At 43.6% G+C, this 63861-nt stretch overlaps 1 long non-coding RNA gene across 1 annotated transcript; it reads left to right on the top strand.

The window, feature by feature from the left end:
- Positions 1 to 16756: 16756 nt before the first annotated feature.
- LOC144070358 (uncharacterized) lies at positions 16757 to 37733 on the top strand. Its single transcript, XR_013299225.1, has 3 exons — positions 16757 to 16838; positions 16931 to 17035; positions 37623 to 37733. It is a non-coding gene; the product is annotated as an uncharacterized LOC144070358 (long non-coding RNA).
- The last annotated feature ends 26128 nt before the right edge of the window (positions 37734 to 63861 follow it).

Raw genomic sequence — 63861 nt, 5'->3', positions numbered from 1 at the left:
TAGCATGGAGAAAAAATATAAAAAGTACACTTTAGAGGAGAAAGAGAAATTGGCCGATGTGGTAGAAAAAATACAAAGAGCTGCTGTAAGAGGTTGAGGAGAAGGCTAAATTAAAAAAAGAAATGGGATCCAAAGAGGAAAACATTTGTTCAGCCAACTGTACAATGGGGTTACTTGACAGTTGATTATTTCTTTACAGTAGCCTATGTCATCGATCATCATGACTTTAATTTGTAGTTAATTGTGGAATTTAAACATATTACCGGTATTTTGTTTCATGCTACTAGTAAACTGTTGATTAAAATAATAATGATTGTCCTTGTTATGATTTTATAATAAATATTCCATCATAGCTTTAATTCTATGCATCGAATCTGTTTAGACACTAATGATCTCGTGCCTACTAATATTCATTATTTTTGGAATTTTCCACTGCCTACTATTATTCCGGTGCCTACTATTATTACTAATTCATTTGGAATTTTCCACTCCCTACTATTATTCCAGTGCCTACTATTATTCGGGTCTTCATAGTACAGTGGTACCTCGAGATACGAGCTTAATCCGTTCCGGGACTGAGCTCGTATGACAAGTTACTCGTAACTCGAGGTAAAGTTTCCCATTGAAATGAATGGGAAACAATTTAATTCGTTCCAACTCTCTGAAAAAAACACCAGAAACAGGATATTGGATTGAAAAAAAATGTTTTATTTCTTATAATTCGCCATATATTGACAAAGTAATAAATAACGAGTGGTTTAATAGAAATAAAGTGTTTAATCTAACTAAAATTGGCCGGATTTCGCAGAGGGGAGAGGGGCTTCGTTTTTTTTTTTTTCCTCCACACAACGCACTCGTAAACAGAACAAACACTCCACCCTCACGTTCGCTATCGATGGGCTGTTTGCTGTCGTACTATTCCCTTCAAAATATTCCGAAAATGATGCACACAAATGTCCTCACAATCGGAGAACGCACGACCACTTGCCAACGAGCAGCAAGCAGTCTTATCAGCGATCGCCCCGCTGCTCATCTTCTTCTTCTTCTTCTTCTTCTTCTTTTTCACCTCAGGCGCCTGAGGATTACCCTCAGCAGCGCTAGGGCTGCCACTGGAACACGGATAAGTTCATCCAGGGAGTTGCCCAAGCCGCGATGGTAGCGTTCGGTCATTAAGGCCGGACAGCGGAGCCATAAGTGTTCAGACGACTCTGTTTCCTCGTCGCACAGGCGGCAGCGATCCGAGTCGGATTTCTCATGGGAGCTACAGGGGCGCTGGCTAGCGGCTCCTTTTTAGCTTGTAGCATCTGTGTTCGCGTCCCATCGAACGGCGCCTATGATAGAGTTGCTACCGGGGATACTTTTGCGAGCACGAGTATACTTCATTACCCAGAAAGCCCTCTTTTCACCGCGCATGCGCGTTGTGCGTTTCCTGGTCTGAATAGCTCATCCGGTGCTCGTAAATATTGTTATACACGAAAGATATGCCAAAAAAAATGCCATGGCAACCTGGCTTGGTCGCATCACGAAACTTTGACCGCATCACGGGCGAATTATTCGATCGAAATTTCCCCCGTAAGACGAGCATTCCGTATGACGAACGGTCTTATGACGAGGTACCACTGTAATTGGATAAAGCCTACTTGTTGAGCTCCTTATTGTTGTTTTAGCAAAGAAAGTCAAGTTTTGACCTGTCAATTTAGGACAGTCAGCCGTTTGACAAACTCAGTCGTCACTTACGTAAACAAAACAAAACAAAAAGAATTAAAAAGTGATTAATGTCCATCTCTTTTAGATTTTGGATTATTAGTAATGGCGGTGGCTATTAACCGGTAACCGTTCAAATAGTCCCCGGGGCGATTTAGCCGTTAAGAATTCTGTGTCGGGGCTATTTAACCGTTAAGAATTCTGTGTCTAAGTAATGGCGGTGGCTATTAGCCGGCCGGTAACCGTTCAAATAGTCCCTGGGGAAAGTCTTACTTTCATGTGTGTAGAAGCAGTTAGTCTACAAACATGAAACACATGAAAGTAACACTTCGAAGTAAGTACAATCTTATTGAAATTGGATGTGTTATTGCCAATTGATAGATTTGAACATTAGGTGAATAGGGATTTAATCAAACATCAAACAAAACATTTCACACAACAAAGTGAAACGCAGACATGTTTTCCATTCACTTTCCATTCATTTATGGATTCAAATTCAAAACCACTAGTCAAAGAAAGGTATTAGTAGAGTACACAAAATACTGACACATTTAACATTTGTGGCTGGTCAATTCGATGCCAATTTCAAAATACTACATGTATAACTACACTATATGACATCTTGATATCATGTATAATAGGAATAATATTGTAATAGATTCTTTTCTATATCGCAGAGCACTATTGAATTTTTAAGCCAACAATCTATTTAGATAGAGAGTAGAGAGAAGTTATTCCTGTATCCACCCTGAAAACAGTCTTTGATACTTACAGAAAAGGACTTTTCCGCTTCACCATTGCATTTCAGCCGAGCACAAGTACTCCTCTAAAACACGTAAGTACAACATTTTTTTTTAAAAAAAATATATCAAAAATCCTGTGCTTTACTCTCTTCATGTTAAATAAGTGTCATGAGAAAAGTCTTCAAAGTTGAGAATGAATGAGTGACAGACATTACAGATACATGCAACCTCAAACCATCCATGTCTTGTTGCCAAATTTGTGTTACATATGGAAATACCATGTACTGTATCATTATTATTTATTTGTAATCATGACTCAAACATTTTGCAAATAAAAATAGAATTCTTCTTGGACATAAAATGTGTGTTGGCTTTATGGGAGTTGTAAGCAATGTGTCTATTGATTGACCTTTTCTTTTTGCTTTAAGGATCTCGTTGTGAGATTAGCCGATGACACGGATCATTCTTTCCTGTTTTCCCTCATTCTTTGCCAAGAGGACTTCTGTTGGGTTCAAACACCAGACATTTGTTTCACCAACCTGAAAAGAAGGAAATCACAGAGAATTTGAGTTAACTTTATTCAAAAAATGAGAGGTTCAGAGACTGTCACTGTCACAGCCCTCCAAAACACTCTGAAGAAAATCTCCCCTTGCCTATTCTCTTATTGTGTTTTGGGAGTGTCCAAGTTACAGGAAGTTTCAAGCTGATCACAGGAGAGATAGTTCTCTCCCAGTAACAAAAGGTTCTTTGATCATGACCATATGCCCCTTCGAGATAACATCTTTACAGTCTCCTGCAACTCTCACACAATGGCTCGAACAGACAGGCGTCGGCCCCCCTGGGTAGTTCCTCTTTGTTGAATAAGGTGAAACTTTCCAGGGCCCAAGACACTCTCATTCTATTAACTAACATTTCGACAGTCATACCAGAATCAGGATAACTTATATAAAATAATTCCAACATAACCCTCCTGTTTATCCAGATTCTGTTATAAAATATCATCACCCATAACCTCTTCTTTTCAGATTTTCACATTACAGGATCACAAAAATAACAGAAAAACATTACACTCAAAAGTCAACAAGGCATAGTGTTTAGCATCTGGGAACATGTCAGGCAGTCCTATGAACTGCATTTCCTCCTCATCCCCAGATGCGTCGGCGTCGTCGTCATCCCGTGGTTCGCCTCCAGATGTCAATAAGGCATACATTTCTGATTTGACTGGTTGTATAGCATTTGTTATTAACCTTTCACATAACGCACGAATACAGGGAATGCAACAACAGCCACAAGTTGTGAGAATGGCAGCATAAACAGCGATTGACATTAAAACTGATACAACCAACTGTTTGTATCTGCCAAACATGCTACCAAATTCGCCCCACATTGAGGTGTCGACTCCAGAATGTTCTTTCATCTTGCTGTTGAGGGATCGAAGGCCCTCCAGGGCCTTGGTTAAACTCCCGTCAGCTGCTGTGTTGTTAGGGATGAACGTGCAGCATTGGTCGCCAAAGATGGAGCACACGCCACCTTTCTCTGCCAGGAGCATGTCAACAGCAATTCTGTTCTGGAACGCCATCAGGAGGTCACCGACAACTGTTCATGGATGGCTGCAAACCCTTCCTCCGTCCTGTTCTGGAGTCGTGCAATTTGGTCAGCGAGTTTATACTCATCTGGTATGCTGCAGGGAACCCCGATGTTGTTGATGTAGGTTGGGTCCCCGTCTCCCCATCCAGGAGCGGACCGCTTGGCTCTGCCATTCCAGTGGTGAGGCAAGACGTTTCCTGCACTTGTTTTCCAACTCGAGTCTCTGTGGGCGGGGCGTTCAGATACGCCCAGGCTGTCACTGACAGTCCAGTCACTGTGATGTGGATGACAACAGCTTTCACTGTGGCTTCTGTATAGAGGTGCAAAGTCTATGGGAGGTCAGGCTTTTTTTTATATGGAGACAATAAAACCAATATAAAAAGTTCCTCATGGCTTACAGCATTGCTCCCCGAGCAATAATCTTTCCAATCAATATTGGAGTGCTTGCCATTTTGTCTGATTACGTCAAAAATTTATCTTACCTGCCTCCTCATACGTTTCAACTGAGAGAACCTTCTTACAGAGCACAAAATGGATCCGCTATTTTCATGTCTGCTGGATTGGTCAGGAACATTTGCACTCTCATCCCGGGTTGCTCATCATGTTTCCTGTTGAGAAATGCAATCTCCCTCTGCCAACCCAAAATTAATGCGTTTCTTTTAAAGTTTTTTCTTTTATGCAGACATATGATTAGCCTCATCCTCCAATTCCAATCGTGTAGTTAATAATGGCGTTTGGTATATTCCACTAAATTAGATTTCCATTTTTTTTTTTTTTTCTTCGGAACGAAATATGGAAACTTTTGTCAATTCAGTCAATTATTCTGTTAACACAATTTGGATGCCATTATCACAATAAATCAATAGTACTTTGGAATTTGGTATCAAGCACTGTCTTTTCAGTGCTCCTAAATTTTGCATAGCAGATTTGTTTCTCCACTTCAAATTTCACGTTTGGAGTACTGCTGCTTTTACCATTAAAATTTCATTGAACTAAACAATTTTCCATAATTTTCATCAAAATTTGATTTCAAATTTCTAAATCATTTTCCACCTTGATATCTGATTGATTATATCTTGATGGTCGGCCAATTAGAAACACAAAAGACAAACAAACAATCATTCATGTTCACACTAATTTTCAAAAATCAGTGGTCTGCAATTTTTCATCACTGGTTAAGAGCCATCCCCAGTCTGGGGCTTCTTGGCAGCTAACCACCTTTTTGCTGTGCTATCAGCCTAATCATTCTCAAAAGAAATAGGTTAATGTTGTTTGGTTGACATCAACTGTTTGATGCTAATGCAATTAATATTCTAATCGTCATTAATATGAACCACGCTAAAGCATATTCCACCTGTGCCGGGCAAAACAAGGAATGTTTTCCTGTGCACCGAAAAACATTTCATGCCTCTTCCGTCCTAGGGAAATCATGCCTATCCTAAATCAATTATTTTATCTAAATTTACCTAATAATTTGGATAAATGCCATTTCTGCATTGTTTTCATGTTTGATATCATTAATAATTTGGATGATTCTTAATACTTAAGTCTAAATCGCAAATCACTCTCATATTTCTAAAACAAATAGTTAAAGCTCTGGCTGAATTCCTATCCGCTCTAAGAAGGCAGTTTTATTTAAAATAAGAGCCATTTTCTGTGCTCACTATTACCTCAATTACAATTTAGGCAAAATAACCTTTCACTAGGCATTTCCTAATATAAATTTTAGTGTTTAATAAAAGACCCATAATTTTTCACTAATATATCATAACACTATCAACTATCTCTGTCTCTCTTGTGGTAGTCTTTCCTGCCCTTTGTCTTTGGTGTGAAGGGAGCAGTAAACTGGATGGGCTTCTCCCCCCCCCCCCCCCCTCTCTCCTTTTGTTTGCAAAGAGTGTGCTTAGCTTAAGGGGGGTCCGCATCTGTGAAGGGGGGGCTTCACCACCTTTTTTATCTATCTATTCCCCTTACTTTTGTTAACCATTTGTTTTGCTACCTCCTGTTTTAGTCGTGCGCTATCATGTCGTCGCTGTGCGCGGGGAGGGTTGCCCCCGCATTCCCTGGCTATGTGGCCCTCTTTGCCGCACGACCAGCAGGCCCCCTTTCCCCCCCCTCGTCGTCGTGCTCCCCGCTTGCGTGTGGAGCCTCGCACGAGGAGAGCTGAAGAGGGACCACTGTTTTTTAACAGGCCTAATATAGTTATCTCTTCTCTTTTTTGTTTAGCTACTTTCTCAACCTCTTCTATTTGCCCTGCTATTCGCAACCACGCTTTGGTTTGATCATAACCTTGTTTTTGCATTTTACTTTGTTTTTTGTTACACGATTTTTCGATTTTTTTGTTGTAGTTCACGGATATCTTTTATTATTAGTCTACCGGTGAACCCATATTTTTTTACCCAATAACGCAAGGATTCCACCGCGTCGGGATCCTCTCTATGAACTATCTTCCAGTCTTTAGACGCAAGTTCCGAGAGGAATTCCTCTTTTTTACTTGTTTTACTTTGTACTTTACCCATTTTTGAATAAAATTTAGTCCCAGTGGGTCTTTGCACCTATAGTGCACTAACACTGGGTTTAGACAACAGGATGTCGATAAATTCCTTTAGTGGTAGACTCACTTCAACCTTTTCAGGCGGAGTTTCATGTCTACATACATCCACTAAAGGTCGACATTTGTCTCCTGTTGTTTGATATGAGATACAAATCACCAAATGGTAAAATGTATTTCCAAACACACTTTTTGCACGTTCACTCCTTTTAATTCGCAACCAAGGCTCCGCAAACCTTTACAGAGTTTAATTAGTCTTTTGCAACTAAGGGTGTCTGTTACGCCACGAATTTCTGGTTATTGTTTGTTCAATACAACTTGGACTCCGATATCCTTTACAGAGTTTAATTAGTCTTTTGCAACTAAGGGTGTCTGTTACGCCTGCGGATTTAATTTTACTTACAGAGTTTAATTAGTCTTTTCCAACTAAAGGGGTCTGTTACGCCTTCATTCATTCCTTTTTTCTCATTCATTCCTTTTTTAAATAAAATTTACTCACGATTCTCTGCGTCCTCGGTATCCCTTCAACCTTTGGACCCCAGCCCGTAAGGAAGAAACAGTCCTGGAAAAGGATCTTTATGCTGTGGCCACAGACTTTTCTGGATCTTGCTCACCCGCTGGGATCGTCCGGTATCTTGGAATCCGGCTCGAAGGACCAATTAAATGTTGGGTTCAAACACCAGACATTTGTTTCACCAACCTGAAAAGAAGGAAATCACAGAGAATTTGAGTTAACTTTATTCAAAAAATGAGAGGTTCAGAGACTGTCACTGTCACAGCCCTCCAAAACACTCTGAAGAAAATCTCCCCTTGCCTATTCTCTTATTGTGTTTTGGGAGTGTCCAAGTTACAGGAAGTTTCAAGCTGATCACAGGAGAGATAGTTCTCTCCCAGTAACAAAAGGTTCTTTGATCATGACCATATGCCCCTTCGAGATAACATCTTTACAGTCTCCTGCAACTCTCACACAATGGCTCGAACAGACAGGCGTCGGCCCCCCTGGGTAGTTCCTCTTTGTTGAATAAGGTGAAACTTTCCAGGGCCCAAGACACTCTCATTCTATTAACTAACATTTCGACAGTCATACCAGAATCAGGATAACTTATATAAAATAATTCCAACATAACCCTCCTGTTTATCCAGATTCTGTTATAAAATATCATCACCCATAACCTCTTCTTTTCAGATTTTCACATTACAGGATCACAAAAATAACAGAAAAACATTACACTCAAAAGTCAACAAGGCATAGTGTTTAGCATCTGGGAACATGTCAGGCAGTCCTATGAACTGCATTTCCTCCTCATCCCCAGATGCGTCGGCGTCGTCGTCATCCCGTGGTTCGCCTCCAGATGTCAATAAGGCATACATTTCTGATTTGACTGGTTGTATAGCATTTGTTATTAACCTTTCACATAACGCACGAATACAGGGAATGCAACAACAGCCACAAGTTGTGAGAATGGCAGCATAAACAGCGATTGACATTAAAACTGATACAACCAACTGTTTGTATCTGCCAAACATGCTACCAAATTCGCCCCACATTGAGGTGTCGACTCCAGAATGTTCTTTCATCTTGCTGTTGAGGGATCGAAGGCCCTCCAGGGCCTTGGTTAAACTCCCGTCAGCTGCTGTGTTGTTAGGGATGAACGTGCAGCATTGGTCGCCAAAGATGGAGCACACGCCACCTTTCTCTGCCAGGAGCATGTCAACAGCAATTCTGTTCTGGAACGCCATCAGGAGGTCACCGACAACTGTTCATGGATGGCTGCAAACCCTTCCTCCGTCCTGTTCTGGAGTCGTGCAATTTGGTCAGCGAGTTTATACTCATCTGGTATGCTGCAGGGAACCCCGATGTTGTTGATGTAGGTTGGGTCCCCGTCTCCCCATCCAGGAGCGGACCGCTTGGCTCTGCCATTCCAGTGGTGAGGCAAGACGTTTCCTGCACTTGTTTTCCAACTCGAGTCTCTGTGGGCGGGGCGTTCAGATACGCCCAGGCTGTCACTGACAGTCCAGTCACTGTGATGTGGATGACAACAGCTTTCACTGTGGCTTCTGTATAGAGGTGCAAAGTCTATGGGAGGTCAGGCTTTTTTTTATATGGAGACAATAAAACCAATATAAAAAGTTCCTCATGGCTTACAGCATTGCTCCCCGAGCAATAATCTTTCCAATCAATATTGGAGTGCTTGCCATTTTGTCTGATTACGTCAAAAATTTATCTTACCTGCCTCCTCATACGTTTCAACTGAGAGAACCTTCTTACAGAGCACAAAATGGATCCGCTATTTTCATGTCTGCTGGATTGGTCAGGAACATTTGCACTCTCATCCCGGGTTGCTCATCATGTTTCCTGTTGAGAAATGCAATCTCCCTCTGCCAACCCAAAATTAATGCGTTTCTTTTAAAGTTTTTTCTTTTATGCAGACATATGATTAGCCTCATCCTCCAATTCCAATCGTGTAGTTAATAATGGCGTTTGGTATATTCCACTAAATTAGATTTCCATTTTTTTTTTTTTTTCTTCGGAACGAAATATGGAAACTTTTGTCAATTCAGTCAATTATTCTGTTAACACAATTTGGATGCCATTATCACAATAAATCAATAGTACTTTGGAATTTGGTATCAAGCACTGTCTTTTCAGTGCTCCTAAATTTTGCATAGCAGATTTGTTTCTCCACTTCAAATTTCACGTTTGGAGTACTGCTGCTTTTACCATTAAAATTTCATTGAACTAAACAATTTTCCATAATTTTCATCAAAATTTGATTTCAAATTTCTAAATCATTTTCCACCTTGATATCTGATTGATTATATCTTGATGGTCGGCCAATTAGAAACACAAAAGACAAACAAACAATCATTCATGTTCACACTAATTTTCAAAAATCAGTGGTCTGCAATTTTTCATCACTGGTTAAGAGCCATCCCCAGTCTGGGGCTTCTTGGCAGCTAACCACCTTTTTGCTGTGCTATCAGCCTAATCATTCTCAAAAGAAATAGGTTAATGTTGTTTGGTTGACATCAACTGTTTGATGCTAATGCAATTAATATTCTAATCGTCATTAATATGAACCACGCTAAAGCATATTCCACCTGTGCCGGGCAAAACAAGGAATGTTTTCCTGTGCACCGAAAAACATTTCATGCCTCTTCCGTCCTAGGGAAATCATGCCTATCCTAAATCAATTATTTTATCTAAATTTACCTAATAATTTGGATAAATGCCATTTCTGCATTGTTTTCATGTTTGATATCATTAATAATTTGGATGATTCTTAATACTTAAGTCTAAATCGCAAATCACTCTCATATTTCTAAAACAAATAGTTAAAGCTCTGGCTGAATTCCTATCCGCTCTAAGAAGGCAGTTTTATTTAAAATAAGAGCCATTTTCTGTGCTCACTATTACCTCAATTACAATTTAGGCAAAATAACCTTTCACTAGGCATTTCCTAATATAAATTTTAGTGTTTAATAAAAGACCCATAATTTTTCACTAATATATCATAACACTATCAACTATCTCTGTCTCTCTTGTGGTAGTCTTTCCTGCCCTTTGTCTTTGGTGTGAAGGGAGCAGTAAACTGGATGGGCTTCTCCCCCCCCCCCCCCCCTCTCTCCTTTTGTTTGCAAAGAGTGTGCTTAGCTTAAGGGGGGTCCGCATCTGTGAAGGGGGGGCTTCACCACCTTTTTTATCTATCTATTCCCCTTACTTTTGTTAACCATTTGTTTTGCTACCTCCTGTTTTAGTCGTGCGCTATCATGTCGTCGCTGTGCGCGGGGAGGGTTGCCCCCGCATTCCCTGGCTATGTGGCCCTCTTTGCCGCACGACCAGCAGGCCCCCTTTCCCCCCCCTCGTCGTCGTGCTCCCCGCTTGCGTGTGGAGCCTCGCACGAGGAGAGCTGAAGAGGGACCACTGTTTTTTAACAGGCCTAATATAGTTATCTCTTCTCTTTTTTGTTTAGCTACTTTCTCAACCTCTTCTATTTGCCCTGCTATTCGCAACCACGCTTTGGTTTGATCATAACCTTGTTTTTGCATTTTACTTTGTTTTTTGTTACACGATTTTTCGATTTTTTTGTTGTAGTTCACGGATATCTTTTATTATTAGTCTACCGGTGAACCCATATTTTTTTACCCAATAACGCAAGGATTCCACCGCGTCGGGATCCTCTCTATGAACTATCTTCCAGTCTTTAGACGCAAGTTCCGAGAGGAATTCCTCTTTTTTACTTGTTTTACTTTGTACTTTACCCATTTTTGAATAAAATTTAGTCCCAGTGGGTCTTTGCACCTATAGTGCACTAACACTGGGTTTAGACAACAGGATGTCGATAAATTCCTTTAGTGGTAGACTCACTTCAACCTTTTCAGGCGGAGTTTCATGTCTACATACATCCACTAAAGGTCGACATTTGTCTCCTGTTGTTTGATATGAGATACAAATCACCAAATGGTAAAATGTATTTCCAAACACACTTTTTGCACGTTCACTCCTTTTAATTCGCAACCAAGGCTCCGCAAACCTTTACAGAGTTTAATTAGTCTTTTGCAACTAAGGGTGTCTGTTACGCCACGAATTTCTGGTTATTGTTTGTTCAATACAACTTGGACTCCGATATCCTTTACAGAGTTTAATTAGTCTTTTGCAACTAAGGGTGTCTGTTACGCCTGCGGATTTAATTTTACTTACAGAGTTTAATTAGTCTTTTCCAACTAAAGGGGTCTGTTACGCCTTCATTCATTCCTTTTTTCTCATTCATTCCTTTTTTAAATAAAATTTACTCACGATTCTCTGCGTCCTCGGTATCCCTTCAACCTTTGGACCCCAGCCCGTAAGGAAGAAACAGTCCTGGAAAAGGATCTTTATGCTGTGGCCACAGACTTTTCTGGATCTTGCTCACCCGCTGGGATCGTCCGGTATCTTGGAATCCGGCTCGAAGGACCAATTAAATGTTGGGTTCAAACACCAGACATTTGTTTCACCAACCTGAAAAGAAGGAAATCACAGAGAATTTGAGTTAACTTTATTCAAAAAATGAGAGGTTCAGAGACTGTCACTGTCACAGCCCTCCAAAACACTCTGAAGAAAATCTCCCCTTGCCTATTCTCTTATTGTGTTTTGGGAGTGTCCAAGTTACAGGAAGTTTCAAGCTGATCACAGGAGAGATAGTTCTCTCCCAGTAACAAAAGGTTCTTTGATCATGACCATATGCCCCTTCGAGATAACATCTTTACAGTCTCCTGCAACTCTCACACAATGGCTCGAACAGACAGGCGTCGGCCCCCCTGGGTAGTTCCTCTTTGTTGAATAAGGTGAAACTTTCCAGGGCCCAAGACACTCTCATTCTATTAACTAACATTTCGACAGTCATACCAGAATCAGGATAACTTGTATAAAATAATTCCAACAACTTCCAAAGGTCTGTCTGGGAAGAATTGACCAGCATTGCATTGCATTCCATTCCATTCCATTCCGTGTGTCGTTTTAAAACACATTTATTTGATTTTTGTGTGCAGTTTGAGAGAGAGACATGGCCTTCTTATGGGATTCGGGTCACTTCAAGAATGGCTGATGAAGTGTTTTGGGAAATGTGGGAGCGAGCAGAGTTCCAGCGAGTCCAGGTACCCTAGCTTCTCCTCCTTTTGTGTCATCTCCTCCTAAGGAATGTGCACCCCAACAAGTCTTTTTCTCTTTTGTTTTCTTCCGCAGGCATGACTTGGTGCTGTCGTTGGACCGCTCAGCCGAATTGAGCCTAGTGGAGAGCGACGAGTTGGGCAGCTTCACCAAATTGTCTTTGACGCTCACACGGGCCCCGCCCGGTCGAGCAAGTCAAAGAATACGTGGTGGACCTTGTGACTTTGCTCCAGGTGATGCGTGCAGGCACACAATGATAGCCTGGAGCTGCAATTGGACAAGACAAAAGAGGATTTAGAACAGGTGGGTGTTTATGTCCACTGTCAAGATACCAAATTGGAATGAACCTTTAACATTGCCCAGAGGATGAGGATGAGGATGAGGATGAGATTTTGTTAGGTTCATCCAATTGTACGTTTATCCTTAGGTATTTCCAATTCAGCTTTCAATAAAAAAAGGCATCTGTAGTCACATCACCATTTAATTCTTGCAAGAAGAGAATACATCCTCCCGCTCGTCCGGTCAAGATTATTCTGGCGAGCGGCATTATGTCCTGCCCATTTAAGGCCTCAAATCAAAACAATTACAAGGTTGTCGACTCGATCCAATTGCGTAAGCAAGAAACAAAACAATTCCAGAATCAAGCAAACCTAGCGTCAACCTAGCATCACAAATTAAAACAATATGCTTGATAGCCATCCGCTGAACCAACAACAATTAATAATAATAATAATCGGACATAGGCCATGTCGTCATTACCACAACACAAAAAGCCTACTTGTCATCACACGTCCTTCACAGATCTTCATTGCGAACTTGCATGTGGGGAAAGGGTTGAGGCGTAGCTTCCAGTAATCAGTCCTTGGAGCAACGACTCAATGTATTGTTTATGTCCTAGCAAACTTGTATCTCTCGCCTGGAGCCAGCTGTCCTGGAGAGCGACCTTGGAGTAAGCGTTTGTCTTCGTTGAAAGCACATTAATTCTAACTCTAACATAAAAGCGATCAACACATATATATATATATATTGTTTAATGTAGTTACACATTTAGGATGAGCATTACTACTCCTAATAAGCAAATATATTGATTAATATAGTAAGCATGTATATTATAAGTCTTTATATTCATTGCAAACACATTTATAATAATGATTACTCCAACAGATTTTGTTTCTAGTCCATGTCCTAATGTGCCATTAGAGGCTTTCTGAGAAGACCGAAGAGTTGGCGCGTCTGCGCTGGAAATCGAGAAGTCAAACCAGTTGGCTATCGCTAGTCTTAGACGTGCAGTTTTAGCACCTATCCCTAATTCCTTAACTCCGTCTGGTCCCGTCGAACAAACTCAGACAGTAGACCTTTTGTTCATTGTCATCGAGTTAACAACCATAGTTTTACTCCTACAGTGGTAATACTATATCCAAATGAAACAGCTACAACAAAATGAATGAGTCAAATGTCCTATTGGTCATTAGCGAGCCGTCCGTCATTGCGACGAGCTGCGGACTAAATTTGAGCACTCGGCTGTGGTAAGGCCCTGCTCGATGCCATCTTGTGGATTGCTGACAAACCTTCTGTTGGGACCACGTCATAGGTGCAGACCCGCTTGGAGCAGTGAATTCGGACCAGTCGGTGGTGGAGCGTACGGTCACGCGACATCACCAGCTAACGTCGACCGTGGGCGTCCGCTTAGAGCAGGTGCAGGATTGCCTGCGGTTACCGTCGAACGAAACGTCGAGGGTTAGTAGTGTTTTTAGTTGTCATTTGTCTGAATGTGGGAACCCTGCTTGATGCCATCTTGTGGATTGTTGACAAACCATCTGTTGGGACCACGTCATAGGTGCAGACCCGCTTGAAGGAGCCAATCCGGCACCAGTCGGTGGTGCAGCGTACGGTCATGCAACTACATGACCAGCTAACGTCGACCGTGGGCGTCCGCTTGGAGCAGGTGCAGGATTGCCTGCGGTTACCGTCGAACGAAACGTCGAGGGTTAGTAGTGTTTTTAGTTGTCATTTGTCTGAATGTGGGAACCCTGCTTGATGCCATCTTGTGGATTGTTGACAAACCATCTGTTGGGACCACGTCATAGGTGCAGACCCGCTTGAAGGAGCCAATCCGGCACCAGTCGGTGGTGCAGCGTACGGTCATGCAACTACATGACCAGCTAACGTCGACCGTGGGCGTCCGCTTGGAGCAGGTGCAGGATTGCCTGCGGTTACCGTCGAACGAAACGTCGAGGGTTAGTAGTGTTTTTAGTTGTCATTTGTCTGAATGTGGGAACCCTGCTTGATGCCATCTTGTGGATTGTTGACAAACCATCTGTTGGGACCACGTCATAGGTGCAGACCCGCTTGAAGGAGCCAATCCGGCACCAGTCGGTGGTGCAGCGTACGGTCATGCAACTACATGACCAGCTAACGTCGACCGTGGGCGTCCGCTTGGAGCAGGTGCAGGATTGCCTGCGGTTACCGTCGAACGAAACGTCGAGGGTTAGTAGTGTTTTTAGTTGTCATTTGTCTGAATGTGGGAACCCTGCTTGATGCCATCTTGTGGATTGTTGACAAACCATCTGTTGGGACCACGTCATAGGTGCAGACCCGCTTGAAGGAGCCAATCCGGCACCAGTCGGTGGTGCAGCGTACGGTCATGCAACTACATGACCAGCTAACGTCGACCGTGGGCGTCCGCTTGGAGCAGGTGCAGGATTGCCTGCGGTTACCGTCGAACGAAACGTCGAGGGTTAGTAGTGTTTTTAGTTGTCATTTGTCTGAATGTGGGAACCCTGCTTGATGCCATCTTGTGGATTGTTGACAAACCATCTGTTGGGACCACGTCATAGGTGCAGACCCGCTTGGCAAAAAAAAATACAACACCAGTCGGTGCTGGAGCGTACGGTCATGCAACTACATGACCAGCTAACGTCGACCGTGGGCGTCCGCTTGGAGCAGGTCCAGGATTGCCTGCGGTTACCGTCGAACGAAACGTCGAGGGTTAGTAGTGGTTTTAGTTGTCATTTGTCTGAATGTGGGAACCCTGCTTGATTGATGACCTACTATGGACTGGAAAAATGACGCCATCTGACGTTCTCAGGCTCACAAGATGGTGGCGAAGTTGCAGCGCCAGTTTGCTACTCTGAAAAACAGGCAGAAGACGGAACTCCGGTCATTGTTTGAGGAACAATAACCTAAAATCCAAACTGGCGCACACGGGCGGAGGAGGTATGTCGTCGAGCATTAGAATTCGAATCCACTGGCTTAGACCTTCATTTCAAAGTCAAGTTGCGAAACCACTTCCGGATCCAATTCATCAAACATGGCTGAAAGTGCAAGATAGCCAGCCTCTCTGAACACAGCTCTGCATCAAACCAATCGAGCCAGGAGTGGAGTGGAGTGGAGTGTTGTGTTATGTCCGGTTGTTCTGGTGTTGCAATAAACTACACATGTGTGACCTCGGGTCATTTCCTGAAGCGCTGATGAAGTGTTTTGGGAAATGTGGGAGCGAACAGAGTTCCAGCAAGTCCAGGTACCCTAGGTTCTCCTCCTTTTGTTTCATCTCCTAAGGAATGTGCACCCCAACTAGCCTTTTTCTCTTTCGTTTTCTTCCGCAGGTATGACTTGGTGCTGTCATCTGACTCTCCCTCGCTGGACGGCTCAGCCCAATTGAGCATGGTGGCGACCGACGAGGTTGCCATCGTCACCATAATGTCATTGCCGCTCACACGGGCCCCGGTCGAGCAAGTCCACGAAGATTACCTGGGGGACCTTGTGACTTTGCTCCAGGTGATGCGTGATTCAACTGTCTCATCCTCTTTTGGCTCATGCGGGCGGGGGGGCAACAGCACCTGCATTGGACCACATGTTCATTAACATTGTTCTTTTTGCTTTAAGGATCTCATTGTTAAATTAGACGATGACATGGATCATTCTTTCCGGTTTTCCTGCTGTGTTTGCCAAGAGGACTTCCCGAGGTCTGTCTGGTCTGTCTGACCAGCATTGCATTCCATTCCATTCCATTCAGTGTGTCATTTTAAAACACCTTGATTTGATTTTTGTGTGCAGTTTCAAAGCGAGGTATGGCCTTCAAGCTCAATTCGGCTCATTTCCTGAAGCACTGATGAATGCTTTTGGGAAATGTAGGAGCGAGCAGAGTTCCAGCGAGTCCAGGTACCCTAGCTTCTCCTCCTTTTGTTTCATCTCCTAAGGAATGTGCACCCCAACAAGTCTTTTTCTCTTTCGTTTTGTTCCGCAGGTATGACTTGGTGCTGTCATCGGACTCTCCCTCGCTGGACGGCTCAGCCCAATTGAGCATGGTGGCGACCGACGAGGTTGCCGTCGTCACCATAATGTCCTTGCCGCTCACACGGGCCCCGGTCGAGCAAGTCCACGAAGATTACCTGGGGGACTTTGTGACTTTGCTCCAGGTGATGCGTGATTCAACTGTCTCATCCTCTTTTGGCTCATGCGGGCGGGGGGCAACAGCATCTGCATTGTACCACATGTTTATCAACATTGTTCTTTTTGGTTAAAAGGATCACGTTGTGACATTAGTGGATGTGACGGATCATTCGTTCATGTTTTCCTGCCGTCTTTGCCAAGAGGACTTCCCGAGGTCTGTCTGGGAAGAATTGACCAGCATTGCATTCCATTCCATTCCATTCAGTGTGTCATTTTAAAACACCTTGATTTGATTTTTGTGTGCAGTTTCAAAGCGAGGTATCTCCTTCATGCTCAATTCGGCTCATTTCCTGAAGCACTGATGAATGCTTTTGGGAAATGTAGGAGCGAGCAGAGTTCCAGCGAGTCCAGGTACCCTAGCTTCTCCTCCTTTTGTTTCATCTCCTAAGGAATGTGCACCCCAACAAGTCTTTTTCTCTTTCATTTTGTTCCGCAGGTATGACTTGGTGCTGTCATCCGACTCTCCCTCACTGGACGGCTCAGCCCAATTGAGCCTAATGATGACCAACGAGGTTGCCATCGTCACCATATTGTCATTGCCGCTCACACGGGCCCCGGTCGAGCAAGTCCACGAAGATTACGTGGGGGACTTTGTGACTTTGCTCCAGGTGATGCGTGATTCAACTGTCTCATCCTCTTTTGGCTCATGCGGGCAACAGCACCTGCATTGTACCACATGTTCATTAACATTGTTCTTTTTGGTTAAAGGATCTCATTGTGACATTGGTGGATGTGACGGATCATTCGTTCATGTTTTCCTGCTGTCTTTGCCAAGAGGACTCCCGAGGTCTGTCTGGGAAGAATTGACCAGCATTGCATTCCATTCCATTCCATTCAGTGTGTCATTTTAAAACACCTTGATTTGATTTTTGTGTGCAGTTTCAAAGCGAGGTATGGCCTTCAAGCTCAATTCGAGTCATTTCCTGAAGCCCTGATCAAGTATTTTGAGAAATGTGGGAGCGCGCAGAGTTCCAGCGAGTCCAGGTACCCTAGGTTCTCCTCCTTTTGTTTCATCTCCTAAGGAATGTGCACCCCAACAAGTCTTTTTCTCTTTTGTTTTCTTCCGCAGGTATGACTTGGTGCTCTCGTCCGACTCTCCCTCGCTGGACGGCTCAGCCCAATTGAGCATAGTGGAGACCGACGAGTTGTTCTGCATCACCAAATTATCTTTGACGCTCACACGGGCCACGGTCGAGCAGGTCAATAAATACGTGGGGGACCTCGTGACTTTGCTCCAGGTGATGCGTGATTCAACTGTCTCATCCTCTTTTGGCTCATGCAGGCGGGCGGGCAACAGCACCTGCATTGTACCACATTGTTATGATCGGGGGTCACGTTCCTCCGAAGTCCAAGCATGGCGACCACCTGCGAGTCACCTTGCCGCTGCCCTCGTTGTCTTTCTAGTTGGCTGTCGATCCGGATGGCCAATTCCACGAGCGCGTCGAGGGACCCTGGTTCCTCTCGGATCGCCAGCTCCTCCCGCATCTCCACATTCAGCCGTCGTGGAGGGAGGGCGGAGTCATTAAAGGCACTCTCGGCGGCTAAGATGCGGAATTCGACCCAGTCTTTTGCCACGCTCCGGACGCCTTGTCTGAGAGCTCTTAAGCGCCCACCGGCTGGTCGAAGATCTTTCGCATCTCTGCGGTCAATAAGTCGTAGGAGGTACAAATGCGGGAGCCCCTCTCCCATTCGGCGCTCGCCCAGGCTAGGGCCTCATCACGAAGGCAGCCGATCAGGTAAGCGATCTTGGCTCGGTCCGAGGTGTGGGTGAGGCTCGGTTGTTCAAACACCAACTGCCATTGAACCAGGAAGCGCCGGCATGCGCCGAGATCTCCACCGTAGGGGGGCCTTAGGTCCCTGTTGCGGCGATATCGGTGTTACCAGGGGAGCGGCTGGGGTTAGCTGTGCACTTGGTGAATGAGGCAAAGAATTGAGTAGTGCTCGTATGTCATCCAGGGGTCTCAGCCATGCTCGATACCTTAGAACAGAGGTACGCAATAGCTTGGGTATGCTGTTCCAAAGGGACTGCTCTGAAAGCGGTCACTCCAAACTTCCAAAAACTCCACAACGCCCATTTTGACAAGCTGGAGTCCATCGACGACTACCTGCAGAGGAAGAAGGGCAAGAAGACGGCACCTGCACCCGCCCAAGAGACCAAAGTGGCGAAGACCGCTCGCGTGTCCTTGTTCAGCCCGGCGCCCCACAGGAAGAAGAACGACGCCCAGTCCAAAAACAAGATGGCCGACAAAGGCAAAGATGTTGCCAAATTGGGTCGGAGGGGGCCTGGCCTGCGCCCGCGGGATCGTGCTGTTATGATCGGGGGTGGAAGAGCCCAAAGCAGGCGAGGGTGGGAGTCTGCTTCTCCAATCTTGATTAGAATGATCCAAGTGAAAGGCCAGGCACCATAGGGGATGGCGTCGGGATGGCGTCGGGATGGCGTCGGCGTGTCGTTAGGCGTATCCGTGGTCGTGGAGGCCGAGCGTAGTCGGAATCCTGGGAGCAAAACAAGAGGTCTTAAATCAACGAAGGAAGGCGAGAAAATACAAGCAGGTACGTACCTCACTGTGAGCAGATCAGACGATCCCGCAGTGTGGTCCTGTTCTTGGTGGCCTTAAATACTCCTCACTGGCTAATGACTCACACCTGGCAGCCCTCGAGTCATTAGAGGCAGGGGTGTCAAACATACGGCCCGCGGGCCGGAACCGGCCCCCAAGGAGGTTCGATCAGGCCCGCAGGATCATTTGAAAGTGGAAAAAAATGCATCAAAGACATGGGATTCATATTCTTAATTCCCTGCAATTCACGGATTATCCGCTAAGGGGCGCACTCTTTCCATCAGAGTAGAAGACAAGCTGCATCACTGAGACAGAAACTTTCTTCATTACACATTTCAAATCACTCTCCTTAGTTTGTAAGGTGCACGCAAAGATTACATTTTGATTTTATATGCGTATGTGTAAGTGGTTTAAAAATTCCTTTCATTAAAAGTCTCTTTTAATCTTAAAGTGCATGACTATATTTTTCAGTACCAATTCAAGTTTTGTGCCTTTGTACAATCAGTGGGATCCGTTGCAATGCCTATTTGTGAATGATAAAAGTCAATTGCACATTTATCTAAGGAAATATGAGGTGTTTCATGAAAGGATAGTTCATTCCATTTCAATATTTTCCTAATGTTCTTGTGCTTCTTTACACCAAAACAAAGGAAAGACATGATATTTGGGTTATTTATAGCAGAGCATGGTATCATTTTAATGGTCCGGCCCACTTGACATCTCCCTAGGCCGCCGTATGTGGCCCACCATGCCAAATGACTTTGACAGCCCTGCATTAGAGGCAGGACCTGTGGTTGGGTGGCGGGCGCAACCAGCCACCAATCTCGTCTGGGGCCTGACACACATGTTTATGAACACATTGCTCGGGACATCCAAGCTGGCTTGGAGTGAAACTGCAGCACATTTTCAAAATAAGGGCTGGCGGAAAAGTTAGACACGGAGCAAAAATGTTCCACTGTGAGAGTGAAAGATCCACACCACAACAGACCGACACACACAAAAAACACACAAATAAAACCACATTATTCACCTTGACTACTGTCTATGTACATTGCTTACTGACACTGTCTATATTTCTATAGTGAAAAGGGCAGTAGTGACTGACGCGCGGGTGCATGTCAGGCTCAAAGCCTGACACCATTAGCAATCGACGATCATGTTTTTGTCTGCTACCAGTGACCGACCGAGACTATCCGGATCAGAGCCAAACTTTCTTCAGGTTTAGCGTTATCAAGGTAGTGTTTTAGTCGTGCCTTGTCTTTCTTGTCATTTGGATTCTTATGATTATTATTATCATTAATGTTGTAATAACAATAAAATCGGATTATCATCAATGCTTTTCTCAATTGTTGTCTTTTTTATGGTACAAATAAATACATAGTATTATTGTGTATTACTTTTTCAATGTCATTTGACTAAATTGCAAGATCAATCATCCATTCTGGTTAGTCGTAGTGATACATTGTGAAGTTGTTTGCAAACTCCCAACAAAACCGCTAGGAGGAGACGAAGAAGAGAAACACGAAGAAGAAGAAGAAGAAGAAGAAGAAGAAGAAGAAGAAGAAGAAGAAGAAGAAGAAGAAGAAGAAGAAGAAGTGGAAGCGTATAAATTTCCCCGGCAATCTTCGCGATAAGTCACGCTATCTATCGCCATGGCTTTGAGACTGACTGAAGTTTTTGAAGTCACCGTTAAGTGTGAAGGCTCCAACGACAGGTAATCTGAGAAAAAGCCTACTTTTTGAGGTCCTTATTGTTGTTTTAGCAAAGATAGTCAAGTTTTGACCTGTCAATTTAGTCCCCGGGGCTATTTTAAAGTTAAGAATTCTGTGTCTAAGTAATGGCGGTGACTATTCCCCGCATACCTGTCAACTTATACGTTTTCCCCTTATTTTATACGTTTTTTGATCATTTCAAATTGTGTACGCCGTATAACAACTTTTGTACGGGATTTTTTTTAAGTACGTTTTTTGTAAAACGGATCTCGTTTGACGCATTTCGGCTCTAATCCGGATCGTCTCGGTCACTGGTAGCAGACGAAAACGCCATCGTCAACTGCTAATATTGTCATGCTTTAAGCATGATATGCGCACACGCATTCCCCTTTCACACGAAACAGGAAATGATTAAATCATTTCCTGTTTCGTTATTTAAGCAGCTATGGGTCCGAATACATTCACGGTCGCGTCACGACAACGCGGCGCGACCATAACACTTGCACACGTGCACCCTATGTGAGTAAATATGTGCCGCGTTGCATTTGTACGGTTTTCTATTGCTTAATACGGGGGATTCCAATCATTAATACGGGGAGGAATTGGCCCAGGTTGACAGGTATGTACCCGGTAACCTTTCAATTTCTTGGACTATTTAACCGTTAAGAATTCTGTGTCTAGTTTAATTCTAGTCAAAGGTATTAGTAGACAACAAAATACTGACACATTTAACATTTGTGGCTGGTCAATTCGATGCCAATTTCAAAATACTACATGTCTGCAGAAGTTGCTTGTATCAACCCTGAAAACAGTCCTTTATACTTGCAGAAAAAAAAACCTCCGCATCACCATGGGACTTCAGCCGAGCACAAGTGATCCTCAAAAACACGTGAGTACAGCATTTTTTTTTCAAATCTATCAAAAATCCTGTGCTTTACTGTCTTCATGTTAAATAAAAGTGCCATGAGAAAAGTCTTCATTGTTGAGAATGAGTGACATTGCAACCTCAATTTAAACCATCCATGTCTTGTGGCCAAATTTGTGTTACACATGGAAATAGCATGTACAGACGCTCCCCTACTTACAAACGAAGGAGTTAGGTTCCGAGCGGTTGTTCATAAGTTGAATTAGTTGGTAAGTTGATTCAGTGCTATATTTTGTATTATCATTTATCTTTAAGGCCGATATAAGTATATTGAAGGTAAATATAAGTGCATTTGTATGTTTAAGGCTTGTATAAGTAACACGCATTGGTTTGTACTGAAAAAAAACATTTAATAAAATGGAGAGAATATGTACACTACTGTATAGAGAGAGAGAGAGAGAGAGAGAGAGAGATTTATGTATTAGAAACTGGCCGAAAGAAGCGATCTAACGACAATTGCACCGTTTTCTTCTTTTTTTCATCATAAATGATGCGGTAGCACTGTATGGCATCATTCAATTGATTTGCAAACTTTGTGCAACGTTCCATATTTGGGTCCTGCTGCTCCATCTTTCTGTTTATAAATGGTACCGACGGTCGGTGGAACGATTCAAGTTGTATTCCCGTGCAACGCTCACCACTTTCTCACGCGCATCAAGCTTCGTAATTATTGCCACTGGTTTCAAATGAAATGGCTTGCCTCTTCCTTGCATCTCCTTCACTAGAAGCCTTTCGCTTTTCACCAACCATATTGAATAATGGCTGCACGAGATATTTCATGATAAAAATGAAAAAGGTTCTTTGCGCACTGGAGATACGTCACGCACTTGCGCAACTTGCGCACTGCAACGAACTGGGCAGAGGAAGGTGGATGCTGGGTGAGCCGAGCGCTCTCAGCGCCAGGCGTCGTCGGTATTAGCGGCGGAAAGAAGCACTACTCGGAAAAAGGCGCGCAATACAAAATCGAACTTGCGAACATTTTTCAACATAAACGCAATTTGCAGACATGTTCGTATGTACCGTTGTTCGTAAGTCGAATGTTCGTAAGTAGGGGAGCGTCTGTACTGTATCATTATTATTTATTTTTAATCATTACTCAAACATTTTGCAAATAAAATTAGAATTCTTCTTGGACATAAAATGTGTGTTGGCTTTCTGGGAGTGGTAAGCAATGTGTCTATTGATTGACCTTTTCTTTTTGCTTTAAGGATCTCCTTGTTACATTAGCCGATGACACGGATCTGAAATTTGTTTTTGTTTCTGTCGGCCAGGCCATAGTGGGTGGAGTTTGCGATCTCGGCTGCCTCGGTACTGCTTTGGCCCGCCTACTAGCCAATCATAGTTTGTGAAAGCAATGACATGTCCCAGCCAGCAAAATGCTAATGCCTATGAAAAATCATTGTGGGGTTGCCAACTCGAAATCTGATTGGTTAAAAGCAACAGTCTAGTTGAATGCAGCAGAGCCCGCAAGAACTGATTGTGCAGGCTTTGAGGCAGATCTGATCTGGCAACAAATCATGGCTGAAATGTGATTGGTTAAATGCTTCAATATGAAAAGACACATCTGGAAGCAGTGCAACCAGGGGGAAAAGAAATGAAAGGAAGCTAACAGACCATTTGGAATAATAAGTACGTATTGATGGACAAAATAGAATATGATTCAGATATTTCTTAGGCCAGCAGAGAAGGCCTTGAAGGCCCTGACGGCCCGCCACTGTTTGAACATCAATGCATTGAAATGGATGGGAAGGTGGCCCCTACCAAGATGGCCGCCCTCAGGCGATCTGTACCAAGATGGCCGTCCTCGGGCCATCTTGGGTGGCGGCGAATGAACTGCCGTACCTCCCCTCCAACTTCAAAAGAAGAAGAAGAAGAAGAAGAAGAAGAAGAAGAAGAAGAAGAAGAAGAAAAAATACACGAAGAAGATGTGTTCAAATATCAACCGGCATTCCACCGGCATTCAATGCTGCCGTGGAGATTGAACTACGTACTTAGTTGCTCCCCACAATGTCTTCTAACCAGCAGCCTGTCTTATCCCATGGCCACCATTTTAGTGAACTTCTTGAAGTCATCGTTAGGTGTCAAGACCGCAACGAAAGGTACGTACTATGAAGACCCGAATAATCGTATGCCTACGATTATTTTTTCAACTCAAATTTTCGCATGCCTACGATTCTTATTCGGGTGCCTACGATTCTTAATTTTTGCCTCAATTAAGTCCGTGCAGCAGCAACATTGTTCTATGTCATTAACTTTCTACGTGTCAAGCACACGTGCTGTTTTTACTAACGTACTAGTACTAGTAAGAACGTGCAATTGCCACTGGTAGAGTTGCAATACGTATACATCATTACAATGTATTGGTAGGCCTAATATATACGAGAGTTACGTTATACGCAATTCATTGCAGCAATTATTTGCAACTGTAATACAACTTTGCAACACGATTATCCGTTGTCTTGCTAGCATTAGTATTAGCATGGAGAAAAAATATAAAAAGTACACTTTAGAGGAGAAAGAGAAATTGGCCGATGTGGTAGAAAAAATACAAAGAGCTGCTGTAAGAGGTTGAGGAGAAGGCTAAATTAAAAAAAGAAATGGGATCCAAAGAGGAAAACATTTGTTCAGCCAACTGTACAATGGGGTTACTTGACAGTTGATTATTTCTTTACAGTAGCCTATGTCATCGATCATCATGACTTTAATTTGTAGTTAATTGTGGAATTTAAACATATTACCGGTATTTTGTTTCATGCTACTAGTAAACTGTTGATTAAAATAATAATGATTGTCCTTGTTATGATTTTATAATAAATATTCCATCATAGCTTTAATTCTATGCATCGAATCTGTTTAGACACTAATGATCTCGTGCCTACTAATATTCATTATTTTTGGAATTTTCCACTGCCTACTATTATTCCGGTGCCTACTATTATTACTAATTCATTTGGAATTTTCCACTCCCTACTATTATTCCAGTGCCTACTATTATTCGGGTCTTCATAGTACAGTGGTACCTCGAGATACGAGCTTAATCCGTTCCGGGACTGAGCTCGTATGACAAGTTACTCGTAACTCGAGGTAAAGTTTCCCATTGAAATGAATGGGAAACAATTTAATTCGTTCCAACTCTCTGAAAAAAACACCAGAAACAGGATATTGGATTGAAAAAAAATGTTTTATTTCTTATAATTCGCCATATATTGACAAAGTAATAAATAACGAGTGGTTTAATAGAAATAAAGTGTTTAATCTAACTAAAATTGGCCGGATTTCGCCGAGGGGAGAGGGGCTTCGTTTTTTTTTTTTTTCCTCCACACAACGCACTCGTAAACAGAACAAACACTCCACCCTCACGTTCGCTATCGATGGGCTGTTTGCTGTCGTACTATTCCCTTCAAAATATTCCGAAAATGATGCACACAAATGTCCTCACAATCGGAGAACGCACGACCACTTGCCAACGAGCAGCAAGCAGTCTTATCAGCGATCGCCCCGCTGCTCATCTTCTTCTTCTTCTTCTTCTTCTTCTTCTTTTTCACCTCAGGCGCCTGAGGATTACCCTCAGCAGCGCTAGGGCTGCCACTGGAACACGGATAAGTTCATCCAGGGAGTTGCCCAAGCCGCGATGGTAGCGTTCGGTCATTAAGGCCGGACAGCGGAGCCATAAGTGTTCAGACGACTCTGTTTCCTCGTCGCACAGGCGGCAGCGATCCGAGTCGGATTTCTCATGGGAGCTACAGGGGCGCTGGCTAGCGGCTCCTTTTTAGCTTGTAGCATCTGTGTTCGCGTCCCATCGAACGGCGCCTATGATAGAGTTGCTACCGGGGATACTTTTGCGAGCACGAGTATACTTCATTACCCAGAAAGCCCTCTTTTCACCGCGCATGCGCGTTGTGCGTTTCCTGGTCTGAATAGCTCATCCGGTGCTCGTAAATATTGTTATACACGAAAGATATGCCAAAAAAAATGCCATGGCAACCTGGCTTGGTCGCATCACGAAACTTTGACCGCATCACGGGCGAATTATTCGATCGAAATTTCCCCCGTAAGACGAGCATTCCGTATGACGAACGGTCTTATGACGAGGTACCACTGTAATTGGATAAAGCCTACTTGTTGAGCTCCTTATTGTTGTTTTAGCAAAGAAAGTCAAGTTTTGACCTGTCAATTTAGGACAGTCAGCCGTTTGACAAACTCAGTCGTCACTTACGTAAACAAAACAAAACAAAAAGAATTAAAAAGTGATTAATGTCCATCTCTTTTAGATTTTGGATTATTAGTAATGGCGGTGGCTATTAACCGGTAACCGTTCAAATAGTCCCCGGGGCGATTTAGCCGTTAAGAATTCTGTGTCGGGGCTATTTAACCGTTAAGAATTCTGTGTCTAAGTAATGGCGGTGGCTATTAGCCGGCCGGTAACCGTTCAAATAGTCCCTGGGGAAAGTCTTACTTTCATGTGTGTAGAAGCAGTTAGTCTACAAACATGAAACACATGAAAGTAACACTTCGAAGTAAGTACAATCTTATTGAAATTGGATGTGTTATTGCCAATTGATAGATTTGAACATTAGGTGAATAGGGATTTAATCAAACATCAAACAAAACATTTCACACAACAAAGTGAAACGCAGACATGTTTTCCATTCACTTTCCATTCATTTATGGATTCAAATTCAAAACCACTAGTCAAAGAAAGGTATTAGTAGAGTACACAAAATACTGACACATTTAACATTTGTGGCTGGTCAATTCGATGCCAATTTCAAAATACTACATGTATAACTACACTATATGACATCTTGATATCATGTATAATAGGAATAATATTGTAATAGATTCTTTTCTATATCGCAGAGCACTATTGAATTTTTAAGCCAACAATCTATTTAGATAGAGAGTAGAGAGAAGTTATTCCTGTATCCACCCTGAAAACAGTCTTTGATACTTACAGAAAAGGACTTTTCCGCTTCACCATTGCATTTCAGCCGAGCACAAGTACTCCTCTAAAACACGTAAGTACAACATTTTTTTTTAAAAAAAATATATCAAAAATCCTGTGCTTTACTCTCTTCATGTTAAATAAGTGTCATGAGAAAAGTCTTCAAAGTTGAGAATGAATGAGTGACAGACATTACAGATACATGCAACCTCAAACCATCCATGTCTTGTTGCCAAATTTGTGTTACATATGGAAATACCATGTACTGTATCATTATTATTTATTTGTAATCATGACTCAAACATTTTGCAAATAAAAATAGAATTCTTCTTGGACATAAAATGTGTGTTGGCTTTATGGGAGTTGTAAGCAATGTGTCTATTGATTGACCTTTTCTTTTTGCTTTAAGGATCTCGTTGTGAGATTAGCCGATGACACGGATCATTCTTTCCTGTTTTCCCTCATTCTTTGCCAAGAGGACTTCTGTTGGGTTCAAACACCAGACATTTGTTTCACCAACCTGAAAAGAAGGAAATCACAGAGAATTTGAGTTAACTTTATTCAAAAAATGAGAGGTTCAGAGACTGTCACTGTCACAGCCCTCCAAAACACTCTGAAGAAAATCTCCCCTTGCCTATTCTCTTATTGTGTTTTGGGAGTGTCCAAGTTACAGGAAGTTTCAAGCTGATCACAGGAGAGATAGTTCTCTCCCAGTAACAAAAGGTTCTTTGATCATGACCATATGCCCCTTCGAGATAACATCTTTACAGTCTCCTGCAACTCTCACACAATGGCTCGAACAGACAGGCGTCGGCCCCCCTGGGTAGTTCCTCTTTGTTGAATAAGGTGAAACTTTCCAGGGCCCAAGACACTCTCATTCTATTAACTAACATTTCGACAGTCATACCAGAATCAGGATAACTTATATAAAATAATTCCAACATAACCCTCCTGTTTATCCAGATTCTGTTATAAAATATCATCACCCATAACCTCTTCTTTTCAGATTTTCACATTACAGGATCACAAAAATAACAGAAAAACATTACACTCAAAAGTCAACAAGGCATAGTGTTTAGCATCTGGGAACATGTCAGGCAGTCCTATGAACTGCATTTCCTCCTCATCCCCAGATGCGTCGGCGTCGTCGTCATCCCGTGGTTCGCCTCCAGATGTCAATAAGGCATACATTTCTGATTTGACTGGTTGTATAGCATTTGTTATTAACCTTTCACATAACGCACGAATACAGGGAATGCAACAACAGCCACAAGTTGTGAGAATGGCAGCATAAACAGCGATTGACATTAAAACTGATACAACCAACTGTTTGTATCTGCCAAACATGCTACCAAATTCGCCCCACATTGAGGTGTCGACTCCAGAATGTTCTTTCATCTTGCTGTTGAGGGATCGAAGGCCCTCCAGGGCCTTGGTTAAACTCCCGTCAGCTGCTGTGTTGTTAGGGATGAACGTGCAGCATTGGTCGCCAAAGATGGAGCACACGCCACCTTTCTCTGCCAGGAGCATGTCAACAGCAATTCTGTTCTGGAACGCCATCAGGAGGTCACCGACAACTGTTCATGGATGGCTGCAAACCCTTCCTCCGTCCTGTTCTGGAGTCGTGCAATTTGGTCAGCGAGTTTATACTCATCTGGTATGCTGCAGGGAACCCCGATGTTGTTGATGTAGGTTGGGTCCCCGTCTCCCCATCCAGGAGCGGACCGCTTGGCTCTGCCATTCCAGTGGTGAGGCAAGACGTTTCCTGCACTTGTTTTCCAACTCGAGTCTCTGTGGGCGGGGCGTTCAGATACGCCCAGGCTGTCACTGACAGTCCAGTCACTGTGATGTGGATGACAACAGCTTTCACTGTGGCTTCTGTATAGAGGTGCAAAGTCTATGGGAGGTCAGGGTTAAGTGAGGGGTGCTCGTGGCTGGTGAGTAGACGTCAGATGAGTTTCTTCACGGACAAGGGTTTTGACACCGTCCGACTTAGTCCACTCAGAGTCACCTGTCTCGAACTCTTGACCTGAATCGACTTTGACTTTTCAGCGATCTTTGCTGCTGTGGAGGTTGGTGAGTTGGGCCACGAATGGGTCTTCCCATCGTGGAGAGAACCAGGACTTCATTTTTATGACTCGGATCAGGATCCAGTCACCTGGCTACACCACCTCCTGCAAGATAGACAAAAAGATCACGGCACCTTACATGTTCTTTGGATAAGTTTCTCTCCTTCATCTTCCCATAAAGGAAGTTGAAATGGTCTTCCAATAACTATCTCAAAAAGTGTTAATCTCAAGCTAGTTCTACCAGTTGTTTTGCCATGTTTTGCACTATGCTGTTTGAAAAATGAGCTCCATTGTCACTCCAGATGATTCTGGAGATCCCATGTTCTTTACAGATCAATAAAATAACAAATTAAACAGTTCCTACAAAAATTTTAAAATAGGTATTTATACCTCTTCACCATACCTCCCCCCTGTTGAGACATTTATGGCTCAATTATGGAATACATTTTTGGTAGGTACGGTAGGCCTTTAGCTTTGTACAGTTCGTCTGCTGACTGTTCTTGAGATCGGCTCAGTTTTGTTGTTGTGTATGCTGTGCAGTAAGTGTTTGCGCTGCTGCTTTAGCTGCTGTGTTCTGTCGTTGTCTTCAACACGTGCTTAACATCCATCATTATGTTTGTGAAAATTTAAATACCTTATCAATCAAAATTAAACATGCTAGCTGATATTCTATTTTGAACACTGCTTCCTTGTTAAGATCAAAACCCATATTTGTTTTTTCCTCTTTCCTACAATTACACAAATTAACTAATCATACTAAGAATAGGAAAAATACAAAAAGCAAACCAGGCTGCTTTCTCCCCAGGAAAACAGCTTTCCCGTTCTCTGTAACAGTTTAGATTCACATCAATTAATATTCAGAAACAAAATGCACACATTTATAATTCTAAATAGAATTGAACCCAGTAAAATGTAACCACCCCTTGTTTGTCAGGGTCAATATTTTTAACATAATTGTATCTTTTAGAGCAATCAAAGCCCATTACTTTTAAAATGCATACTAATCAAGTCCCAAATTCATCTAACAATGTGTATTGCGTTGCATATTAACCTCAGTGTTTTCTTAATTCAAAATATCCCAAACTAGTAGTCTTATTATCAAATGTAACATTCCATTGTCTTCGGAGTTTGCCAATCATCTCCTATGAAACTTTCTCAATCAATATTTTTCAATAGTCAGGCATAAAATTAAATTCTAGTTACATTTCTATCCATTGTAGTTTCTCTTTTCTCTCTAATTGTTTACTTTAAAAATATGTAAGAAGATCTAGTCACAATTGTTTACTTTAACTATCTGTAAGAAGGTGTAGTCTCAATTGAAACGCTTTTTTTTATATGGAGACAATAAAACCAATATAAAAAGTTCCTCATGGCTTACAGCATTGCTCCCCGAGCAATAATCTTTCCAATCAATATTGGAGTGCTTGCCATTTTGTCTGATTACGTCAAAAATTTATCTTACCTGCCTCCTCATACGTTTCAACTGAGAGAACCTTCTTACAGAGCACAAAATGGATCCGCTATTTTCATGTCTGCTGGATTGGTCAGGAACATTTGCACTCTCATCCCGGGTTGCTCATCATGTTTCCTGTTGAGAAATGCAATCTCCCTCTGCCAACCCAAAATTAATGCGTTTCTTTTAAAGTTTTTTCTTTTATGCAGACATATGATTAGCCTCATCCTCCAATTCCAATCGTGTAGTTAATAATGGCGTTTGGTATATTCCACTAAATTAGATTTCCATTTTTTTTTTTTTTTCTTCGGAACGAAATATGGAAACTTTTGTCAATTCAGTCAATTATTCTGTTAACACAATTTGGATGCCATTATCACAATAAATCAATAGTACTTTGGAATTTGGTATCAAGCACTGTCTTTTCAGTGCTCCTAAATTTTGCATAGCAGATTTGTTTCTCCACTTCAAATTTCACGTTTGGAGTACTGCTGCTTTTACCATTAAAATTTCATTGAACTAAACAATTTTCCATAATTTTCATCAAAATTTGATTTCAAATTTCTAAATCATTTTCCACCTTGATATCTGATTGATTATATCTTGATGGTCGGCCAATTAGAAACACAAAAGACAAACAAACAATCATTCATGTTCACACTAATTTTCAAAAATCAGTGGTCTGCAATTTTTCATCACTGGTTAAGAGCCATCCCCAGTCTGGGGCTTCTTGGCAGCTAACCACCTTTTTGCTGTGCTATCAGCCTAATCATTCTCAAAAGAAATAGGTTAATGTTGTTTGGTTGACATCAACTGTTTGATGCTAATGCAATTAATATTCTAATCGTCATTAATATGAACCACGCTAAAGCATATTCCACCTGTGCCGGGCAAAACAAGGAATGTTTTCCTGTGCACCGAAAAACATTTCATGCCTCTTCCGTCCTAGGGAAATCATGCCTATCCTAAATCAATTATTTTATCTAAATTTACCTAATAATTTGGATAAATGCCATTTCTGCATTGTTTTCATGTTTGATATCATTAATAATTTGGATGATTCTTAATACTTAAGTCTAAATCGCAAATCACTCTCATATTTCTAAAACAAATAGTTAAAGCTCTGGCTGAATTCCTATCCGCTCTAAGAAGGCAGTTTTATTTAAAATAAGAGCCATTTTCTGTGCTCACTATTACCTCAATTACAATTTAGGCAAAATAACCTTTCACTAGGCATTTCCTAATATAAATTTTAGTGTTTAATAAAAGACCCATAATTTTTCACTAATATATCATAACACTATCAACTATCTCTGTCTCTCTTGTGGTAGTCTTTCCTGCCCTTTGTCTTTGGTGTGAAGGGAGCAGTAAACTGGATGGGCTTCTCCCCCCCCCCCCCCCTCTCTCCTTTTGTTTGCAAAGAGTGTGCTTAGCTTAAGGGGGGTCCGCATCTGTGAAGGGGGGGCTTCACCACCTTTTTTATCTATCTATTCCCCTTACTTTTGTTAACCATTTGTTTTGCTACCTCCTGTTTTAGTCGTGCGCTATCATGTCGTCGCTGTGCGCGGGGAGGGTTGCCCCCGCATTCCCTGGCTATGTGGCCCTCTTTGCCGCACGACCAGCAGGCCCCCTTTCCCCCCCCTCGTCGTCGTGCTCCCCGCTTGCGTGTGGAGCCTCGCACGAGGAGAGCTGAAGAGGGACCACTGTTTTTTAACAGGCCTAATATAGTTATCTCTTCTCTTTTTTGTTTAGCTACTTTCTCAACCTCTTCTATTTGCCCTGCTATTCGCAACCACGCTTTGGTTTGATCATAACCTTGTTTTTGCATTTTACTTCGTTTTTTGTTACACGATTTTTCGATTTTTTTGTTGTAGTTCACGGATATCTTTTATTATTAGTCTACCGGTGAACCCATATTTTTTTACCCAATAACGCAAGGATTCCACCGCGTCGGGATCCTCTCTATGAACTATCTTCCAGTCTTTAGACGCAAGTTCCGAGAGGAATTCCTCTTTTTTACTTGTTTTACTTTGTACTTTACCCATTTTTGAATAAAATTTAGTCCCAGTGGGTCTTTGCACCTATAGTGCACTAACACTGGGTTTAGACAACAGGATGTCGATAAATTCCTTTAGTGGTAGACTCACTTCAACCTTTTCAGGCGGAGTTTCATGTCTACATACATCCACTAAAGGTCGACATTTGTCTCCTGTTGTTTGATATGAGATACAAATCACCAAATGGTAAAATGTATTTCCAAACACACTTTTTGCACGTTCACTCCTTTTAATTCGCAACCAAGGCTCCGCAAACCTTTACAGAGTTTAATTAGTCTTTTGCAACTAAGGGTGTCTGTTACGCCACGAATTTCTGGTTATTGTTTGTTCAATACAACTTGGACTCCGATATCCTTTACAGAGTTTAATTAGTCTTTTGCAACTAAGGGTGTCTGTTACGCCTGCGGATTTAATTTTACTTACAGAGTTTAATTAGTCTTTTCCAACTAAAGGGGTCTGTTACGCCTTCATTCATTCCTTTTTTCTCATTCATTCCTTTTTTAAATAAAATTTACTCACGATTCTCTGCGTCCTCGGTATCCCTTCAACCTTTGGACCCCAGCCCGTAAGGAAGAAACAGTCCTGGAAAAGGATCTTTATGCTGTGGCCACAGACTTTTCTGGATCTTGCTCACCCGCTGGGATCGTCCGGTATCTTGGAATCCGGCTCGAAGGACCAATTAAATGTTGGGTTCAAACACCAGACATTTGTTTCACCAACCTGAAAAGAAGGAAATCACAGAGAATTTGAGTTAACTTTATTCAAAAAATGAGAGGTTCAGAGACTGTCACTGTCACAGCCCTCCAAAACACTCTGAAGAAAATCTCCCCTTGCCTATTCTCTTATTGTGTTTTGGGAGTGTCCAAGTTACAGGAAGTTTCAAGCTGATCACAGGAGAGATAGTTCTCTCCCAGTAACAAAAGGTTCTTTGATCATGACCATATGCCCCTTCGAGATAACATCTTTACAGTCTCCTGCAACTCTCACACAATGGCTCGAACAGACAGGCGTCGGCCCCCCTGGGTAGTTCCTCTTTGTTGAATAAGGTGAAACTTTCCAGGGCCCAAGACACTCTCATTCTATTAACTAACATTTCGACAGTCATACCAGAATCAGGATAACTTGTATAAAATAATTCCAACAACTTCCAAAGGTCTGTCTGGGAAGAATTGACCAGCATTGCATTGCATTCCATTCCATTCCATTCCGTGTGTCGTTTTAAAACACATTTATTTGATTTTTGTGTGCAGTTTGAGAGAGAGACATGGCCTTCTTATGGGATTCGGGTCACTTCAAGAATGGCTGATGAAGTGTTTTGGGAAATGTGGGAGCGAGCAGAGTTCCAGCGAGTCCAGGTACCCTAGCTTCTCCTCCTTTTGTGTCATCTCCTCCTAAGGAATGTGCACCCCAACAAGTCTTTTTCTCTTTTGTTTTCTTCCGCAGGCATGACTTGGTGCTGTCGTTGGACCGCTCAGCCGAATTGAGCCTAGTGGAGAGCGACGAGTTGGGCAGCTTCACCAAATTGTCTTTGACGCTCACACGGGCCCCGCCCGGTCGAGCAAGTCAAAGAATACGTGGTGGACCTTGTGACTTTGCTCCAGGTGATGCGTGCAGGCACACAATGATAGCCTGGAGCTGCAATTGGACAAGACAAAAGAGGATTTAGAACAGGTGGGTGTTTATGTCCACTGTCAAGATACCAAATTGGAATGAACCTTTAACATTGCCCAGAGGATGAGGATGAGGATGAGGATGAGATTTTGTTAGGTTCATCCAATTGTACGTTTATCCTTAGGTATTTCCAATTCAGCTTTCAATAAAAAAGGCATCTGTAGTCACATCACCATTTAATTCTTGCAAGAAGAGAATACATCCTCCCGCTCGTCCGGTCAAGATTATTCTGGCGAGCGGCATTATGTCCTGCCCATTTAAGGCCTCAAATCAAAACAATTACAAGGTTGTCGACTCGATCCAATTGCGTAAGCAAGAAACAAAACAATTCCAGAATCAAGCAAACCTAGCGTCAACCTAGCATCACAAATTAAAACAATATGCTTGATAGCCATCCGCTGAACCAACAACAATTAATAATAATAATAATCGGACATAGGCCATGTCGTCATTACCACAACACAAAAAGCCTACTTGTCATCACACGTCCTTCACAGATCTTCATTGCGAACTTGCATGTGGGGAAAGGGTTGAGGCGTAGCTTCCAGTAATCAGTCCTTGGAGCAACGACTCAATGTATTGTTTATGTCCTAGCAAACTTGTATCTCTCGCCTGGAGCCAGCTGTCCTGGAGAGCGACCTTGGAGTAAGCGTTTGTCTTCGTTGAAAGCACATTAATTCTAACTCTAACATAAAAGCGATCAACACATATATATATATATATTGTTTAATGTAGTTACACATTTAGGATGAGCATTACTACTCCTAATAAGCAAATATATTGATTAATATAGTAAGCATGTATATTATAAGTCTTTATATTCATTGCAAACACATTTATAATAATGATTACTCCAACAGATTTTGTTTCTAGTCCATGTCCTAATGTGCCATTAGAGGCTTTCTGAGAAGACCGAAGAGTTGGCGCGTCTCCGCTGGAAATCGAGAAGTCAAACCAGTTGGCTATCGCTAGTCTTAGACGTGCAGTTTTAGCACCTATCCCTAATTCCTTAACTCCGTCTGGTCCCGTCGAACAAACTCAGACAGTAGACCTTTTGTTCATTGTCATCGAGTTAACAACCATAGTTTTACTCCTACAGTGGTAATACTATATCCAAATGAAACAGCTACAACAAAATGAATGAGTCAAATGTCCTATTGGTCATTAGCGAGCCGTCCGTCATTGCGACGAGCTGCGGACTAAATTTGAGCACTCGGCTGTGGTAAGGCCCTGCTCGATGCCATCTTGTGGATTGCTGACAAACCTTCTGTTGGGACCACGTCATAGGTGCAGACCCGCTTGGAGCAGTGAATTCGGACCAGTCGGTGGTGGAGCGTACGGTCACGCGACATCACCAGCTAACGTCGACCGTGGGCGTCCGCTTAGAGCAGGTGCAGGATTGCCTGCGGTTACCGTCGAACGAAACGTCGAGGGTTAGTAGTGTTTTTAGTTGTCATTTGTCTGAATGTGGGAACCCTGCTTGATGCCATCTTGTGGATTGTTGACAAACCATCTGTTGGGACCACGTCATAGGTGCAGACCCGCTTGAAGGAGCCAATCCGGCACCAGTCGGTGGTGCAGCGTACGGTCATGCAACTACATGACCAGCTAACGTCGACCGTGGGCGTCCGCTTGGAGCAGGTGCAGGATTGCCTGCGGTTACCGTCGAACGAAACGTCGAGGGTTAGTAGTGTTTTTAGTTGTCATTTGTCTGAATGTGGGAACCCTGCTTGATGCCATCTTGTGGATTGTTGACAAACCATCTGTTGGGACCACGTTATAGGTGCAGACCCGCTTGAAGGAGCCAATCCGGCACCAGTCGGTGGTGCAGCGTACGGTCATGCAACTACATGACCAGCTAACGTCGACCGTGGGCGTCCGCTTGGAGCAGGTGCAGGATTGCCTGCGGTTACCGTCGAACGAAACGTCGAGGGTTAGTAGTGTTTTTAGTTGTCATTTGTCTGAATGTGGGAACCCTGCTTGATGCCATCTTGTGGATTGTTGACAAACCATCTGTTGGGACCACGTCATAGGTGCAGACCCGCTTGAAGGAGCCAATCCGGCACCAGTCGGTGGTGCAGCGTACGGTCATGCAACTACATGACCAGCTAACGTCGACCGTGGGCGTCCGCTTGGAGCTGGTGCAGGATTGCCTGCGGTTACCGTCGAACGAAACATCGAGGGTTAGTAGTGTTTTTAGTTGTCATTTGTCTGAATGTGGGAACCCTGCTTGATGCCATCTTGTGGATTGTTGACAAACCATCTGTTGGGACCACGTCATAGGTGCAGACCCGCTTGAAGGAGCCAATCCGGCACCAGTCGGTGGTGCAGCGTACGGTCATGCAACTACATGACCAGCTAACGTCGACCGTGGGCGTCCGCTTGGAGCAGGTGCAGGATTGCCTGCGGTTACCGTCGAACGAAACGTCGAGGGTTAGTAGTGTTTTTAGTTGTCATTTGTCTGAATGTGGGAACCCTGCTTGATGCCATCTTGTGGATTGTTGACAAACCATCTGTTGGGACCACGTCATAGGTGCAGACCCGCTTGAAGGAGCCAATCCGGCACCAGTCGGTGGTGCAGCGTACGGTCATGCAACTACATGACCAGCTAACGTCGACCGTGGGCGTCCGCTTGGAGCAGGTGCAGGATTGCCTGCGGTTACCGTCGAACGAAACGTCGAGGGTTAGTAGTGTTTTTAGTTGTCATTTGTCTGAATGTGGGAACCCTGCTTGATGCCATCTTGTGGATTGTTGACAAACCATCTGTTGGGACCACGTCATAGGTGCAGACCCGCTTGGCAAAAAAAAATACAACACCAGTCGGTGCTGGAGCGTACGGTCATGCAACTACATGACCAGCTAACGTCGACCGTGGGCGTCCGCTTGGAGCAGGTCCAGGATTGCCTGCGGTTACCGTCGAACGAAACGTCGAGGGTTAGTAGTGGTTTTAGTTGTCATTTGTCTGAATGTGGGAACCCTGCTTGATTGATGACCTACTATGGACTGGAAAAATGACGCCATCTGACGTTCTCAGGCTCACAAGATGGTGGCGAAGTTGCAGCGCCAGTTTGCTACTCTGAAAAACAGGCAGAAGACGGAACTCCGGTCATTGTTTGAGGAACAATAACCTAAAATCCAAACTGGCGCACACGGGCGGAGGAGGTATGTCGTCGAGCATTAGAATTCGAATCCACTGGCTTAGACCTTCATTTCAAAGTCAAGTTGCGAAACCACTTCCGGATCCAATTCATCAAACATGGCTGAAAGTGCAAGATAGCCAGCCTCTCTGAACACAGCTCTGCATCAAACCAATCGAGCCAGGAGTGGAGTGGAGTGGAGTGTTGTGTTATGTCCGGTTGTTCTGGTGTTGCAATAAACTACACATGTGTGACCTCGGGTCATTTCCTGAAGCGCTGATGAAGTGTTTTGGGAAATGTGGGAGCGAACAGAGTTCCAGCAAGTCCAGGTACCCTAGGTTCTCCTCCTTTTGTTTCATCTCCTAAGGAATGTGCACCCCAACTAGCCTTTTTCTCTTTCGTTTTCTTCCGCAGGTATGACTTGGTGCTGTCATCTGACTCTCCCTCGCTGGACGGCTCAGCCCAATTGAGCATGGTGGCGACCGACGAGGTTGCCATCGTCACCATAATGTCATTGCCGCTCACACGGGCCCCGGTCGAGCAAGTCCACGAAGATTACCTGGGGGACCTTGTGACTTTGCTCCAGGTGATGCGTGATTCAACTGTCTCATCCTCTTTTGGCTCATGCGGGCGGGGGGGCAACAGCACCTGCATTGGACCACATGTTCATTAACATTGTTCTTTTTGCTTTAAGGATCTCATTGTTAAATTAGACGATGACATGGATCATTCTTTCCGGTTTTCCTGCTGTGTTTGCCAAGAGGACTTCCCGAGGTCTGTCTGGTCTGTCTGACCAGCATTGCATTCCATTCCATTCCATTCAGTGTGTCATTTTAAAACACCTTGATTTGATTTTTGTGTGCAGTTTCAAAGCGAGGTATGGCCTTCAAGCTCAATTCGGCTCATTTCCTGAAGCACTGATGAATGCTTTTGGGAAATGTAGGAGCGAGCAGAGTTCCAGCGAGTCCAGGTACCCTAGCTTCTCCTCCTTTTGTTTCATCTCCTAAGGAATGTGCACCCCAACAAGTCTTTTTCTCTTTCGTTTTGTTCCGCAGGTATGACTTGGTGCTGTCATCGGACTCTCCCTCGCTGGACGGCTCAGCCCAATTGAGCATGGTGGCGACCGACGAGGTTGCCGTCGTCACCATAATGTCCTTGCCGCTCACACGGGCCCCGGTCGAGCAAGTCCACGAAGATTACCTGGGGGACTTTGTGACTTTGCTCCAGGTGATGCGTGATTCAACTGTCTCATCCTCTTTTGGCTCATGCGGGCGGGGGGCAACAGCATCTGCATTGTACCACATGTTTATCAACATTGTTCTTTTTGGTTAAAAGGATCACGTTGTGACATTAGTGGATGTGACGGATCATTCGTTCATGTTTTCCTGCCGTCTTTGCCAAGAGGACTTCCCGAGGTCTGTCTGGGAAGAATTGACCAGCATTGCATTCCATTCCATTCCATTCCATTCAGTGTGTCATTTTAAAACACCTTGATTTGATTTTTGTGTGCAGTTTCAAAGCGAGGTATCTCCTTCATGCTCAATTCGGCTCATTTCCTGAAGCACTGATGAATGCTTTTGGGAAATGTAGGAGCGAGCAGAGTTCCAGCGAGTCCAGGTACCCTAGCTTCTCCTCCTTTTGTTTCATCTCCTAAGGAATGTGCACCCCAACAAGTCTTTTTCTCTTTCATTTTGTTCCGCAGGTATGACTTGGTGCTGTCATCCGACTCTCCCTCACTGGACGGCTCAGCCCAATTGAGCCTAATGATGACCAACGAGGTTGCCATCGTCACCATATTGTCATTGCCGCTCACACGGGCCCCGGTCGAGCAAGTCCACGAAGATTACGTGGGGGACTTTGTGACTTTGCTCCAGGTGATGCGTGATTCAACTGTCTCATCCTCTTTTGGCTCATGCGGGCAACAGCACCTGCATTGTACCACATGTTCATTAACATTGTTCTTTTTGGTTAAAGGATCTCATTGTGACATTGGTGGATGTGACGGATCATTCGTTCATGTTTTCCTGCTGTCTTTGCCAAGAGGACTCCCGAGGTCTGTCTGGGAAGAATTGACCAGCATTGCATTCCATTCCATTCCATTCAGTGTGTCATTTTAAAACACCTTGATTTGATTTTTGTGTGCAGTTTCAAAGCGAGGTATGGCCTTCAAGCTCAATTCGAGTCATTTCCTGAAGCCCTGATCAAGTATTTTGAGAAATGTGGGAGCGCGCAGAGTTCCAGCGAGTCCAGGTACCCTAGGTTCTCCTCCTTTTGTTTCATCTCCTAAGGAATGTGCACCCCAACAAGTCTTTTTCTCTTTTGTTTTCTTCCGCAGGTATGACTTGGTGCTCTCGTCCGACTCTCCCTCGCTGGACGGCTCAGCCCAATTGAGCATAGTGGAGACCGACGAGTTGTTCTGCATCACCAAATTATCTTTGACGCTCACACGGGCCACGGTCGAGCAGGTCAATAAATACGTGGGGGACCTCGTGACTTTGCTCCAGGTGATGCGTGATTCAACTGTCTCATCCTCTTTTGGCTCATGCAGGCGGGCGGGCAACAGCACCTGCATTGTACCACATTGTTATGATCGGGGGTCACGTTCCTCCGAAGTCCAAGCATGGCGACCACCTGCGAGTCACCTTGCCGCTGCCCTCGTTGTCTTTCTAGTTGGCTGTCGATCCGGATGGCCAATTCCACGAGCGCGTCGAGGGACCCTGGTTCCTCTCGGATCGCCAGCTCCTCCCGCATCTCCACATTCAGCCGTCGTGGAGGGAGGGCGGAGTCATTAAAGGCACTCTCGGCGGCTAAGATGCGGAATTCGACCCAGTCTTTTGCCACGCTCCGGACGCCTTGTCTGAGAGCTCTTAAGCGCCCACCGGCTGGTCGAAGATCTTTCGCATCTCTGCGGTCAATAAGTCGTAGGAGGTACAAATGCGGGAGCCCCTCTCCCATTCGGCGCTCGCCCAGGCTAGGGCCTCATCACGAAGGCAGCCGATCAGGTAAGCGATCTTGGCTCGGTCCGAGGTGTGGGTGAGGCTCGGTTGTTCAAACACCAACTGCCATTGAACCAGGAAGCGCCGGCATGCGCCGAGATCTCCACCGTAGGGGGGCCTTAGGTCCCTGTTGCGGCGATATCGGTGTTACCAGGGGAGCGGCTGGGGTTAGCTGTGCACTTGGTGAATGAGGCAAAGAATTGAGTAGTGCTCGTATGTCATCCAGGGGTCTCAGCCATGCTCGATACCTTAGAACAGAGGTACGCAATAGCTTGGGTATGCTGTTCCAAAGGGACTGCTCTGAAAGCGGTCACTCCAAACTTCCAAAAACTCCACAACGCCCATTTTGACAAGCTGGAGTCCATCGACGACTACCTGCAGAGGAAGAAGGGCAAGAAGACGGCACCTGCACCCGCCCAAGAGACCAAAGTGGCGAAGACCGCTCGCGTGTCCTTGTTCAGCCCGGCGCCCCACAGGAAGAAGAACGACGCCCAGTCCAAAAACAAGATGGCCGACAAAGGCAAAGATGTTGCCAAATTGGGTCGGAGGGGGCCTGGCCTGCGCCCGCGGGATCGTGCTGTTATGATCGGGGGTGGAAGAGCCCAAAGCAGGCGAGGGTGGGAGTCTGCTTCTCCAATCTTGATTAGAATGATCCAAGTGAAAGGCCAGGCACCATAGGGGATGGCGTCGGGATGGCGTCGGGATGGCGTCGGCGTGTCGTTAGGCGTATCCGTGGTCGTGGAGGCCGAGCGTAGTCGGAATCCTGGGAGCAAAACAAGAGGTCTTAAATCAACGAAGGAAGGCGAGAAAATACAAGCAGGTACGTACCTCACTGTGAGCAGATCAGACGATCCCGCAGTGTGGTCCTGTTCTTGGTGGCCTTAAATACTCCTCACTGGCTAATGACTCACACCTGGCAGCCCTCGAGTCATTAGAGGCAGGGGTGTCAAACATACGGCCCGCGGGCCGGAACCGGCCCCCAAGGAGGTTCGATCAGGCCCGCAGGATCATTTGAAAGTGGAAAAAAATGCATCAAAGACATGGAATTCATATTCTTAATTCCCTGCAATTCACGGATTATCCGCTAAGGGGCGCACTCTTTCCATCAGAGTAGAAGACAAGCTGCATCACTGAGACAGAAACTTTCTTCATTACACATTTCAAATCACTCTCCTTAGTTTGTAAGGTGCACGCAAAGATTACATTTTGATTTTATATGCGTATGTGTAAGTGGTTTAAAAATTCCTTTCATTAAAAGTCTCTTTTAATCTTAAAGTGCATGACTATATTTTTCAGTACCAATTCAAGTTTTGTGCCTTTGTACAATCAGTGGGATCCGTTGCAATGCCTATTTGTGAATGATAAAAGTCAATTGCACATTTATCTAAGGAAATATGAGGTGTTTCATGAAAGGATAGTTCATTCCATTTCAATATTTTCCTAATGTTCTTGTGCTTCTTTACACCAAAACAAAGGAAAGACATGATATTTGGGTTATTTATAGCAGAGCATGGTATCATTTTAATGGTCCGGCCCACTTGACATCTCCCTAGGCCGCCGTATGTGGCCCACCATGCCAAATGACTTTGACAGCCCTGCATTAGAGGCAGGACCTGTGGTTGGGTGGCGGGCGCAACCAGCCACCAATCTCGTCTGGGGCCTGACACACATGTTTATGAACACATTGCTCGGGACATCCAAGCTGGCTTGGAGTGAAACTGCAGCACATTTTCAAAATAAGGGCTGGCGGAAAAGTTAGACACGGAGCAAAAATGTTCCACTGTGAGAGTGAAAGATCCACACCACAACAGACCGACACACACAAAAAACACACAAATAAAACCACATTATTCACCTTGACTACTGTCTATGTACATTGCTTACTGACACTGTCTATATTTCTATAGTGAAAAGGGCAGTAGTGACTGACGCGCGGGTGCATGTCAGGCTCAAAGCCTGACACCATTAGCAATCGACGATCATGTTTTTGTCTGCTACCAGTGACCGACCGAGACTATCCGGATCAGAGCCAAACTTTCTTCAGGTTTAGCGTTATCAAGGTAGTGTTTTAGTCGTGCCTTGTCTTTCTTGTCATTTGGATTCTTATGATTATTATTATCATTAATGTTGTAATAACAATAAAATCGGATTATCATCAATGCTTTTCTCAATTGTTGTCTTTTTTATGGTACAAATAAATACATAGTATTATTGTGTATTACTTTTTCAATGTCATTTGACTAAATTGCAAGATCAATCATCCATTCTGGTTAGTCGTAGTGATACATTGTGAAGTTGTTTGCAAACTCCCAACAAAACCGCTAGGAGGAGACGAAGAAGAGAAACACGAAGAAGAAGAAGAAGAAGAAGAAGAAGAAGAAGAAGAAGAAGAAGAAGAAGAAGAAGAAGAAGAAGTGGAAGCGTATAAATTTCCCCGGCAATCTTCGCGATAAGTCACGCTATCTATCGCCATGGCTTTGAGACTGACTGAAGTTTTTGAAGTCACCGTTAAGTGTGAAGGCTCCAACGACAGGTAATCTGAGAAAAAGCCTACTTTTTGAGGTCCTTATTGTTGTTTTAGCAAAGATAGTCAAGTTTTGACCTGTCAATTTAGTCCCCGGGGCTATTTTAAAGTTAAGAATTCTGTGTCTAAGTAATGGCGGTGACTATTCCCCGCATACCTGTCAACTTATACGTTTTCCCCTTATTTTATACGTTTTTTGATCATTTCAAATTGTGTACGCCGTATAACAACTTTTGTACGGGATTTTTTTTAAGTACGTTTTTTGTAAAACGGATCTCGTTTGACGCATTTCGGCTCTAATCCGGATCGTCTCGGTCACTGGTAGCAGACGAAAACGCCATCGTCAACTGCTAATATTGTCATGCTTTAAGCATGATATGCGCACACGCATTCCCCTTTCACACGAAACAGGAAATGATTAAATCATTTCCTGTTTCGTTATTTAAGCAGCTATGGGTCCGAATACATTCACGGTCGCGTCACGACAACGCGGCGCGACCATAACACTTGCACACGTGCACCCTATGTGAGTAAATATGTGCCGCGTTGCATTTGTACGGTTTTCTATTGCTTAATACGGGGGATTCCAATCATTAATACGGGGAGGAATTGGCCCAGGTTGACAGGTATGTACCCGGTAACCTTTCAATTTCTTGGACTATTTAACCGTTAAGAATTCTGTGTCTAGTTTAATTCTAGTCAAAGGTATTAGTAGACAACAAAATACTGACACATTTAACATTTGTGGCTGGTCAATTCGATGCCAATTTCAAAATACTACATGTCTGCAGAAGTTGCTTGTATCAACCCTGAAAACAGTCCTTTATACTTGCAGAAAAAAAAACCTCCGCATCACCATGGGACTTCAGCCGAGCACAAGTGATCCTCAAAAACACGTGAGTACAGCATTTTTTTTTCAAATCTATCAAAAATCCTGTGCTTTACTGTCTTCATGTTAAATAAAAGTGCCATGAGAAAAGTCTTCATTGTTGAGAATGAGTGACATTGCAACCTCAATTTAAACCATCCATGTCTTGTGGCCAAATTTGTGTTACACATGGAAATAGCATGTACAGACGCTCCCCTACTTACAAACGAAGGAGTTAGGTTCCGAGCGGTTGTTCATAAGTTGAATTAGTTGGTAAGTTGATTCAGTGCTATATTTTGTATTATCATTTATCTTTAAGGCCGATATAAGTATATTGAAGGTAAATATAAGTGCATTTGTATGTTTAAGGCTTGTATAAGTAACACGCATTGGTTTGTACTGAAAAAAAACATTTAATAAAATGGAGAGAATATGTACACTACTGTATAGAGAGAGAGAGAGAGAGAGAGAGAGATTTATGTATTAGAAACTGGCCGAAAGAAGCGATCTAACGACAATTGCACCGTTTTCTTCTTTTTTTCATCATAAATGATGCGGTAGCACTGTATGGCATCATTCAATTGATTTGCAAACTTTGTGCAACGTTCCATATTTGGGTCCTGCTGCTCCATCTTTCTGTTTATAAATGGTACCGACGGTCGGTGGAACGATTCAAGTTGTATTCCCGTGCAACGCTCACCACTTTCTCACGCGCATCAAGCTTCGTAATTATTGCCACTGGTTTCAAATGAAATGGCTTGCCTCTTCCTTGCATCTCCTTCACTAGAAGCCTTTCGCTTTTCACCAACCATATTGAATAATGGCTGCACGAGATATTTCATGATAAAAATGAAAAAGGTTCTTTGCGCACTGGAGATACGTCACGCACTTGCGCAACTTGCGCACTGCAACGAACTGGGCAGAGGAAGGTGGATGCTGGGTGAGCCGAGCGCTCTCAGCGCCAGGCGTCGTCGGTATTAGCGGCGGAAAGAAGCACTACTCGGAAAAAGGCGCGCAATACAAAATCGAACTTGCGAACATTTTTCAACATAAACGCAATTTGCAGACATGTTCGTATGTACCGTTGTTCGTAAGTCGAATGTTCGTAAGTAGGGGAGCGTCTGTACTGTATCATTATTATTTATTTTTAATCATTACTCAAACATTTTGCAAATAAAATTAGAATTCTTCTTGGACATAAAATGTGTGTTGGCTTTCTGGGAGTGGTAAGCAATGTGTCTATTGATTGACCTTTTCTTTTTGCTTTAAGGATCTCCTTGTTACATTAGCCGATGACACGGATCTGAAATTTGTTTTTGTTTCTGTCGGCCAGGCCATAGTGGGTGGAGTTTGCGATCTCGGCTGCCTCGGTACTGCTTTGGCCCGCCTACTAGCCAATCATAGTTTGTGAAAGCAATGACATGTCCCAGCCAGCAAAATGCTAATGCCTATGAAAAATCATTGTGGGGTTGCCAACTCGAAATCTGATTGGTTAAAAGCAACAGTCTAGTTGAATGCAGCAGAGCCCGCAAGAACTGATTGTGCAGGCTTTGAGGCAGATCTGATCTGGCAACAAATCATGGCTGAAATGTGATTGGTTAAATGCTTCAATATGAAAAGACACATCTGGAAGCAGTGCAACCAGGGGGAAAAGAAATGAAAGGAAGCTAACAGACCATTTGGAATAATAAGTACGTATTGATGGACAAAATAGAATATGATTCAGATATTTCTTAGGCCAGCAGAGAAGGCCTTGAAGGCCCTGACGGCCCGCCACTGTTTGAACATCAATGCATTGAAATGGATGGGAAGGTGGCCCCTACCAAGATGGCCGCCCTCAGGCGATCTGTACCAAGATGGCCGTCCTCGGGCCATCTTGGGTGGCGGCGAATGAACTGCCGTACCTCCCCTCCAACTTCAAAAGAAGAAGAAGAAGAAGAAGAAGAAGAAGAAGAAGAAGAAGAAGAAGAAGAAAAAATACACGAAGAAGATGTGTTCAAATATCAACCGGCATTCCACCGGCATTCAATGCTGCCGTGGAGATTGAACTACGTACTTAGTTGCTCCCCACAATGTCTTCTAACCAGCAGCCTGTCTTATCCCATGGCCACCATTTTAGTGAACTTCTTGAAGTCATCGTTAGGTGTCAAGACCGCAACGAAAGGTACGTACTATGAAGACCCGAATAATCGTATGCCTACGATTATTTTTTCAACTCAAATTTTCGCATGCCTACGATTCTTATTCGGGTGCCTACGATTCTTAATTTTTGCCTCAATTAAGTCCGTGCAGCAGCAACATTGTTCTATGTCATTAACTTTCTACGTGTCAAGCACACGTGCTGTTTTTACTAACGTACTAGTACTAGTAAGAACGTGCAATTGCCACTGGTAGAGTTGCAATACGTATACATCATTACAATGTATTGGTAGGCCTAATATATACGAGAGTTACGTTATACGCAATTCATTGCAGCAATTATTTGCAACTGTAATACAACTTTGCAACACGATTATCCGTTGTCTTGCTAGCATTAGTATTAGCATGGAGAAAAAATATAAAAAGTACACTTTAGAGGAGAAAGAGAAATTGGCCGATGTGGTAGAAAAAATACAAAGAGCTGCTGCGGTTGAGGAGAAGGCTAAATTAAAAAAAGAAATGGGATCCAAAGAGGAAAACATTTGTTCAGCCAACTGTACAATGGGGTTACTTGACAGTTGATTATTTCTTTACAGTAGCCTATGTCATCGATCATCATGACTTTAATTTGTAGTTAATTGTGGAATTTAAACATATTACCGGTATTTTGTTTCATGCTACTAGTAAACTGTTGATTAAAATAATAATGATTGTCCTTGTTATGATTTTATAATAAATATTCCATCATAGCTTTAATTCTATGCATCGAATCTGTTTAGACACTAATGATCTCGTGCCTACTAATATTCATTATTTTTGGAATTTTCCACTGCCTACTATTATTCCGGTGCCTACTATTATTACTAATTCATTTGGAATTTTCCACTCCCTACTATTATTCCAGTGCCTACTATTATTCGGGTCTTCATAGTACAGTGGTACCTCGAGATACGAGCTTAATCCGTTCCGGGACTGAGCTCGTATGACAAGTTACTCGTAACTCGAGGTAAAGTTTCCCATTGAAATGAATGGGAAACAATTTAATTCGTTCCAACTCTCTGAAAAAAACACCAGAAACAGGATATTGGATTGAAAAAAAATGTTTTATTTCTTATAATTCGCCATATATTGACAAAGTAATAAATAACGAGTGGTTTAATAGAAATAAAGTGTTTAATCTAACTAAAATTGGCCGGATTTCGCCGAGGGGAGAGGGGCTTCGTTTTTTTTTTTTTCCTCCACACAACGCACTCGTAAACAGAACAAACACTCCACCCTCACGTTCGCTATCGATGGGCTGTTTGCTGTCGTACTATTCCCTTCAAAATATTCCGAAAATGATGCACACAAATGTCCTCACAATCGGAGAACGCACGACCACTTGCCAACGAGCAGCAAGCAGTCTTATCAGCGATCGCCCCGCTGCTCATCTTCTTCTTCTTCTTCTTCTTCTTTTTCACCTCAGGCGCCTGAGGATTACCCTCAGCAGCGCTAGGGCTGCCACTGGAACACGGATAAGTTCATCCAGGGAGTTGCCCAAGCCGCGATGGTAGCGTTCGGTCATTAAGGCCGGACAGCGGAGCCATAAGTGTTCAGACGACTCTGTTTCCTCGTCGCACAGGCGGCAGCGATCCGAGTCGGATTTCTCATGGGAGCTACAGGGGCGCTGGCTAGCGGCTCCTTTTTAGCTTGTAGCATCTGTGTTCGCGTCCCATCGAACGGCGCCTATGATAGAGTTGCTACCGGGGATACTTTTGCGAGCACGAGTATACTTCATTACCCAGAAAGCCCTCTTTTCACCGCGCATGCGCGTTGTGCGTTTCCTGGTCTGAATAGCTCATCCGGTGCTCGTAAATATTGTTATACACGAAAGATATGCCAAAAAAAATGCCATGGCAACCTGGCTTGGTCGCATCACGAAACTTTGACCGCATCACGGGCGAATTATTCGATCGAAATTTCCCCCGTAAGACGAGCATTCCGTATGACGAACGGTCTTATGACGAGGTACCACTGTAATTGGATAAAGCCTACTTGTTGAGCTCCTTATTGTTGTTTTAGCAAAGAAAGTCAAGTTTTGACCTGTCAATTTAGGACAGTCAGCCGTTTGACAAACTCAGTCGTCACTTACGTAAACAAAACAAAACAAAAAGAATTAAAAAGTGATTAATGTCCATCTCTTTTAGATTTTGGATTATTAGTAATGGCGGTGGCTATTAACCGGTAACCGTTCAAATAGTCCCCGGGGCGATTTAGCCGTTAAGAATTCTGTGTCGGGGCTATTTAACCGTTAAGAATTCTGTGTCTAAGTAATGGCGGTGGCTATTAGCCGGCCGGTAACCGTTCAAATAGTCCCTGGGGAAAGTCTTACTTTCATGTGTGTAGAAGCAGTTAGTCTACAAACATGAAACACATGAAAGTAACACTTCGAAGTAAGTACAATCTTATTGAAATTGGATGTGTTATTGCCAATTGATAGATTTGAACATTAGGTGAATAGGGATTTAATCAAACATCAAACAAAACATTTCACACAACAAAGTGAAACGCAGACATGTTTTCCATTCACTTTCCATTCATTTATGGATTCAAATTCAAAACCACTAGTCAAAGAAAGGTATTAGTAGAGTACACAAAATACTGACACATTTAACATTTGTGGCTGGTCAATTCGATGCCAATTTCAAAATACTACATGTATAACTACACTATATGACATCTTGATATCATGTATAATAGGAATAATATTGTAATAGATTCTTTTCTATATCGCAGAGCACTATTGAATTTTTAAGCCAACAATCTATTTAGATAGAGAGTAGAGAGAAGTTATTCCTGTATCCACCCTGAAAACAGTCTTTGATACTTACAGAAAAGGACTTTTCCGCTTCACCATTGCATTTCAGCCGAGCACAAGTACTCCTCTAAAACACGTAAGTACAACATTTTTTTTTAAAAAAAATATATCAAAAATCCTGTGCTTTACTCTCTTCATGTTAAATAAGTGTCATGAGAAAAGTCTTCAAAGTTGAGAATGAATGAGTGACAGACATTACAGATACATGCAACCTCAAACCATCCATGTCTTGTTGCCAAATTTGTGTTACATATGGAAATACCATGTACTGTATCATTATTATTTATTTGTAATCATGACTCAAACATTTTGCAAATAAAAATAGAATTCTTCTTGGACATAAAATGTGTGTTGGCTTTATGGGAGTTGTAAGCAATGTGTCTATTGATTGACCTTTTCTTTTTGCTTTAAGGATCTCGTTGTGAGATTAGCCGATGACACGGATCATTCTTTCCTGTTTTCCCTCATTCTTTGCCAAGAGGACTTCTGTTGGGTTCAAACACCAGACATTTGTTTCACCAACCTGAAAAGAAGGAAATCACAGAGAATTTGAGTTAACTTTATTCAAAAAATGAGAGGTTCAGAGACTGTCACTGTCACAGCCCTCCAAAACACTCTGAAGAAAATCTCCCCTTGCCTATTCTCTTATTGTGTTTTGGGAGTGTCCAAGTTACAGGAAGTTTCAAGCTGATCACAGGAGAGATAGTTCTCTCCCAGTAACAAAAGGTTCTTTGATCATGACCATATGCCCCTTCGAGATAACATCTTTACAGTCTCCTGCAACTCTCACACAATGGCTCGAACAGACAGGCGTCGGCCCCCCTGGGTAGTTCCTCTTTGTTGAATAAGGTGAAACTTTCCAGGGCCCAAGACACTCTCATTCTATTAACTAACATTTCGACAGTCATACCAGAATCAGGATAACTTATATAAAATAATTCCAACATAACCCTCCTGTTTATCCAGATTCTGTTATAAAATATCATCACCCATAACCTCTTCTTTTCAGATTTTCACATTACAGGATCACAAAAATAACAGAAAAACATTACACTCAAAAGTCAACAAGGCATAGTGTTTAGCATCTGGGAACATGTCAGGCAGTCCTATGAACTGCATTTCCTCCTCATCCCCAGATGCGTCGGCGTCGTCGTCATCCCGTGGTTCGCCTCCAGATGTCAATAAGGCATACATTTCTGATTTGACTGGTTGTATAGCATTTGTTATTAACCTTTCACATAACGCACGAATACAGGGAATGCAACAACAGCCACAAGTTGTGAGAATGGCAGCATAAACAGCGATTGACATTAAAACTGATACAACCAACTGTTTGTATCTGCCAAACATGCTACCAAATTCGCCCCACATTGAGGTGTCGACTCCAGAATGTTCTTTCATCTTGCTGTTGAGGGATCGAAGGCCCTCCAGGGCCTTGGTTAAACTCCCGTCAGCTGCTGTGTTGTTAGGGATGAACGTGCAGCATTGGTCGCCAAAGATGGAGCACACGCCACCTTTCTCTGCCAGGAGCATGTCAACAGCAATTCTGTTCTGGAACGCCATCAGGAGGTCACCGACAACTGTTCATGGATGGCTGCAAACCCTTCCTCCGTCCTGTTCTGGAGTCGTGCAATTTGGTCAGCGAGTTTATACTCATCTGGTATGCTGCAGGGAACCCCGATGTTGTTGATGTAGGTTGGGTCCCCGTCTCCCCATCCAGGAGCGGACCGCTTGGCTCTGCCATTCCAGTGGTGAGGCAAGACGTTTCCTGCACTTGTTTTCCAACTCGAGTCTCTGTGGGCGGGGCGTTCAGATACGCCCAGGCTGTCACTGACAGTCCAGTCACTGTGATGTGGATGACAACAGCTTTCACTGTGGCTTCTGTATAGAGGTGCAAAGTCTATGGGAGGTCAGGGTTAAGTGAGGGGTGCTCGTGGCTGGTGAGTAGACGTCAGATGAGTTTCTTCACGGACAAGGGTTTTGACACCGTCCGACTTAGTCCACTCAGAGTCACCTGTCTCGAACTCTTGACCTGAATCGACTTTGACTTTTCAGCGATCTTTGCTGCTGTGGAGGTTGGTGAGTTGGGCCACGAATGGGTCTTCCCATCGTGGAGAGAACCAGGACTTCATTTTTATGACTCGGATCAGGATCCAGTCACCTGGCTACACCACCTCCTGCAAGATAGACAAAAAGATCACGGCACCTTACATGTTCTTTGGATAAGTTTCTCTCCTTCATCTTCCCATAAAGGAAGTTGAAATGGTCTTCCAATAACTATCTCAAAAAGTGTTAATCTCAAGCTAGTTCTACCAGTTGTTTTGCCATGTTTTGCACTATGCTGTTTGAAAAATGAGCTCCATTGTCACTCCAGATGATTCTGGAGATCCCATGTTCTTTACAGATCAATAAAATAACAAATTAAACAGTTCCTACAAAAATTTTAAAATAGGTATTTATACCTCTTCACCATACCTCCCCCCTGTTGAGACATTTATGGCTCAATTATGGAATACATTTTTGGTAGGTACGGTAGGCCTTTAGCTTTGTACAGTTCGTCTGCTGACTGTTCTTGAGATCGGCTCAGTTTTGTTGTTGTGTATGCTGTGCAGTAAGTGTTTGCGCTGCTGCTTTAGCTGCTGTGTTCTGTCGTTGTCTTCAACACGTGCTTAACATCCATCATTATGTTTGTGAAAATTTAAATACCTTATCAATCAAAATTAAACATGCTAGCTGATATTCTATTTTGAACACTGCTTCCTTGTTAAGATCAAAACCCATATTTGTTTTTTCCTCTTTCCTACAATTACACAAATTAACTAATCATACTAAGAATAGGAAAAATACAAAAAGCAAACCAGGCTGCTTTCTCCCCAGGAAAACAGCTTTCCCGTTCTCTGTAACAGTTTAGATTCACATCAATTAATATTCAGAAACAAAATGCACACATTTATAATTCTAAATAGAATTGAACCCAGTAAAATGTAACCACCCCTTGTTTGTCAGGGTCAATATTTTTAACATAATTGTATCTTTTAGAGCAATCAAAGCCCATTACTTTTAAAATGCATACTAATCAAGTCCCAAATTCATCTAACAATGTGTATTGCGTTGCATATTAACCTCAGTGTTTTCTTAATTCAAAATATCCCAAACTAGTAGTCTTATTATCAAATGTAACATTCCATTGTCTTCGGAGTTTGCCAATCATCTCCTATGAAACTTTCTCAATCAATATTTTTCAATAGTCAGGCATAAAATTAAATTCTAGTTACATTTCTATCCATTGTAGTTTCTCTTTTCTCTCTAATTGTTTACTTTAAAAATATGTAAGAAGATCTAGTCACAATTGTTTACTTTAACTATCTGTAAGAAGGTGTAGTCTCAATTGAAACGCTTTTTTTTATATGGAGACAATAAAACCAATATAAAAAGTTCCTCATGGCTTACAGCATTGCTCCCCGAGCAATAATCTTTCCAATCAATATTGGAGTGCTTGCCATTTTGTCTGATTACGTCAAAAATTTATCTTACCTGCCTCCTCATACGTTTCAACTGAGAGAACCTTCTTACAGAGCACAAAATGGATCCGCTATTTTCATGTCTGCTGGATTGGTCAGGAACATTTGCACTCTCATCCCGGGTTGCTCATCATGTTTCCTGTTGAGAAATGCAATCTCCCTCTGCCAACCCAAAATTAATGCGTTTCTTTTAAAGTTTTTTCTTTTATGCAGACATATGATTAGCCTCATCCTCCAATTCCAATCGTGTAGTTAATAATGGCGTTTGGTATATTCCACTAAATTAGATTTCCATTTTTTTTTTTTTTTCTTCGGAACGAAATATGGAAACTTTTGTCAATTCAGTCAATTATTCTGTTAACACAATTTGGATGCCATTATCACAATAAATCAATAGTACTTTGGAATTTGGTATCAAGCACTGTCTTTTCAGTGCTCCTAAATTTTGCATAGCAGATTTGTTTCTCCACTTCAAATTTCACGTTTGGAGTACTGCTGCTTTTACCATTAAAATTTCATTGAACTAAACAATTTTCCATAATTTTCATCAAAATTTGATTTCAAATTTCTAAATCATTTTCCACCTTGATATCTGATTGATTATATCTTGATGGTCGGCCAATTAGAAACACAAAAGACAAACAAACAATCATTCATGTTCACACTAATTTTCAAAAATCAGTGGTCTGCAATTTTTCATCACTGGTTAAGAGCCATCCCCAGTCTGGGGCTTCTTGGCAGCTAACCACCTTTTTGCTGTGCTATCAGCCTAATCATTCTCAAAAGAAATAGGTTAATGTTGTTTGGTTGACATCAACTGTTTGATGCTAATGCAATTAATATTCTAATCGTCATTAATATGAACCACGCTAAAGCATATTCCACCTGTGCCGGGCAAAACAAGGAATGTTTTCCTGTGCACCGAAAAACATTTCATGCCTCTTCCGTCCTAGGGAAATCATGCCTATCCTAAATCAATTATTTTATCTAAATTTACCTAATAATTTGGATAAATGCCATTTCTGCATTGTTTTCATGTTTGATATCATTAATAATTTGGATGATTCTTAATACTTAAGTCTAAATCGCAAATCACTCTCATATTTCTAAAACAAATAGTTAAAGCTCTGGCTGAATTCCTATCCGCTCTAAGAAGGCAGTTTTATTTAAAATAAGAGCCATTTTCTGTGCTCACTATTACCTCAATTACAATTTAGGCAAAATAACCTTTCACTAGGCATTTCCTAATATAAATTTTAGTGTTTAATAAAAGACCCATAATTTTTCACTAATATATCATAACACTATCAACTATCTCTGTCTCTCTTGTGGTAGTCTTTCCTGCCCTTTGTCTTTGGTGTGAAGGGAGCAGTAAACTGGATGGGCTTCTCCCCCCCCCCCCCCCTCTCTCCTTTTGTTTGCAAAGAGTGTGCTTAGCTTAAGGGGGGTCCGCATCTGTGAAGGGGGGGCTTCACCACCTTTTTTATCTATCTATTCCCCTTACTTTTGTTAACCATTTGTTTTGCTACCTCCTGTTTTAGTCGTGCGCTATCATGTCGTCGCTGTGCGCGGGGAGGGTTGCCCCCGCATTCCCTGGCTATGTGGCCCTCTTTGCCGCACGACCAGCAGGCCCCCTTTCCCCCCCCTCGTCGTCGTGCTCCCCGCTTGCGTGTGGAGCCTCGCACGAGGAGAGCTGAAGAGGGACCACTGTTTTTTAACAGGCCTAATATAGTTATCTCTTCTCTTTTTTGTTTAGCTACTTTCTCAACCTCTTCTATTTGCCCTGCTATTCGCAACCACGCTTTGGTTTGATCATAACCTTGTTTTTGCATTTTACTTCGTTTTTTGTTACACGATTTTTCGATTTTTTTGTTGTAGTTCACGGATATCTTTTATTATTAGTCTACCGGTGAACCCATATTTTTTTACCCAATAACGCAAGGATTCCACCGCGTCGGGATCCTCTCTATGAACTATCTTCCAGTCTTTAGACGCAAGTTCCGAGAGGAATTCCTCTTTTTTACTTGTTTTACTTTGTACTTTACCCATTTTTGAATAAAATTTAGTCCCAGTGGGTCTTTGCACCTATAGTGCACTAACACTGGGTTTAGACAACAGGATGTCGATAAATTCCTTTAGTGGTAGACTCACTTCAACCTTTTCAGGCGGAGTTTCATGTCTACATACATCCACTAAAGGTCGACATTTGTCTCCTGTTGTTTGATATGAGATACAAATCACCAAATGGTAAAATGTATTTCCAAACACACTTTTTGCACGTTCACTCCTTTTAATTCGCAACCAAGGCTCCGCAAACCTTTACAGAGTTTAATTAGTCTTTTGCAACTAAGGGTGTCTGTTACGCCACGAATTTCTGGTTATTGTTTGTTCAATACAACTTGGACTCCGATATCCTTTACAGAGTTTAATTAGTCTTTTGCAACTAAGGGTGTCTGTTACGCCTGCGGATTTAATTTTACTTACAGAGTTTAATTAGTCTTTTCCAACTAAAGGGGTCTGTTACGCCTTCATTCATTCCTTTTTTCTCATTCATTCCTTTTTTAAATAAAATTTACTCACGATTCTCTGCGTCCTCGGTATCCCTTCAACCTTTGGACCCCAGCCCGTAAGGAAGAAACAGTCCTGGAAAAGGATCTTTATGCTGTGGCCACAGACTTTTCTGGATCTTGCTCACCCGCTGGGATCGTCCGGTATCTTGGAATCCGGCTCGAAGGACCAATTAAATGTTGGGTTCAAACACCAGACATTTGTTTCACCAACCTGAAAAGAAGGAAATCACAGAGAATTTGAGTTAACTTTATTCAAAAAATGAGAGGTTCAGAGACTGTCACTGTCACAGCCCTCCAAAACACTCTGAAGAAAATCTCCCCTTGCCTATTCTCTTATTGTGTTTTGGGAGTGTCCAAGTTACAGGAAGTTTCAAGCTGATCACAGGAGAGATAGTTCTCTCCCAGTAACAAAAGGTTCTTTGATCATGACCATATGCCCCTTCGAGATAACATCTTTACAGTCTCCTGCAACTCTCACACAATGGCTCGAACAGACAGGCGTCGGCCCCCCTGGGTAGTTCCTCTTTGTTGAATAAGGTGAAACTTTCCAGGGCCCAAGACACTCTCATTCTATTAACTAACATTTCGACAGTCATACCAGAATCAGGATAACTTGTATAAAATAATTCCAACAACTTCCAAAGGTCTGTCTGGGAAGAATTGACCAGCATTGCATTGCATTCCATTCCATTCCATTCCGTGTGTCGTTTTAAAACACATTTATTTGATTTTTGTGTGCAGTTTGAGAGAGAGACATGGCCTTCTTATGGGATTCGGGTCACTTCAAGAATGGCTGATGAAGTGTTTTGGGAAATGTGGGAGCGAGCAGAGTTCCAGCGAGTCCAGGTACCCTAGCTTCTCCTCCTTTTGTGTCATCTCCTCCTAAGGAATGTGCACCCCAACAAGTCTTTTTCTCTTTTGTTTTCTTCCGCAGGCATGACTTGGTGCTGTCGTTGGACCGCTCAGCCGAATTGAGCCTAGTGGAGAGCGACGAGTTGGGCAGCTTCACCAAATTGTCTTTGACGCTCACACGGGCCCCGCCCGGTCGAGCAAGTCAAAGAATACGTGGTGGACCTTGTGACTTTGCTCCAGGTGATGCGTGCAGGCACACAATGATAGCCTGGAGCTGCAATTGGACAAGACAAAAGAGGATTTAGAACAGGTGGGTGTTTATGTCCACTGTCAAGATACCAAATTGGAATGAACCTTTAACATTGCCCAGAGGATGAGGATGAGGATGAGGATGAGATTTTGTTAGGTTCATCCAATTGTACGTTTATCCTTAGGTATTTCCAATTCAGCTTTCAATAAAAAAAGGCATCTGTAGTCACATCACCATTTAATTCTTGCAAGAAGAGAATACATCCTCCCGCTCGTCCGGTCAAGATTATTCTGGCGAGCGGCATTATGTCCTGCCCATTTAAGGCCTCAAATCAAAACAATTACAAGGTTGTCGACTCGATCCAATTGCGTAAGCAAGAAACAAAACAATTCCAGAATCAAGCAAACCTAGCGTCAACCTAGCATCACAAATTAAAACAATATGCTTGATAGCCATCCGCTGAACCAACAACAATTAATAATAATAATAATCGGACATAGGCCATGTCGTCATTACCACAACACAAAAAGCCTACTTGTCATCACACGTCCTTCACAGATCTTCATTGCGAACTTGCATGTGGGGAAAGGGTTGAGGCGTAGCTTCCAGTAATCAGTCCTTGGAGCAACGACTCAATGTATTGTTTATGTCCTAGCAAACTTGTATCTCTCGCCTGGAGCCAGCTGTCCTGGAGAGCGACCTTGGAGTAAGCGTTTGTCTTCGTTGAAAGCACATTAATTCTAACTCTAACATAAAAGCGATCAACACATATATATATATATATATTGTTTAATGTAGTTACACATTTAGGATGAGCATTACTACTCCTAATAAGCAAATATATTGATTAATATAGTAAGCATGTATATTATAAGTCTTTATATTCATTGCAAACACATTTATAATAATGATTACTCCAACAGATTTTGTTTCTAGTCCATGTCCTAATGTGCCATTAGAGGCTTTCTGAGAAGACCGAAGAGTTGGCGCGTCTGCGCTGGAAATCGAGAAGTCAAACCAGTTGGCTATCGCTAGTCTTAGACGTGCAGTTTTAGCACCTATCCCTAATTCCTTAACTCCGTCTGGTCCCGTCGAACAAACTCAGACAGTAGACCTTTTGTTCATTGTCATCGAGTTAACAACCATAGTTTTACTCCTACAGTGGTAATACTATATCCAAATGAAACAGCTACAACAAAATGAATGAGTCAAATGTCCTATTGGTCATTAGCGAGCCGTCCGTCATTGCGACGAGCTGCGGACTAAATTTGAGCACTCGGCTGTGGTAAGGCCCTGCTCGATGCCATCTTGTGGATTGCTGACAAACCTTCTGTTGGGACCACGTCATAGGTGCAGACCCGCTTGGAGCAGTGAATTCGGACCAGTCGGTGGTGGAGCGTACGGTCACGCGACATCACCAGCTAACGTCGACCGTGGGCGTCCGCTTAGAGCAGGTGCAGGATTGCCTGCGGTTACCGAACGAAACGTCGAGGGTTAGTAGTGTTTTTAGTTGTCATTTGTCTGAATGTGGGAACCCTGCTTGATGCCATCTTGTGGATTGTTGACAAACCATCTGTTGGGACCACGTCATAGGTGCAGACCCGCTTGAAGGAGCCAATCCGGCACCAGTCGGTGGTGCAGCGTACGGTCATGCAACTACATGACCAGCTAACGTCGACCGTGGGCGTCCGCTTGGAGCAGGTGCAGGATTGCCTGCGGTTACCGTCGAACGAAACGTCGAGGGTTAGTAGTGTTTTTAGTTGTCATTTGTCTGAATGTGGGAACCCTGCTTGATGCCATCTTGTGGATTGTTGACAAACCATCTGTTGGGACCACGTCATAGGTGCAGACCCGCTTGAAGGAGCCAATCCGGCACCAGTCGGTGGTGCAGCGTACGGTGATGCAACAACATCACCAGCTAACGGAGACCGTGGGCGTCCGCTTGGAGCAGGTGCAGGATTGCCTGCGGTTACCGTCGAACGAAACGTCGAGGGTTAGTAGTGTTTTTAGTTGTCATTTGTCTGAATGTGGGAACCCTGCTTGATGCCATCTTGTGGATTGTTGACAAACCATCTGTTGGGACCACGTCATAGGTGCAGACCCGCTTGGCAAAAAAAAATACAACACCAGTCGGTGCTGGAGCGTACGGTCATGCAACTACATGACCAGCTAACGTCGACCGTGGGCGTCCGCTTGGAGCAGGTCCAGGATTGCCTGCGGTTACCGTCGAACGAAACGTCGAGGGTTAGTAGTGGTTTTAGTTGTCATTTGTCTGAATGTGGGAACCCTGCTTGATTGATGACCTACTATGGACTGGAAAAATGACGCCATCTGACGTTCTCAGGCTCACAAGATGGTGGCGAAGTTGCAGCGCCAGTTTGCTACTCTGAAAAACAGGCAGAAGACGGAACTCCGGTCATTGTTTGAGGAACAATAACCTAAAATCCAAACTGGCGCACACGGGCGGAGGAGGTATGTCGTCGAGCATTAGAATTCGAATCCACTGGCTTAGACCTTCATTTCAAAGTCAAGTTGCGAAACCACTTCCGGATCCAATTCATCAAACATGGCTGAAAGTGCAAGATAGCCAGCCTCTCTGAACACAGCTCTGCATCAAACCAATCGAGCCAGGAGTGGAGTGGAGTGGAGTGTTGTGTTATGTCCGGTTGTTCTGGTGTTGCAATAAACTACACATGTGTGACCTCGGCTCATTTCCTGAAGCGCTGATTAAGTGTTTTGGGGAATGTGGGAGCGAGCAGAGTTCCAGCAAGTCCAGGTACCCTAGGTTCTCCTTTTGTTTCATCTCCTAAGGAATGTGCACCCCAACAAGTCTTTTTCTCTTTCGTTTTGTTCCGCAGGCTTGATTTGCTGCTCTCGTCCGACTCTCCCTCGCTGGACCGCTCAGCCGAATTGAGCATAATGGAGACCAACAAGTGGTTCTGCACCACCGTATTGTCTCTGCCGCTCACACGGGCCCCGGTCAAGGAGGTCAAACAAGAATATGTGGGCGACCTTGTGACTTTGCTCCAGGTGATGCGTGATTCAACTGTCTCATCCTCTTTTGGCTCATGCGGGCGGGGGGCAACAGCATCTGCATTGTACCACATGTTTATCAACATTGTTGTTTTTGGTTAAAGGATCACGTTGTGACATCAGTGGATGTGACGGATCATTCGTTCATGTTTTCCTGCCGTCTTTGCCAAGAGGACTTCCCGAGGTCTGTCTGGGAAGAATTGACCAGCATTGCATTCCATTCCATTCCATTCAGTGTGTCATTTTAAAACACCTTGATTTGATTTTTGTGTGCAGTTTGAAAGAGAGGTATGGCATTCTACCTCAATTCGGCTCATTTCCTGAAGCGCTGATGAAGGCTTTTGGGAAATGTGGGAGCAAACAGAGTTCCAGCGAGTCCAGGTACCCTAGGTTCTCCTCCTTTTGTTTCATCTCCTAAGGAATGTGCACCCCAACAAGTCTTTTTCTCTTTTGTTTTGTTCCGCAGGCTTGATTTGCTGCTCTCGTCCGACTCTCCCTCGCTGGACCGCTCAGCCGAATTGAGCATAATGGAGACCAACAAGTGGTTCTGCACCACCGTATTGTCTCTGCCGCTCACACGGGCCCCGGTCAAGGAGGTCAAACAAGAATATGTGGGCGACCTTGTGACTTTGCTCCAGGTGATGCGTGATTCAACTGTCTCATCCTCTTTTGGCTCATGCGGGCGGGCGGGCAACAGCACCTGCATTGTAGCACATTGTTATGATCGGGGGTCGCGTTCCTCCTCGGACGCTCCAGCGCGACCAATTTGCATGGGTTCTGACGTCACCACAGGAGGGGGAGGCGCAGCCGCTGCGGGGGAACCCGGAAGCAGGCGCCGAAGTCCAAGCATGGCGACCACCTGCGAGTCACCTTGCCGCTGCCCTCGTTGTCTTTCTAGTTGGCTGTCGATCCGGATGGCCAATTCCACGAGCGCGTGGAGGGACCCTGGCTCCTCTCGGATCGCCAGCTCCTCCCGCATCTCCACATTCAGCCGTCGTGGAGGGAGGACGGAGTCATTAAAGGCACTCTCGGCGGCTAAGATGCGGAATTCGACCCAGTCTTTTGCCACGCTCCGGACGCCTTGTCTGAGAGCTCTTAAGCGACCACCGGCTGGTCGAAGATCTTTCGCATCTCTGCGGTCAATAAGTCGTAGGAGCAATTAAGTCGTGGCGACTGTAGGAAAAGTTTGCCTCGCAGATGTTGGTAAATAACGATAGGATTGAGAAAAGAATACACCAAACTGGAAAGCCAAAAGCCGCTGCATCCGTGTGCGCCGCCATCTTGTTTTTCTGCGAGGTTGAAGGGGATGAGATGTCACGCAACGATGCCAGATTTCTGAAGGAAACAGAGAAGCCATTTTGCAACCGTCTTCATCGAGTCAGAGATTTGATGAACACTGGCAAGGTCACCATAGAGGAGGTCATCTCAGAGCTGGGTAATGGCATTGCAGCACTCCAATCAGTACCAACTGCCATCTTTTGTGTTCTCCACTGCCTGCAACCAAGGGAATACCTTCCAGAAAACTACGGTGGACTGGAGCGGACAATAGCCTACAGTTTGGCGCTTGGAGGGGACACAGACACCATAGCCTGCATGGCGGGGGCCATCGCTGGAGCTCACTATGGCATCGAGGTCATTCCTCAGCCCTGGATCTGTTGCTGCGAGGGGGCAGATGACGCAGATGTGAACGCGGGGCGGCTTCACATGCTCTACCATCAAGTTTCGCAAGGGAGCGAGAAAAGAACAGGCAACCAGAGCAGTGAAGACGCGGCTGACAACTGTCAAAAGTCGTCCAACGGCAGGCAGAAGTAAAGCACAAGCAAAAACATCGCATACAAATGCGGGAGCCCCGCTCCCATTCGGCGCTCGCCCAGGCTAGGGCCTCATCACGAAGGCAGCCGATCAGGTAAGCGATCTTGGCTCGGTCCGAGGTGTGGGTGAGGCTCGGTTGTTCAAACACCAACTGCCATTGAACCAGGAAGCGCCGGCATGTGCCGAGATCTCCACCGTAGGGGGGGGGGGCCTTAGGTCCCTGTTGCGGCGATATCGGTGTTACCAGGGGAGCGGCTGGGGTTAGCTGTGCACTTGGTGAATGAGGCAAAGAATTGAGTAGTGCTCGTATGTCATCCAGGGGTCTCAGCCATGCTCGATACCTTAGAACAGAGGTACGCAATAGCTTGGGTATGCTGTTCCAAAGGGACTGCTCTGAAAGCGGTCACTCCAAACTTCCAAAAACTCCACAACGCCCATTTTGACAAGCTGGAGTCCATCGACGACTACCTGCAGAGGAAGAAGGGCAAGAAGATGGCACCTGCACCCGCCCAAGAGACCAAAGTGGCGAAGACCGCTCGCGTGTCCTTGTTCAGCCCGGCGCCCCACAGGAAGAAGAACGACGCCCAGTCCAAAAACAAGATGGCCGACAAAGGCAAAGATGTTGCCAAATTGGGTCGGAGGGGGCCTGGCCTGCGCCCGCGGGATCGTGCTGTTATGATCAGGGGTGGAAGAGCCCAAAGCAGGCGAGGGTGGGAGTCTGCTTCTCCAATCTTGATTAGAATGATCCAAGTGAAAGGCCAGGCACCAGAGGGGATGGCGTCGGGATGGCGTCGGGATGGCGTCGGGATGGCGTCGGGATGGCGTCGGGATGGCGTCGGGATGGCGTCGGGATGGCGTCGGGATGGCGTCGGGATGGCGTCGGGATGGCGTCGGGATGGCGTCGGCGTGTCGTTAGGCGTATCCGTGGTCGTGGAGGCCGAGCGTAGTCGGAATCCTGGGAGCAAAACAAGAGGTCTTAAATCAACGAAGGAAGGCGAGAAAATACAAGCAGGTACGTACCTCACTGTGAGCAGATCAGACGATCCCGCAGTGTGGTCCTGTTCTTGGTGGCCTTAAATACTCCTCACTGGCTAATGACTCACACCTGGCAGCCCTCGAGTCATTAGAGGCAGGGGTGTCAAACATACGGCCCGCGGGCCGGAACCGGCCCCCAAGGAGGTTCGATCAGGCCCGCAGGATCATTTGAAAGTGGAAAAAAATGCATCAAAGACATGGAATTCATATTCTTAATTCCCTGCAATTCACGGATTATCCGCTAAGGGGCGCACTCTTTCCATCAGAGTAGAAGACAAGCTGCATCACTGAGACAGAAACTTTCTTCATTACACATTTCAAATCACTCTCCTTAGTTTGTAAGGTGCACGCAAAGATTACATTTTGATTTTATATGCGTATGTGTAAGTGGTTTAAAAATTCCTTTCATTAAAAGTCTCTTTTAATCTTAAAGTGCATGACTATATTTTTCAGTACCAATTCAAGTTTTGTGCCTTTGTACAATCAGTGGGATCCGTTGCAATGCCTATTTGTGAATGATAAAAGTCAATTGCACATTTATCTAAGGAAATATGAGGTGTTTCATGAAAGGATAGTTCATTCCATTTCAATATTTTCCTAATGTTCTTGTGCTTCTTTACACCAAAACAAAGGAAAGACATGATATTTGGGTTATTTATAGCAGAGCATGGTATCATTTTAATGGTCCGGCCCACTTGACATCTCCCTAGGCCGCCGTATGTGGCCCACCATGCCAAATGACTTTGACAGCCCTGCATTAGAGGCAGGACCTGTGGTTGGGTGGCGGGCGCAACCAGCCACCAATCTCGTCTGGGGCCTGACACACATGTTTATGAACACATTGCTCGGGACATCCTAGCTGGCTTGGAGTGAAACTGCAGCACATTTTCAAAATAAGGGCTGGCGGAAAAGTTAGACACGGAGCAAAAATGTTCCACTGTGAGAGTGAAAGATCCACACCACAACAGACCGACACACACAAAAAACACACAAATAAAACCACATTATTCACCTTGACTACTGTCTATGTACATTGCTTACTGACACTGTCTATATTTCTATAGTGAAAAGGGCAGTAGTGACTGACGCGCGGGTGCATGTCAGGCTCAAAGCCTGACACCATTAGCAATCGACGATCATGTTTTTGTCTGCTACCAGTGACCGACCGAGACTATCCGGATCAGAGCCAAACTTTCTTCAGGTTTAGCGTTATCAAGGTAGTGTTTTAGTCGTGCCTTGTCTTTCTTGTCATTTGGATTCTTATGATTATTATTATCATTAATGTTGTAATAACAATAAAATCGGATTATCATCAATGCTTTTCTCAATTGTTGTCTTTTTTATGGTACAAATAAATACATAGTATTATTGTGTATTACTTTTTCAATGTCATTTGACTAAATTGCAAGATCAATCATCCATTCTGGTTAGTCGTAGTGATACATTGTGAAGTTGTTTGCAAACTCCCAACAAAACCGCTAGGAGGAGACGAAGAAGAGAAACACGAATGATGATTTAAAAAGCCTTACTATATGGCATGAAGATGTAAGGCACGGGTGTCGAACTCGAGTTGCTTGGCGGGCCGCATTAACGTCAACTCCATTTCACTCGGGCCTTTTTAGATATAATATTTAGAATTTTTAATATTGGATTAAAAGAACTGGATCATAAGCCCTAAGTATTCCGTTTTTTTTATAGATATAAAACAATGTGTATTTTGTGTAACATTTTTATATATTTATTTTTAGAATTGAAAAATGCTTTTTGAACTAAAAACACAAAAGAAAAAAAATTGGATTAAAAAACATTGCCATTCTTCAGGGGAAAATCAGGAAATATAATATACATCTATACTTGTCATTTGAATTTAATCCTAAAAACTGAGTCGCCACTCATCATTTACTTTCTCGGGGCACACAAAATGATGCGGTGGGCCAGATTTGGCCCCCGGGCCGCCACTTTGACACCTGTGATGTAAGGAGTACAGACGCTCCCCTACTTACGAACGAAGGAGTTAGGTTCCGAGCGATTGTTCATAAGTTGAATTTGTTCGTAAGTTGCTCAGTGCTATATTTTGTATTATAATGTATGTTTAAGGCCTATATAAGTATATTGAAGGTTGATATAAGTGCATTTGAATGTTTAAGGCTTGTATAAGTAACACGCATTGGTTTGTACTGAAAAAAAGATTTAATA

Source organism: Stigmatopora argus, unplaced genomic scaffold (genome assembly GCF_051989625.1).
Source record: "Stigmatopora argus isolate UIUO_Sarg unplaced genomic scaffold, RoL_Sarg_1.0 HiC_scaffold_40, whole genome shotgun sequence".
NCBI lineage: Eukaryota > Metazoa > Chordata > Actinopteri > Syngnathiformes > Syngnathidae > Stigmatopora > Stigmatopora argus.
The sequence above is the reverse complement of the archived record's forward strand: the minus strand, read 5'-3'. Positions and strand labels throughout refer to the sequence as shown.